Raw genomic sequence first — 72,089 nt, forward strand, 5'->3', positions numbered from 1 at the left:
ATAGTTCGTGTTTGTAATATGCTCTGCAAAGTGAAACCGTGTCCGATAACTGTGAAAAAATTTGACATTGAGTTTGTATGTGTAAGAGCATTCTGATTCTGTACTCGATTCTGTGTGTCTGATTCCAAAGAGTGTACTTTTGTAATTGTACGAAATTCTATATTTTTCTAACTATTTATGACCTTCTGTGTCGTGTGACTGTTCATGTTTGGTGTGCATTGTTGCATTTGCATCATGATTTGGGGTTTGGTTCTGAGGAGAAGGAAGATTGATTCTGATATAATCTAGCAGTTTAACTGCAACATATTTGTACAGCGGTTTACCGCAATACACTGTAATGTATCTACGTCAGCTATGTTGCGTACTTTAATTTGAGTGGCTTAGTCTACATACATGGTATGTAGGGTTGGATGGGCCTTTCGAGATCTTATATGGTGTGTCTAGTCGGATGAGTTTAAACAGCTCTATTGGGGTGTGATCGTGGGATGGAGAAGTGTTTTAGCTGGATAGGTGGGTTTTCATTACTTGACTGCATTCATAAGCATTTGATTAAGTGATCCGGTATAAGTTTGTTTGTCTGCATTCTATTTGTTTAACTTATCATTTGTGATTATTTTTTCATATAATGACGTTTTGTAACACTGTGTGTGATGATAAGTACTTTGCTTGAGTACGTTCATTTGGGACATTGGCTTCATGTATACCTGCTGGTTTTATATATCTCTGTAAGTACATTTCACCATTGTACTGTTATCTGGAATTTTGATCTGTAATTTTTTTGTTAGTACTGTCTCGAACTCACACTGAACCCGTGTAGCTCACTTTCTTAGTGTTTTCCCTTTCAAGTACATTTCTGAATTTTGATGCTAGACTCGGCACGCCGAAGGTCTCCGAGTTACGCATTTTAAATAATTGGTCTAAGTACTGTTTTGAAAACTATGGTATGAACTTTCTTATTAAATACATATAAGCGTTATTTAGATTGAGGTTTTTGTAATACCGGAATTTTATATCTAAGAGTTTTTACGGAACTTCAATACGGTAATATTTTTTGGTTTGTTAAACTAAAATTTGCCACAATCACTTCGGTGATCAATGTGACCTCCGAAATTCGGTCTAAACTCCTAGGTCGGGTATTAGGGTGTTATATTTAGTTGTATCAAAGTCAGGTTTGCAAAAACTCGGCCTGTGTTTTTATGTAACCATGTGCACATGTGTTCATTTTAGAAAAAATTGAGAAATTATACCACAATAATTTGAAATGATTTGTGTTTTGGAAATGTTTTACAACAATAAAATGTCTAAGACTTCGATGCTGGTCCGGGTGGAAATTTTGAAAATGTTATATTAGAATATGTAGACTTCTGTATTTATGTGTATGTTTCTTGGAAATCAAATATTCTAAAAATTAGTTATAAGATCGATATGGATTCTAGTGATAAGTGAGATCGCGAAGATCAATCTGGTGAGACTTTCGAGGAGTCGTTTGCTTCATCGGAACATGTGCTTGTTCAAGAGTCAGAAGTCAATGCGATTCTACTAACTTCGAGTAGCGATAATGCAGAGCTCGATACTAAGGCATTAACTCAATTAGTAAGAGAAGTACTAGAGCAAGTACTCAAGGCTAGGTTAGATAGGCATGAAGAATTAGTGCAAAGTACGTGTGTAGATTGTGGGAAGAAGAGAGATCGCAGTCTTTCGAGGTTGGAGCCTCAGTCTGCTAAGCGTGAGTAGGGGTGTGCTAAATTCGAGTAAAATCGAAAAAATTCAGTTAACCGATCGAATTCAATTAATCGGTTGGTTAATCGAATTAATTCGGTCGGGAGTCAGATAATAATTTTTTTAATTTTTAGTTAACGGTTAATTCAGTTCGAAATCGGTCGGTTAATCGAATTTTTTTGGTTAAACCATAAAAAATTAATAAATAAAATTATAATATATAAATAGCCCACTATTCACTCAAATCCAATCCAACATAAACTCAAATACCAAATTTAATATATATTATTTCAAGTACCCAACCCAAACCAATTACTCAACTCAATCATAAAATTACAAATAATTTAATAAATAAAAATCTAAAACTAAAACTAAAAATAAAAATAAAAATAAAAAACATATAATTTTATACAAATAATTCGGTTAATTCAGGTAATTCGGGTAATTTGGTTAATTCGATTAATTCGATTAATTCAGCTAATTTTATACTTATTTTAACCAAAAATTAAAAATATATATAATTTTTGGTTAATTCGATTAACCGACTGAATTAATCGAAAAAATTTTGATTCGGTTTATTTTTTTCAAAAAAATTTTGGTTCAGTTAACGGTTAAAAATTTTGAAGGGTCGATTAATTCGGTTAATGTTATTTTGAGTAGATTAATCGGACGGTTAACCAATTGAACACCCCTAAGCGTGAGAGAACACATCTGAGTGGCAATAAAGGTATTGCGGAGAGTATTGGTAGTGGTGTGAGCGTACCATTTTGTGAGCACTGTAAGAAGCGCAATCTGGGCAATTGTTGGGAAATGGTTTAAGCGTATTTTTAATATGGGTCAAGAGAACATCGGATTTGGTAGTGTCCTCAACGACATTGAGACAGGTATAGGTGTAGGTTATTTTGTCATTGTGTGTTGTTACTGTGAATGATTCATTCAACTGTTTGTTGGATAACGTTTGTGTGTGTGTGATGAACAAATGTGTAACTGCTTTAGTGGCTAAGTGTTCTAATTGTATATTTAAGGTTTTAAGTTTGGTATGGTACTGCTTGGGTTAGAGTGCGCAGTGGGAGCGTAGTGATAGACCCAAGGTTAAGTAAGTGTTCTGTTAGTGGAAAATTTAGGGGATGAAATTTCTTTAAGGAGAGGTGAGTTGTAACACCCCAAATTTTAGGGTTAGAAGTTTTTGAGATTTACATTTGGGGTCTATGCGTAGCTCAACCAATTATATGCGTTTTTGCTTTTTAGTGACAGAATGGGCCTGTTGGTTTAGTGGTTGGTTGTGTGTTAGTTTAGCTTGGGGCCCTGGGTTCGAGTCTTTAAGTGTGTTATGTGGGAATTATTTTTTTATTTAGCTTTGTTGTGTTGAAAATTTCAATATTTATTTATTTATTTATTTATTTTTATTTTGTTTTGTTTCTTTTCCCTCATTATTTTTTTATGTTCTCTCATTTCCCTCACCATCGTTTTTCTTTCTTCTTTCTTCTTTCATTTTTGGATTTCTTATGCCTTTTGAAAAAAAATAAAAGAACTGTTTTTTTTTTTATGATTTTCAGAAAGCTGCGATTTTCTTGTTGTCAAGTCTATGTTTGGGTGTATAATCACGACCTAAGGTGTGGGTTTCAAACTTTTTTTTTACATTATTGAAATTCTGAAATGGATGTGAAATTTGGCAATTGTGGGTACGTTTCTGAATTGTTTAGTTTAGATATTGGATTCTATGGAGTTTAGTTATGTCTTCAATACTACGAGAATTAAAGCGTAGGTTTTTGGTATTAAAGCCAATAGGAATCTTTTTTAAGCAATTTCAGGGTGGGTTTTATATTTACTAATGTTGGGAATGCGTTTCGGGAAAGAATGACACGATTTGCAGCCAATTTTGGTGTGGTTTCATGACCACACGGGTGGCCACACGGGAGGTTCACATGGCCATGTACATTTTGGATTTAAGGTTTCTGGGCAAATTCTATTGCCACACGGCCATGTGGCTAATTTGGGGATTTTAGTCGATTTCCACACAATCGTGTCTCGTGGAGACACAGGCGTGTGCATTTGGGGATTAGAATTTCGATGGTTTGGTGCCACACAGTCGTGTGGCCAATTTGGGGATTTAAGGATTTCACATGTGCATATGTTTTGGACACACGGTCGTGTCTATCCTGTACCCTATTTTAACATAAATGGACAGAGATTTATGACCGAATCGCACGACTGTGTCCCTAGGTCACACGGGCGTGTACCTTAGCCACACGACTGTGTACCTCTCCACCTGGGCGTGTTGACCCCAACAAGGCCTAGGCATTTTCACACGACTGTGTGGTCCTGTTTTGTAAACTTTTGTTCTATAGCGTAACTTATCCATTTTGTTTCTTGCGCCATCCAATGGTTTTTGGGGCCTCTATATAAGTACTAAGGACTGATACAGCATAGGGTCATGTGATTAACTATAAGCATGGTGCTAAACTTTCGATTTGATAGTTGTGTTGGTAATATGCTTTGCGAAGTGAAACCATATCCGATAACTGTGAAGAAATTTAAATTCGGTTTATGTGTGTAAAAGCATTCTGATTCTATGTGTGATGATAAGTGCTTTGCGTGAGTACGTTCGTTTGGGACGTTGCCTTCATGTATACCTTCTGGTTCTGTATATCTTTGTAAGTACGTTTCACCGTTGTACTACTATCTAGAATTTCGGTCTGTAATTTTGTTGTTAGTCTTGTCTCGAACTCATATTGAGCTTGTGTTTCTGACCCCCTTAGTGTTTCCCTTTTCAGGTACATTTCTAAATTTTGATGCTGGGTTCGGCACGCCGGAGGTCTCGAAGTTACGCATTTTAAATAATTGGTCTAAGTATTGCTTTGAAAATTGTGGTATGAACTTTCGTATTAAATACATGTAAGGGTTATTTTGACTGAGATTTTTGTACTACTGAGATTTTATATTTGAGAGTTTTTACAAAACTTAAATACGGTAATATTTTTTAGTTTTTTAAATTAAAATTTCCCATGATCACTTCGGTGATCAATGTGATCTCCAAAATTCAGTCTAAATTCTTAGGCCAGGTATTGAGGTGTTATAACCCTTTTCACTAATAATGATGTGTTAAATTTAGCCAAATTTTTAAACCCAAAACCCTCATCTTCCTTAAGGTTCCAAAGCTTGGACCATTCACACTAATGGATACCCCTCTTACCTTTGGGTTTTTGCCACCAAAATTTACTTATAATGCATTCTAGCCACCAAAATCTACTTATAATGCATTCGAACTCCAAACAAAACGATGATGGCAACAAAAAACATGATATAGTAAAAGTAGGAATGGCTTATAAGACACTTTTAATAAATATCACTTTAACGTCCTGGGACAATGGTTGAATGCACTAATTCCCGTTACAGCTTTTCATACGGGCTTCCAGAACTTGAAAGGCCCATCTTTTATTTTAATCCACCATGTTCGATAAACCCAAATATCTTTTCAGATTAGTAGAGGATCGAACACCCAGGTAGCCGACAACATCTTCCTTAACATTTTCACCAACATTCGAACTTAAATAAACAATCAATTTATCAAAGTTTACACATTGCCCCGATGCATTCTCATATTCCACCAAAATCTGTTTCAAAATTAAAGCCTCATTTACTGTAACATTGCCAAAGAGGATACAATCATCTACAAACAGTAAGTGTAAGATTTACGAACCCTTTTTACTCAGTTTTGCACCACGTACCACTCTTTCTGGATCGCTATTTACATGAGGAAGGATAGACCTTCACTACAAATAAAAAATAAGTAAGGGTTGAGAGGGTCTCCTTTATCTAAGACCTCTTCCAAGAAAAACTTTTTTGCCCAGAACCTCATTTTCCTGGAAGATACTGTACTAACACAGTGAGTTATAAATCCCACCTATAGCCTCGAAAAACCCATTTTCAACATCATTTTTTTCTAGAAAAATCCACTCAACTCGATCATAGGTTTTGCTCATATCCAACTTGAGAGTGAAATTTTCTTTATTACCCAATCTTTTCCATTTATAAATATTAAGGATTTCATAAGCAAGAAGAATATTGTCCATCATCAATTTGCCAAACACAAAAACACTCCGCGCTTCATCCACACACATTTAGCACTTTCTGAAATCTGTTCACTACTGTTTTTGAAATAGTCTTCTAAAGAACAGAACAAAGACTTATGAAGCAAAAATTCTGCATACACATAGGACTATTTGTCTTTGGAATAATGACAATATTTTTTTTATTTATTCCAGCTAGTGATTTGCCTTTATTCAAAACCTCTAAACAATAATAACTCATATCGTTCCCCATAATATGCCAAAAAAGTTGATAAAAAAATGTTGGTAACCCATTCGATCCTAAAGCTTTCGTAGAAGCCATAGATCTCAATGCAATAAGTATTTCCTCCTTCTCATATGATGCATCTAAACACTCATTCATCTTTTCAATGATACACACACCCACCCCCTTAAAATATGATTAGTGTTACCTTCTCCCCATGAGGTGAATGATTTTGTAAAATAATTATTAGTAACATTTATTAAGTCTTCTTTACTCGATATCCCCTAGTAAACCTTTTATAGTATTCACTCTCTTTCTTTGCGATGCAAAACGATAGGAAAACCCAGTATTCCTATCCCTCTGTCTTAGACAGTTCGCTTGAGCTCTTTGTTCTCAATACGATTCTTCCTTGTCCATTTCCAAGTTCAATTCCACTTTTTTTCCTAGAAGATTTGATAGATTACCTTCCTCTCTATCCTCTTCGTTTAGTTCTAGAAAGTGATTACGCAATACCCTCATTTGTCCATCCTTTTTTTAATTTTAATTTAACTGCCCACGTGTTAGGGCCCTTGTACAGCAATGCCAATCTATGTGGAACACTACTACCACTTCCCTTCCAAAGGCGACTAATCTCCAATTCACAAGAGTCTTCAAAAATCCAACAGTTCTCAAAATAAAATATGTCTACTTTGTATATTTCCATTCTTCACTCCATGTCTACCAATAATGTGCAATGATCGAAAAACGAATGGGGAAGATGTTTCAATGAGAATGTTAGGAACAACTATCTCCAAGCATCATTTGTAACCTCTCTATCTAGTCACTCTCTAATAATATTCTCCACAATTTTTCCCATTTTCAAAGTTAGACATAACCCTACACATCTCATATCGTCCAATTAACATTTGTGTAGCACATTTTAAAAATATTCTATTCAACTTTCTTCTCGAATAACATCCCATTTCTTTTCAAAATAATAAAAAAAATTATTTATATCCTCACAAACTAACCAAAGTAACATGCTATCCCAACCCAACTTTTGAAGATGTAGAGATTAATCGAAATCGAACATCTAGGCACCAATGGAACCCCGTCATCCTCCACAACATCTCATCTAATCTCTACATCTATATGGTTCCTCGAACAACTTCTTAGAATTATATTAACTTTAGCTTTCCAACCAAAACAGAGTCATCCCTTAGTACATTTCGCTGCTTCCTCAATATCATGCACAAATCGTCTTTTCTTCAAACCAATTTCATATGTTTTAAGTCTAACTTAGTCTCCATAGAAAAAGGCTACTTGGGGATTATAAAGCCCCAGCATATGCTTGAGCCTTCTCGTAGTTCGTGAACTCCCTAACCCACAGACATTCCAACACATGATTTTCATTGTTGTCGGTCGACCTACCCCTTGGCGGTCACTGATAGTTCATTTTGATAAGTCATCAGTCGTCCATCACCTTTCTTTGCTAAATTCAAGCTCCCATAAACCCCTTCAGATAAACCCCAAACTCTTTCGCTCTTTTTACCCTCAAATCCCTAATCAGACTCTTTTCTAGATCATGGATCATCGGATCACGTCCTGTAGCCAAAGAAGAATCCAGTCAATCCATCTAAAACCCCGCAACATCTCTTTCCAGATTTACTCCCAGCATGGGATTTACTTTTCCCAAGGCATTTACAAATGGACGATTGTTAATGTTTCTGTTATCTCCTAATCATGGGAGGAGCCACCCTGTAAACCTTTCATATTTCCTTTGCGCAACCAAATGTTTTCCATTGTGGTAGCTTTCCTTCTGGACGCCCGGAGTGAAATATCCCATCCCAAATCCAACTCATCCACAACCCTCCGAAGCCTAACCAGGCAAAAACTATCACTGCGCCCTAGCTTCCCACATAGAAAACAAAATAGAGTGAGTTTTTCGTCTTGCAATCAAACATAAATATGGTTCTAGGTGGAAACTTGGATTTTCTTCTTGCATTTCAAAGGAGATCTAATATCCACTTTTACCTTGATTCGCATAAACTGAGTAAAAAAAACCCATCAACTTGTTTATAATTGTCGAAACCATTTTTTTATTTCGATTTAAAAATAATGGATCGACTTTTTGGAAAGTGAAAATGGAGTCGCCACCAATCTTTTCTTGTTTAGGCGTGATCGGATCACCTAGAAATTTGGGTTGTTTTAATAAAACATTTTGGTTTACTAAAACAATGATTTTGGTCTACGAAATTTTGAGAAAAAGGTTCGAGAGTCGATTACGTGTGAGGAAGGATTAGCACCCTCATTACATCCAAAATTGGTACCATATCGATTAAGTACTGTCCTTATGTCTAAGTTTTAAAAAATGTTTTTGAAATGTGATTCCTTTTTGATAACATTTGAGTAACTCAAGTTAGTCATCAAAATTCTCTTGCCTAAGAGGAATATAGCGTCACATCCAGCACGATAGGACATGATCCTTTAAGCCCTCGAAAACATGATGAATTTTGACTTCAAAAATTTATATGTTGAAAACCGCAAAAGGATGCCCAATTATTTAGTCCAACGAGAGAATCGAAACCCAACACGGTAGGGCACGGTTCTTCGAATTTCCAAACGTTGAACATTGTCTCGCTTTGGAAAACGTGAATGAAATTCCAAAAGGATATTCGATTATTTTGCACAAACGAGAAATTGCAACCCAGCACGATAGGGCACGATTCCCCGAATTGCCGAACGTCGAACATTTCCTTCGTTTTAAAAATTTTTTAGAAAACATGAACGAAATTCTAAAGAGACATCCGATTATTTTGGGCAAACAAGAAATTGCAACCCAGCATGATAGGGCACGATTCCCCGAATTGCTAAACATCGAACATCGTCTCCGTTTTAAAGAATTTTTAAACGAATAATTATAAACCGGCTTGGAATACACTAATTTAACTTGAATTAGATTTAGAGAATTAGAAATCATAAAGTGATATTTGTAAATCGAAATAAAATAAAAAAAACGGGATAATATACATGAGAATAATAGATGTATTAATATAAAATAAAATAAGAGACGAGAATAACAAAAATTAGCTAACACGCAAAATAATCACAGATCAAATATAACGAAAAGTAAAATAAAAACTTAAGTAAATGATATATACGTAAATAAATAAATAACACAAACAATGATAAAAATAATAATAATAATAATAATAATAATAATAATAATAATAATAATAATAATGCAATGATAGTAAGAAAGAAAAAGTGATAACAATAATATGTCAAATAATAAAGATTAATAATAATAATAAATATAGCAAAGATAATGGTAAGAATATACAATATATATAGTATTAGAGGTAAATACACAATACATACATATTAGAAATAATCATAAAAAAAACAACTATTAATAACTATATAAATAGATATATAGTACTTGTATATACATGGCATAGTTTAAAAAAAACATAAACATAAGATAGTATGAGAAATAATAATGTATAAATGATGTAGTATTAAGGTATATGCATAACAATAAAATGCAATATTAAAAGATATATACACATAATATAAAATGTACCCATATTGAAAAATATATACATAATAAAAATGCAATCTTTGAAATATTTACATAGTATATGCATGCTAAAAAATAATAAAAAGATATTAATGATATTACATAGATATATACATATATCAAAATGAACACATGATAATACTCAAAGCATGTACACAATATATAATATATAAAAATATATAAATATAATATTTATAAAAAATACATATACGGTATTTTGTTAATATGTATGCATAATATGGGGTATGATATAATATTTAAATGTGTATACATGAAATATATATTAGGAATAATAATAATAATAATAATAATAATAATAATAATAATAATAGTAAAATCGAAGAGCATCTAAAAACATAAATAAATGAACTTTTAGTATAAAAGTTAAAGAAATAAAGAAATAAGTAGATGAACAAGATAATAAATAAAACAATTTAGTTTGAAATTATAAGCAGAAAATAAAATAAATAGAACAAATAAGAAAAAATAACAAATAATATTGATGGAGCAAAAAGGACAACGTGATAAGGATATTAATAGTAATAATACAATGAGCAGTTGTAATAAGCCATGAATGTAAAAATAAAGGCAAAAGAATAGTACAAAACAATGGTGAAATAAAAATAAAGAAAAAACAAAAATGGAAACTAAAAGAATTTGAATTAACATAAAAAATGAAGTCTAAAGGCGTAAAATATAGGTAAATTAATAAATATAAAAATAAAATAAAATATAAGGGTTGAATTTAAAAGAACAAGTAAATAAAATACTAAAGAAAATAAAAATAAAACCGAATATTGAAAATAATAAAAAATGAAAAATAAACAAGATTAAATGATCAATGAACCAAAATAAAAAGAAATGAACTTTAAGGGATAAATTAAAAGTTAGAATTTGAGCTAAAATGAGATACATGTAAGGAAGAGGGACTCATATTGTAAATAATGAAAAAAGGCCATCAAGGATCGAAATGAATCACGCTGAAACAACGAGGACTAGCTGGAAAATATTCCTAGCCTTTTATGCTTGCATGTTTGAAGGACTCGGATGTAACCCAAACGAAATCTAAGAGCTAAATTAAAAAAAACAAAAGAAAACAGAAAATGGGGCCTGGTCGAATAGAGTTGCAAAGGAGAAGGACTAATCTAGCAAATCTCTCATTTAAGGATAATGCACACCCCACTCCACTAAACACGCCGTTTCATCATCATCATTTAAACCAAAAAAAAAACTTTCCTTTTTTTTATTTCATTACCAACTTTCCCTTTTTTATTCCATTACCAACTTTCCCCTTTTTTATTTTTTATTTTATTATTCCATTACCAGCCTTCCCCCAACTTTAAACAAAAAGAACAGAGAGCTTCCCTGCTCTCTCCCCCTTTCCCTTCTCTTTTATTTTCTGCTAGGGTTTCAAAGAAACCCATCATTGCCGCCCTTCAACCGCCGCGCCACCACCGCACTTGGTTGGCTGGCGATACACCAAAATGGGCTCCTTTAACTCTCCCCTTTTTTACTTGTTGGAGGCTAGTTCCAAAAACAAAAAGACAAGGGTTCAACCCCCTTTTTAGACTCAACCACGCCGAATGGAGGGGAAGGCTCCGATAACACGGCGACGGGGCCGGATCTGGTGAGAATCCTTCCTCTTTCCTTTTTTTTTTGTATCTTTTTTTAATGGATTTGTATAAAAAATAAAAGAAATATTAAAGAAGCAAGAAAAACAAAAACAAAAATAAAGAGAACAAAATCGGAGATCAACCTTCTGTGTGTTTTTTGTTTGATTCCTTGAAAAATATGTGAGTGATACAATTTTTGGATCCCCCCTTTTACTATGAAAAATTGAAGGCTTTATAGCCAAAAACCATACATTTTTTACCTATTTCTTTGCTCCAATTGCAGGTGTTGAAGTTGTGGAGAACGAGGGGTGTGAAACATGGGCGAAAACATAGAGCAGGGTATACGGGGATCCTGTCTGGAGTGCTGACGGGGGGGTTGAGTTTGTAGTCTGCTGAAAATTTTTGAGATAGTGGGCTGGTAGGGTTAGTTTAGGTTGTGGGCTGATGGGGGTTTTAATTTGGGCCATGTATTATTAATTGGACTGTTTTATTATTTTTTTTGGATTTTTTTTATTTGGGCTCGGGCTAAGGTTGAAATTAGGTTTGGTTTTATTGGGCCCTGGGCAAAATTTGGGCCTTACAGCCCCCCTTTTTGCTCGTTGTCGTGTAACGAGAATAGAGGAAAGACTTAAAGAAGGGCCAAATTTTCCGGGACCTACCAAGCCTCGACTTCTCTTGACGCTTCTTTTCTTCAAGTAGCCTCACTGCATCCTCAAATGTATAAGAACTATTGCTCTGATTCATTCCACTGCGACTACTTGTGGCTTTAACCTATTCCACTGCAACTTTAGGGAGATGAGGTTTGTGGTTTTAATGTGTTCTTCTACAATTGTAGCTTGATCTGCTCCATTGTAACTTCAAGGAGATAAGATCCGTTGTCTTCAGTTTGCTCCACTGCAATTTCAGGGAGATAAGACTAGTGATTTTCAGCCTATTACCCTATCGCTTAGGGGGTTAAGGCTTGGTGGCTTGAATCTGCTTCACTGCAACTTCAGGAAGGCAAGATTTGTAATTTTCAGCCTATTACCCTACTGCTTAGGGGATTAAGGCTTGGTGGCTTGAATTTGTTTCACTGCAACTTCAGGAAGGCAAGATTTACCGTCTTCGATCTGTTCCACTGCAACTTCAAGGAGACAAGATCTGTTTTGATCTGCTCTACTGCAACTTCAGAGACATAAGATCTGTAATTTATCTTCAATTTGTTCCACTGCAACTTCAGGGAAATAAGATTTGCTATATTTGATCTGCTCCACTGCAATCTCAGGGAAACAAGATCTACAATCTTCAGCCTACTCCACTACAACTTTAGGGAGTTAGGATGGTGGTTTAAATCTGCTTCACTGCAACATCAGGAAGCCTAGATTCGTAGTCTTCGATCTACTCTACTGCAATCTCAGGGAAACAAGATCTGTAGAATTGATCAATATCGCTACATCATCTTCTAAAGACATGATTTGTAGAGTGGGTTTCTTGTATCTATGTTTATGTCATATAATTAGGATGGCATGATCGAAATGAGCCAAATGATCCTAACTAAATGAATGATTACGAATGTATAAACATCATGAGAGTGGTTTCTTTTTAAATGTTTAAGGTATCGTTGCTCATAGTTCATCCGGGTTCTATCATTGATGCACTATCGTGTCTTCCTGCTTAGTCGTTATCTTTGATAGAAGATTCAAAGAAATAGTCACAACTTGGACTATTTTTTTTCCAATGTTTCCCGCTTTTGAGTCTGGTTAGTTCTGCCTAGTGGCCCTACTTCAGGTCCTTGTACTATTTAGAAACTTTCCAGAGTAGTATGCGTAACCTCTTTTATGTGAATGTTATAAGTCCAAAAATCGTGATTTCAAAAAAAATGCTCGAAAGAGATTATCATAATGGACAAGATGGAATTTTATTGAGCAAAACTTGAAGTGAATACATCAAACAGGACAGCAAATCTGGTAAGGCTCAAAATAAAATGAGGAAAAGGTGCCCCAGATATCGCAACACGAGTTTTACTATTCTAATTTCTCAAAGGCTCCTTTGAACCAAATATGTGTTCAGGAGATCCTGCGTCTTTTGTTGATGCTCTAAGGTGTAACATTCTTCTGTCTTGCTGATTTCGGGAGGACAAGACTGTCATATACCCCATATTCAAAATTTGAGCTGCCCATTTTTGGGTTTTCAACTTAAAGGCCCCTTTGGTTCCAAAGTGCCCTTTGCGGGTTTTCACCTTGGCCTCTCCTTTTTTTTTTTTTTTTTGCGAATTCAGAGAACCCTTTGTCGGTTTTCACTCTGGTCACCCTTTCTTCAGGTGAAATACTTCTTGATCGAATCCGAGTTTACAGGATTGGGCAAGTTTTTACCGTCCATCTCGGCTAGAATCAATGCTCCTCTAGAGAAAGCTTTCTTCACCACGTAAGGCCCTTCCCAATTAGGCATCCATTTCCCTCGAAAGTCCTTCTGTATGGGAAGGATCTTTTTCAAAACCAGGTCTTCCTCGTGGAATTCTCTAGGGCAAACCTTTTTGTCATAAGCCTGCATCATTCGCTTTTGTTACATCTGACCATGACGGATAGCTCTTAACCTCTTTTCCTTAATTAGGTTCAATTGATCATATCAAGACTGGATCCACTCAGCTTCTTCTAACTTTAACTCCAACAACACTTGAAGAGACGGGATCTCGACTTCGATTGGCAACACTGCTTCCATTCCGTAAACCAAAGAGAAAGGGGTTGCCCCAGTTGAGGTTTTGACTGACGTTCGATAAGCAAAGAGGGCAAATGGTAACTTCTCATGCCGGTCTCTGTAGGTTTCGGTCATCTTCCCCACAATTTTCTTAATGTTTTTATTGGCTGCTTCCACTGCCCCATTCATCTTTGGGAGATATGGTGACGAGTTGTGATGTCTGATCTTGAATTGACTGCAGACTTTCGCTATCATACTATTGTTCAAGTTTAATGCATTGTCAGATATAATCCTCTCCGGCATTCCATATCGACATATAATCTCCTTTTTCAGAAACTTGCTCACTGTCGACTTGGTCACACTAGCATACGAAGCGACTTCTACCCATTTGGTGAAGTAGTCGATAACCACGAAGATGAACCGATGCCCATTGGAAGCTTTCGGCGATATTGGTCCAATCACATCCATGCCCCACATAGAGAATGGCCATGGAGAAACCATGACATACAGCGGTGAAGGAGGCACATGAATTTTGTCTCCGTAGATTTGACACTTATGACATCTCTTAGCGTAATTGACACAGTCTCCTTCCATGGTGGACCAATAGTACCCGAATCTCATAATTTGCCTGGCCATTCTAAAGCCATTAGTATGTGTCCCACAGACGCCTTCATGGACTTCTTCCAAGATTTTCTTAGCCTTTACAACATCTACATATCTTAGTAACACTTGATCCTTTCTTCTTTTGTATAGGATATCTCTATTTAAGACATAGTCGATGGCCAATCTTCTTAGCGTTCTTTTGTCATTCTCGCTTGCCTAGTCCGGGTATTCACGATTCTTCACGTATTGCAATATATCATGATACCAAGGGTGATCATCTCTCTCTTCATCTTCTTCAATATTATAACAGTGGGCCGGAGTTTCATAAATGCTCATCCGGATGGGTTTGACATCTTCTTGTTTGTTCACCTTGATCATGGAGGCTAAGGTAGCCAAAGCATCAGCCATCTGATTTTCATCTCGTGGAAGGTAGTGGAAGGTAATGTCATCAAACTCTTTAACCAATTCCAAGACCAGCTTCCGATAATCGATTAACTTGGGGTCTCTGGTCTCCCATTCTCCTTTGAGTTGATAAATCACTAGCGCAGAATCTCTATACACCTCTAGCACTTTAATCTTGCGTTCTATAGCTGCACGGACTCCCATGATGCACGCCTTGTATTCCGCCATGTTATTCGTACAATCAAAATCCAATTTACTAGTGAATGGATAATGATATCTGTTTGAGGATACCAAGACGGCCCCGATTCCATTGCCCACAGTATTTGACGTCCCATCGAAGTTCAATTTCCAAGAAAGTTCTTCCAGGGCACCTTCTTCAGTGGTAGCAACACATATTAGGTCTTCATTTGGGAAGTCAAAGTTCAAAGGCTCGTAGTCTTCCAAGCCTCTACTGGCCAGAAAATCTGCTATTACACTTCCTTTTACTGCTTTCTGGTTCACATAGACTATGTCGAATTTAGAAAGTAGAATCTGCCATCGGGCCATCCTTCCATTCAAAGCTGTTGACTCCATCATGTACTTCAAGGGGTCCAATTTTGAGATAAGCCAAGTGGTGTGATATAACATATACTGTCTCAGTCTTCGGGTTGTCCAAATTAGGGCACAACACAACTTCTCTATCGGCGGATACCTTGCCTCACATTCCGTGAACTTTTTACTGAGATAGTAAATAGCTTTTTCTTTCCTCCCCGACTCGTCATGCTGACCCAATACGCATCCCATGGAGTTCTCGAATACTGCCAAATACAGTATCAACGGCTTATCGGGGTTAGGTGGCATCAGCACCGGGGCATTGGATAAATACTGTTTGACCTTGTCAAAAGCCTTTTGGCATTCTTCATCCCATTCACCTGGGTTATGTTTCTTGAGGAGGCGAAAGACAGGGCTACATTTCTTGGTCAGTTGTGAAATAAACCGAGCAATGTAATTTAATCTTCCTAGAAAGTCTCGAACTTCTTTAGAAAACCTCGAACTTCTTTCTAAGTGTGCGGTGGGGATAGCTCTTGTATGGCTTTAACTTTGTCTGGATCAATCTTGATCCCTTTCTCACTAACCATGAATCCGAGCAACTTTCTAGACTTGGCTCCAAAGGTACATTTCAAGGGGTTGAGTTTTAGCTGAAACTTCCTAAACCTCAAAAACAATTTTCCTAGGACTTGTATGTACTCCTTCTCTGTTTGAGACTTATCTATCATGTCATCAACATAGACCTCGATTTCTTTATGTATCATATCGTGAAAAAGGGTTACCATGGCTCTTTCATAAGTTGCCCCCGCATTCTTCAGTCCAAACGGCATCACCTTGTAGCAGAACGTGCCCCACGTGATTACAAATGTAATTTTCTCCATATCTTCAGGATGCATCTTGATCTGGTTATATCCCGAAAAACCGTCCATGAATGAAAACAGTGAGTGTCCCGCCGTGTTGTCCACTAGGGTGTCAATATGAGGTAGTGGGAAATTATCTTTTGGGCTGGCTTTATTCAAATCTCTGTAGTCCACACACATTCGCACTTTTCCATCTTTCTTAGGGACAGGGACGATGTTGGCTACCCAATCTGAGTATTTTACCATCTTCAGGAATCCAGCGTCAAACTGCTTTTGAACTTCTTCCTTTATTTTTAGCAAAACGCCGGGCCTCATTCTTCGGAGTTTTTGCTGAACAGGCTTACACTATTCTTTTATGGCGAGTCGGTGCACCACAATGTTAGTGTCCAACTCAGGCATATCTTGGTATGACCATGCGAAGACATCTTTGAATTCTTGAAGTAATTCAATGAGGTCTCGCTTCATCTCCGCAGTGATACATGTTCTGATCTTCACCTCTTGTCCTCCTCCTAAGCTCACAATTTCGACTAATTCTTTGTGAGGTAGGATTTGTTTCTCGTCTTGTTCTACCATCCTCAACAAATCAGGAGATAGGTTACAGCCTTGGTCATCTTCAAAATCCTGATAATCATCCATACACACATTTTGTTCGAAAGGAAATTCTAAGTCGCTAGCAGTGTCACTCGTATAATTAATATCTAGGGACCTGTTATGAGGACGAAGGCAGATACAAAAAATCAAAAGAATTCGAAACATTTATTTGCGTGATATGATTATAAATGATGAATGAAAGAATATTTAAAAGAATGTTTCAAGAATAAAAGAATTCAAAAGTAATCATTTGTATGGTTATGAATGGAATTGAAAGGACGAGATAACATTTGCTCAAAAATGATAATAACCGTGCATTTTACTGAAATGTCGTTTTTAAACATCAGCCTATTTCACAAAAGATTCTTATTACTCCTAGGCCTAGAGCAATAAGTGTATTTTAGACATTACTCTGAATCCGTTCTAAAAACTACAGGAATCTCTTCCGCAGTCCAGTTGTTCAGAACACTTCCAGGCGTGTAGAGGCAAATGCCAGACAAATTCTCTCTTCCGGTCTCCTCTTCGCATATGACATTGATGTCCAAGCTTTCCAGCCTTTCTTCTATAGCTCCCGTCATTGGCGTGTCTCTCTCAGGATGAATGATTCCCCCAGACACAAATGTTTTCGATATATGGGGGAATGTCATTGGTTCTCACTTGATTTCCTCCCCCGTTAATCGAGTTCTTCTTTTTTCTTGCTTCTTTTCCAGCTCCCTTCTCATTTGTTTCGCATCCGGCTTAAATCCTAAACCGAAGCGGTCTCTCTTGTCTTTCGACATTGGTATTTCAACCCTTCCTTACAAATGTCTCCCAAGTCCCCTTCCAGGTAGGGCCCCTCTTCCGATCGTCAGCTGGAGGCTCATCCTCGTGGTTTTGGACAATTTTGGCACCAGAATTTTGCTTCCCTCGGCGATGAACATCGCATTAACAAATTCCAAAGATCAAAATGAGCATTCGATTGCTTCGTCATCTGTCTCCAAATAGGGTGCATTATTGCACACAGTTGCAATAATATCCTCCTCAGCCTTGATCGTTATCAATCTCCCTTCCTATACTAGCTTTAATTTTTGATGCAAAGAGGAAGGCACTGCCCCAGCCGAATGTATCCAGGGTCTTCCCAACAAGTAATTGTATGAGGGCTTGATGTCTATTACGAGGAAATCCACCTCATATGTGTTTGGCCCAATCTGAAGAGGTACCTCGATTCTGCCCATCACCTTTCTCTCTGTGCCATCAAATGCTTTTACGATGTTCTGGCACTCCTTCATGTGAGAGCTGTCTATAGGTAATCTATTTAGCGTGGTCAAAGGCAGGACGTTCAAAGCTGACCCATTGTCAATCAGTACGCCTGGCAGCGTATACCCTTTACAGCGCATGGTGATATGCAGAGCTTTAGTCGACCCCAGGCCCCAGGGTGGTATCTCGTCGTCATTAAAGAAGATATAATTGTCGACACTTATGTTGTTCACCAAACGGTCCAGCTTGTTAACAGAGATGTCATTGGCAATGTATGTCTCATTTAAGACCTTTATTAGAGCGCTACGATGAACTTCCGAGCTTAGAAGTAAGGCTAACACTGAAATACGGGCTGGTTGTTTACGTAGCTATTCCACCAAGCTGTATTCGCTATGCTTTAGGAATTTTAAAAACTCCTTAGCCTCCTCTTAGTTAACTGGCTTATTAATAGGTTTGGTTGCTTTTCCCTTCATTTCCTTAACCACTTGGGTTTTTCCTTTTGTGGGCTGCACCTCCTCATTCGCCGTATCGTAATGCCTCCCGCTACGTGTATAGAAACCCTTGCCTTGGTCCCCTCTTGAAGCGTCAACCGGGCTCTCCTTTCTCGGCATCATCACACTACAATCATAATTCCATGGGACCTTTTTGCTGTCTTTGTAAGGAAAAACTGCAGGTCTTTGGATTATGACCCTCGGTGGCATTTGTACTCGGCTTCATTATTTTTAGGTCTCGAAATGATCACCACGGGATAGTTAGGCGTTCGATTTTGTGCCGTCGATTCTCCCTCCGATGCATATATATCTCCCTCTACGGGGTTTTCGGTCTCTTCATAGAATTCAATTTCTTTATTGTTCATCATATTTTGTACTAGGGCTCTAAACTCCACGCAATCTTGGATTTCATGCCCCACTTTGTCGTGAAACTCACAGTAGTTTCTCTCTTCTTTGGATTCTTCCCTCGAATCCAACACAATCAATCCTCTCTTGGCCATCTCCTTCCATACCCGCCTCAACGGGTTCCTGACTTCTGCCACCTCATACTTGGTCTTCTTGTTCAAGCCTTCACTTATCCCATTCACTCCTTGGTCAGTATGATTGGGGAGTGGGTTTCCTGCTACATTGGGCGTGGTTGGGTCATCAAATCTCACAATCCCCACCTTAATGAGTCTTTCGACTACTTTCTTAAACGCAGTGCAATTCTCGATTGAGTGCCCGGTAATTCCCGTGTGGTATTCACATTGGGTGTTTTTGTCATACCATTTGGAATACGGGGGCTGCAATGGCTCTAGGTAGAAAGGGGATACTACATGAGCGTTGAACAGGTTCTGGTACAACTCCCTATATGTCATGGGTATAGGGGTGAATTGTGGCATTTCTGTGTTCTTCCTCGCATTGGATTCTTGTCTTACAGAGCTTTGTTGATTGGTAGTCACCGTTTTGGGTTGATTCACGGTAATTGACTTGGACTGCCCCTTGTTGAATGTGCTCGTGTTGTTCACATCATTGTCCCTTTTCCTTGGGGCCGACTTTTTGGCACTCTCTCCTGACTCTATTTTGCCGCTCCTCACAGCATTCTCGATCATTTCCCCCGTCATCATTATGTCGGAGAAGCTTTTTGTGGCGCTTCCTAACATATGGGTGATAAAAGGGGCTTTCAAGGTGTTGATAAAGAGTATTGTCATCTCCTTTTCTAGAAGTGGCGGCTGAACTTGTATGGCCACCTCTCTCCACCTTTGTGCATACTGTCTGAAGCTTTCATTTGACTTTTTCTCCATATTCTGGAGAGTGATTCTGTTAGGGGTCATGTCTGTCACATGATTGTATTGCTTCATAAAGGCCTGAGCTAAGTCCTTCCATGAGTTAATTTTGGCTCGGCTCAGTTGATTATACCACATAGACGCTGCTCCAACCAGACTATCTTGAAAGTAGTGGATTAGTAGTTGGTCATTGTTAACATATTTCAGGTATTTTGAATTTAGGGAGGAGGACTAAATCTGGGACCAGACTCAGATCCTTGGCATCAATCCCTTGATGATGATTCGCGCTCTCCATGGCTTTGAATTTTTCCTCGATCCATCTACACCGTTCTTCCAATTGTTTTTTCGAATCCATCCTCGCCTTTTCCTCTTCAGCAACTTCATCCAAGTCGGGAACGGGCGGATAGTTCGGGTTGTTGACAAAGTTAGAGCCTGAGCCGGCTTGGAAGTTTATCGGAATTGAAGGTCCGGCTTGAACTTGCTGGGGTATGATTGTGACCGATGGTTTTTGTAGGTTAATCTCGGGCTTCATCGGTACATGCGTCGGAGTAAAGCCAGGGGGTATTGGAGATCTTCATTCGTTTCCTCAACTTGGTCCATGGGGCCCTTTCCCTTATCTATTTCTCCCAACAGCAATTTGGATAACTGGGACATCATTTCTCTCTGGGACTCCATCATTTGCTCCTTCATTTCTCGTTGAATCTTGGCTAGCTGCTCTTCCATCTGAGACTGCATTTGTTCTTGCATGTCCTTTTGCATTTGCTCCAATTTCTCGAGTCTCTTATCCATTGATTTTTTTCTTGTACAGTAGGGGTGCGTGGTTGGTTGGTTTTCGTTGGTTTCTAGGTTACTGAAATAATTTTTAATTAATTAATTAGAAAACTCTTATGGCCTTTAATGCATAATGATATGATGTAATGCAAATGTATGAATGCAAAGGAGGCATCAATTTTGATTCAATTGCCCTTAGAAAATTTCACTCGAAAATAAAATCTTTTACATAAAGTCGAATTACAAATAAAATTTCGCTCTAACACTTAAAGTCCTAATTTTTCTAAGCAACGAGGCCAGCTCTTGTCTGCGATCCGACTCCAACTCATACTTCACACTCAGTATGTCCACTTGAACCGATAAAGTTTGCAAGTAGTTTGCTACCTCCCGAATCTGGGTTATGGCTTCCCCCATAAGGTAATCTCTGTTTCTGACTTGGTCTTGCGCATGGTGAAGCTGCTCTTTCCAACGATCCTCGTTTGCCTCGAAAAACTGGATCCGCATCTCACAGTTCTGCAGTGATGCCTCTAACTCTCCTATTCTTCCTTTCATTTCTTCTATCTTGCTCAAGCTTGCCCTCAACTCTATTACGGTGTTGCGGTTTCGTACTGATACAGAGACTTCTCGAGTTCTGCCACTCTAGCACTTAATTCCCCTCGCTCATTTCTGCTTATCGATAGACTCTTCTCTAAATCTTCGTTTCGTGATTGAGCTTCTCGAAATTTTCTTTCCCACCGATCGGTATTGGCTTTTTCTTCTCGAATTTTGTGGCGCCATTGTTTGGAAGTCTTACCTAAACCCGCAGTCCTCATAGATAGGCGCAGCTTCTTGTAGTCCGTCGTCAAGCTGTTTAGGTCTTCTTCGGCCTTAGTTTTTCCTTTTCTCCATTTCTCAGCTTCTGACCTCTGAACATCAACGTCTAACCTTAGATGCATCTTCTCTTCCTCTAACTATCCGATCTTCTTCCTGAGCTCCGAACTCTTCTTCTCGAAATCTTGCCTTATAATTTCCAATTCTGATGGGACGGCTTGTAATTATTCCCCGATAGGTCGGGCATTCTCCAAGCTTGGCCTAGGAATATTATCATTAATCCTCTTCTTAAACCACTCGCTATACTCGGGCGTTACCATGGAACCGACGGCTAACCTCTTCATCCAACAAGTTTGCTTCCAAGCATCTGATAACTCCCGAACTCTTTTCTTATAATGAGCACCTTTAAATGAGAATTCACTCTGAGCAAGCCCATAGGTCGTGGGTACAAACTGCCTCGACTTATATTGCCTCAAGGCTAACAGTGGAGTATACCCGGTAGCTCCCCAAATTCCTAACAATGGCACTCAATCGAAGTTACCACATCGATACATGATCTCGTCAGGAACCATCCAATAAGCTCTCCACTCGATATCCCCTTCCTTGAGGTTCTGAAGAATGTCCATCCACTTCTCCTCTGAGATATCCTCTCTCCTTTATATAGCTGCTTCTTCTTTCAGCAGGAAATAACCCTTAAAGAAGACTCGATAGAAAACTTTGTCTACCTTCCAAAAGTGTCTGTGGAACCATGCTATCAATAATTGTGCACATCCAATGAATCGCCCCTTGCCTATCTTCCGAAATGAGCTCAAAGATCTTAATGTTTCTACCAATATTGCCGGCACCGGTGTGATTCCCTTTTTAAGGCGATCAAACAAGTCAATGACCGCCTCGTCTACGTGCCTCAAAGCCTTAGGAAAGATTACTAATCCGTAGATGCTTAAGGCAAATATATCAACCCTCTTTCTTTCATCTGGATGTGCCAAGATCAAATCTCGCAAATTCTCTCAAGGGATACATTTGCTATCTCCTTTTTGCTGAATCCGAGTAATGACCCAAGGCTCGCTCATCCCAGAAATGCTCATTAGTTTCTTCACGAAAGTCTAACTACTAAAAACCTGAGCATAAGTCTTCCGGACCTGAATTTTGGGACACCTGAGCAAAGTAGTGTATTCCTCTATGGTAGGTACCAAATCCACTTCTCCAAAAGTGAAACACTTGTACGCAGAATTCCAAAACTGCACCAAGGCTCAGAACAAATTCTTATCCACTCTAATGTCTAGCAGGTAGGATACGTCACCATAATTTTGGTAAAACAATTGCTTGATAAATGTCACTCAACTCTTGCAGCTCGTTCTGTACTACATTGACGCGAGTGAAATCTTACAACTCCGATACATACCCTTGTGCCAAGCTATCCCCTCTCTCCGATTGCAGCCTCTCCGACCATGCACGAACGGCCGCATTATCCTAGACTTTACTAAGAAATTCATTCTCCATGTCAAATTTTCTAACTTATTAATTGAGTACAGATTAACGCCTCCTTTAGTATGCAATGTTATGCAAAAAAGACAAAACCAAACAAAACACCGGTTAGTGTCAAATAATAGCGATAGAATGCAAGCACATAAATGATAATTATGACGCATATACGGGTAAGTACTAAGGCTCGACGCGGCTTCATCCAAGGATGGTTCCTAAGGTTTACTATATGCGGTTTAGTTCTAGAGATAAGGTACCCGAACCAGCAGATTCCTCGGTCCTCACCCATTATAGGATCATATGGACCAAGTTCAGTTCAGGGGAATACATTTCCTTATGCCCAAGCGGAGGTGAAAACCTCACGAAGACATAAGTACGGATGTATTCCGGAAGCGATCCCCTAGCCCATGCGGAGGTGAAAACCTCACGAAAGCATAGTTTCTCACTCCCACTTAAAAGGTGTGACCACAACGGTCATGCAATACAATGCAAAAGTATTCTATAGGACTTGAACCAAAACAAATGAAGTAAAAGGATCATCTATTAAAAACCAAATTTTAAATTTTCGACAAAAGGATAGAAAATAATCAATTTTGAGGCTTGACTCTCTTATTGTCCCCAGCGGAGTCGCCAAGCTGTCGAAACCATTTTTTTTATTTCGATTTAAAAATAATAGATCGACTTTTCGGAAAGCGAAAATGGAGTCGCCACCAATCTTTTCTTGTTTAGGTGTGATCGGATCACCTAGAAATTTGGGTTGTTTTAATAAAACATTTTGGTTTACTAAAACAATGATTTTGGTCTACGAAATTTTGAGAAAAAGGTTCGGGAGTCGGTTACGTGTGAGAAAGGATTATCACCCTCATTACGTCCAAAATTGGTACCAAATCGATTAAGTACTGTCCTTATGTCTAAGCTTTAAAAAATGTTTTTGAAATGTGATTCCTTTTTTATAACATTTGAGTAACTCAAGTTAGTCATCAAAATTCTCTTGCCTAAGAGGAATATAGCATCACATCCAGCACGAAAGGACATGATCCTTTAAGCCCTCGAAAACATGATGAATTTTGACTTCAAAAATTTATATGTTGAAAATCGCAAAAGGATGCCCAATTATTTAGTCCAACGAGAGAATCGAAACCCAACACGGTAGGGCACGGTTCTTCGAATTTCCAAACGTTGAACATTGTCTCGCTTTGGAAAACGTGAATGAAATTCTAAAGGGATATTCGATTATTTTGCACAAACGAGAAATTGCAACCCAGCACGATAGGGCACGATTCCCCGAATTGCCGAACGTCGAACATTTCCTTCGTTTTAAAATTTTTTAAGAAAACATGAACGAAATTCTGAAGAGACATCCGATTATTTTGGGCAAACAAGAAATTGCAACCCAGCACGATAGGGCACGATTCCCCGAATTGCTAAACATCGAACATCGTCTCCGTTTTAAAGAATTTTTAAACGAATAATTATAAACCGGCTTGGAATACACTAATTTAACTTGAATTAGATTTAGAGAATTAGAAATCATAAAGTGATACTTGTAAATCGAAATAAAATAAAAAAACGGGATAATATACATGAGCATAATAGATGCATTAATATAAAATAAAATAAGAGACGAGACTAACAAAAATTAGCTAACACACGAAATAATCACAGATCAAATATAACGAAAAGTAAAATAAAACTTAAGTAAATGATATATACGTAAATAAATAAATAACACAAACAATGATAATAATAATAATAATAATAATAATAATAATAATAATAATAATAATAATAATAATGCAATGATAGTAAGAAAGAAAAAGTGATAACAATAATATGTCAAATAATAAAGATTAATAATAATAATAAATATAGCAAAGATAATGGTAAGAATATACAATATATATAGTATTAGAGGTAAATACACAATACATACATATTAGAAATAATCATAAAAAAAACAACTATTAATAACTATATAAATAGATATATAGTACTTGTATATACATGGCATAGTTTAAAAAAAACATAAACATAAGATAGTATGAGAAATAATAATGTATAAATGATGTAGTATTAAGGTATATGCATAACAATAAAATGCAATATTAAAAGATATATACACATAATATAAAAATGTACCCATATTGAAAAATATATACATAATAAAAATGCAATCTTTGAAATATTTACATAGTATATGCATGCTAAAAAATAATAAAAAGATATTAATGATATTACATAGATATATACATATATCAAAATGAACACATGATAATACTCAAAGCATGTACACAATATATAATATATAAAAATATATAAATATAATATTTATAAAAAATACATATACAGTATTTTGTTAATATGTATGCATAATATGGGGTATGATATAATATTTAAATGTGTATACATGAAATATATAATAATAATAATAATAATAATAATAATAATAATAGTAAAATCGAAGAGCATCTAAAAACATAAATAAATGAACTTTTTAGTATAAAAAGTTAAAGAAATAAAGAAATAAGTAGATGAACAAGATAATAAATAAAACAATTTAGTTTGAAATTATAAATGAAAATAAAATAAATAGAACAAATAAGAAAAAATAACAAATAATATTGATGGAGCAAAAGGACAACGTGATAAGGATATTAATAGTAATAATACAATGAGCAGTTGTAATAAGCCATGAATGTAAAAATAAAGGCAAAAGAATAGTACAAAACAATGGTGAAATAAAAATAAAGAAAAAACAAAATGGAAACTAAAAGAATTTGAATTAACATAAAAAATGAAGTCTAAGGCGTAAAATATAGGTAAATTAATAAATATAAAAGTAAAATAAAATATAAGGGTTGAATTTAAAAAGAACAAGTAAATAAAATACTAAAGAAAATAAAAATAAAACCAAAATATTGAAAATAATAAAAAATGAAAAATAAACAAGATTAAATGATCAATGAACCAAAAATAAAATGAAATGAACTTTAAGGGATAAATTAAAAGTTAGAATTTGAGCTAAAATGAGATACATGTAAGGGAAGAGGACTCATATTGTAAATAATGAAAAGAAGGCCATCAAGGATCGAAATGAATCACGCTGAAACAACGAGGACTAGTGGAAAATATTCCTAGCCTTTTATGCGCAGTGTTTGAAGGACCAGATGTAACCCAAACGAAATCTAAGAGCTAAATTAAAAAAACAAAAGAAAAGAAAATGGGGCACAGTCGAATAGAGTTGCAAAGGAGAAGGACTAATCTAGCAAATCTCTCATTTAAGGATAATGCACACCCCACTCCACCAAACAGGCCGTTTCATCATCATCATTTAAACCAAAAAAAACTTTCCTTTTTTATTTCATTACCAACTTTCCTTTTTATTCCATTACCAACTTTCCCTTTTTATTTTTTTTATTTTATTATTCCATTACCACCTTCCCCAACTTTAAACAAAAAACAGAGAGTTTCCCTGCTCTCTCCCCTTTCCCTTCTCTTTTATTTTCTGCTAGGGTTTCAAAGAAACCCATCATTGCCGCCCTTCAACCGCCGCGCCACCACCACACTCGGTGGCCGGCGATACACCAAAATGGGCTCCTTTAGCTCTCCCCTTTTTTACTTGTTGGAGGCTAGTTCCAAAAACAAAAAGACAAGGGTTCAACCCCCTTTTTAGACTCAACCACGCCGAACGGAGGGGAAGGCTCCGATAACGCGGCGACGGGGCCAGATCTGGTGAGAATCCTTCCTCTTTCCTTTTATTTTTTTTTGTATCTTTTTTTAATAGATTTGTATAAAAAATAAAAGAAATATTAAAGAAGCAAGAAAACGAAAAACGAAAATAAAGAGAACAAAATCGGAGATCAACCTTCTGTGTGTTTTTTGTTTGATTCCTTGAAAAATACGTGAGTGATACAATTTTTTGATCCCCCCTTTTACTATGAAAAATTGAAGGCTTTATAGCCAAACACCATACATTTTCTACCTATTTCTTTGCTCCAATTGCAGGTGTTGAAGTTGTGGAGAACGAGGGGCGTGAAACATGGGCGAAAACATGGAACGGGGTATACGGGGATCCTGTCTGGAGTGCTGCTTGGGGGTTGAGTTTGTAGTCTGCTGAAAATTTTTTAGATAGTGGGCTGGTAGGGTTAGTTTAGGTTGTGGGCTGATGGGGGTTTTAATTTGGGCCATGTATTATTAATTGGACTGTTTTATTATTTTTTTTGGATTTTTTTTATTTGGGCTCGGGCTAAGGTTGAAATTAGGTTTGGTTTTATTGGGCCCCGAGCAAAATTTGGGCCTTACAATAATCATATACTTCAAAGATTCCAATGAAATCCCCCAACTACTTCACAATGGCTTCCGAATAGAAACCAGATGGTAGTCCGTGAACTTGAACCCAAAAGAACGAGTAGATCAATGGCACTCTCGGACGCTCCTCAATCCCTACCAAACAATGAAAAACCAATAGTGGTTATTGAATGTCCAAGGTGCTCCCTTTATGACCCTTTCAATATCAACCTAATGAAAAAATCTAAATGAGAATCTTTTTCCCCTAGATCTAAAATTTCAATGCCTCCCAACAGGTGCCATAGATTCGCAAGAGTGTTATGCACTGCAGGAAAATGCACAACACTAGCAGTAATGAAACAGCCAACTAAACACAGATCATACACTGGTTCATGATCTCCTGCAATCTCCTCTATCCCTAAAACTTCCTTTTCCTCCTCATCGATATGCAGATCAGCCAACTTATTTTCCATTTGTTTACCCCAACCGAACGAAACAAAACTCCAATGGTAGAACTAAACAAAAACAACAAAAGAAAAAAGGAGAAGAAACCCTAAAAAACGAGATCTACCAAACAGAGTCCTAAAAGATTCTTTCTACTCAGTAGATAGAGACGTGCCATGCGATAAACAAACGTAAAACTGTATTAAAATTACCCCTCTTAATATTTTTGAGCCTAACAAATTAAATAAATAATAACAAACTATTAGCATAATAATCCCCATTTGGTATCGAGACCTTTAGCACTACACAATTTTTTTTTCAGGAAGATAATAAAGATTCAAAAGTTTTAAACAAACTTATCAGCCTTTTTCTATAGAGAAAGGATTGTATGAAATAGTGACGCCACGTCATCTGTATCCATTTTCAATAGTTTTATGCCACATCAGTATTCTTATTCTAAATTTTAGTATTTTAATTTGGATTTGATTTTTTTCAGGATAAAATCCTGAAATTCAAGATAAAAGTAACGATGTGGCATAAAACTATTGGAAAGGGATATAGATGACGTGGCATCACTGTTTCATACAATCCTTTCCCTTTTCTATAACGATAAAAAAATAAATTTAAATTTTAAAAAGTGCACATAATGAGAAAAAAAAAAGTTTTGAAACACAAAATAAAAGTTGGTGGAGGTGGCTCCCTTTTGGACCCTCAAAAATTTGCTGGCTATGAAGAGTTGGTACATCTGTGATTTAGGTATGTAGAATTATATCATCCGCCAAATAAATAACTTAAAAAAAAAGTGTTAGTTGGATTGGCTTATGGCCTTGAGTCACATAAGGAATTGCTATGCCATTTAAATTCCTCCTCCTTTTTTTTACTACGATTTCTTACATATATTCTTACCCCCTCTACATGTGCTACTCCACTATCCTTAAACCCAGCTTAGGTATCGTAAAATAATTATGCAGAGTTCTTAGAATCCAAGTTCTGAGATTTGATTTTAAATTAAAATGAAGTTTGAGAATAAGAGATACAGAAATCTTTGCATGCAACTCCACCCCGTTGACATCCCATTAAGTAAATCTAACTCATTCAATTAAGGAGCTTTGCATGCGGATCGTACCGCTGAAAACGCTCATCTTGCTGCATATACACGCATCAATCATAGACTTGTTCCTCTTGGTGAATTGTGATATATACGAGGGGCAGAAACTTCCATTAAAGTGCATTTGAGATCATTCTATATCCATACATGGAACTCGTGAGTGCTAATGTATATTGTATTATAATTAATGTAGCTGGTTTTGCGCTGGTTTTGGTGTTGTTCTAATAATAAATTGAAATGCTCACTTCTCTTTTTTTGTTTTGGTGTAAATTTTGATCTTTAGACTTGTAAACTTTTAACAAAGGTAATTGAGTAACTTTAAAATTTAGAGTAGAAAATTAATAAATAATAAAAAAGTAAAAAGAAAGGGTGTGTCCATGGCTGAAGAATCTGTTTTAAAGGCATGTGTTTAAACTGTAAAAGTGAAGCGGGGGAGAAGATTCCAGTAGTGATGTCCCCTGTTGTTGCATATAGCTGGTGTCATTTTACTAAACAAAAAGGTTGGAGGTAGCTAGCTAGGCCCTGCCCATGGCTATTGGCCTGGAAAGCTAAATGATGAGTAAGGGAAGAAAAGAATTAATGGAAAGAATGGCTCTTGTTTATCCTCTTCTCTACTCAACAATCACGTCAGGAACCCAAAATTTGTGGCACAAAAGTATCACTCTAAATACCAAAAAGTAAAGGAAGCTTGTTTGAAAGTATCAAGTCAAACCCACTCACATCACATGCCATCATTACTCCACAATCTGCAAGAACTTTCGCACTTAACCTCACTAATATAATATGTAATAATAATGCTTTGGGCAATTTTGTGAAATTAAAAAATAAAGGTGCTTTTGAATTTCCCAATTGAATATAACATAGGCAATGTGCTAACCATTAATACGAAAACTAGTCACAAAAAGTAATCTTAGAAATGATATTTAGAAATCAACTGTTGGTCCATTTTGTTTTTGGATGGATAGTTGGCTTTTGTTTCTATCTTGTATAAATAATTTATACTCAAATCATCATTTAAACTAATAACAAAATAATAATAATAATAATATAGGCAGTGCTATACAAAAGTGATTTTAGCAGTTTAATAATTTTAAATTATTATTATTTAAATAATTTAGTGATTATTTTATAATTTTTAAAATTGGTGCAGTTAACCCTACTTTATAAAACTCACTTGTATTCTGAAATAGACATAAATTGGAGTAAAGTAGCGGATGAAATTGAAGAAAGGGGAGGCAAAAAAGAAGAGGTGGATATCTGGAGTTGGGTTGAGTTTCAAAATTCATCATTAAAACCGTAAACCAAAAAGGAGCTCCACTGCGTTTTGTCCGCAAAGTGGTGGATGATCCATCAAATCCCAGTTCACAAGGCTACTACAGACAAATTAACAATCCCTTTGAAGTTTCTGATTAAATTTTAATCACACCTAAAATAAATATACTTGTTTGATGCTGCCAAGTTAACTAAGCAGGTGCCTGTGACGTTGTCGGTCAAGTATTCTCCGCTTATTCCCTCTGCTTTTTAAAACAATAGGTTTAATTACCTCAAACCTCTTTATACTCTTTTTAACTTTGAGACATTTACTTTCTATATTCTTTTTTATTTAAAATTTTTGGTCCTTCACTCTAATTTTACGATTAAAGTTAATAGTGTCAAAGGTTATTAGACTAAGAATTATCTAGGGTATCGATCCATTGAGAGATAAAAAAACAGTTGACTCGCGAATAAAACCGAGCTAAAAAATCGGATAAACCGACAGTTGAACAGATTTCTATCTGGTCTGACCAGTTAGTTCCCAAAACGATGGGTTCAATCAGTTCAAAGCAAATAAATGATTAAAAATCAAAAATAAAAAAAATATTATAAACTATAAAAATCAGTCCAATTAGTTTTTTAGCCCGATTCAACCAATAATATTGTTAGTGAGTTAACAGTTTTTATCTCTCACCTGAATGATACCCCCAATTGGTTCTTAATCCAATTAGTCTGGTTCGGTTTCAATAATATTGAATTTTAGAATTTTTTATATATTTTAAAGAAAATATTTTTATTTTTAATTTTAAAGATTTTTTATTTTTTCATATTTTTTTATCTTTTAAAAATTATAACTTTTAACTTTTTTATGTTTTTCCTTAAAAATAATGTTTTTTTAAATTAAAAAAACTACTTTTTTAAAGTGAGGTACTTGGGTATAGATCAAATTGATAAAAAATATAAATGTTGAGGACTAAAATATTTTAAAAATAGCAGACTTACTGATAATATGAATTGGTTAAACTGACCTAAAAATTAGTTAGACTGAAAATTGAAGTAATTTTTATAATATTTTAATATTTTTATTTTTGATTTTTAGTAATTTATTTACTTTGAACCAGTTGAATTGATTGTTCTAGAAACCAATTGGTTAGACCAGTTCGAAATTGGTTCAACTAATTTTTTAGCTTAGTTCAATTAATTCGTACCAATTCACGGATCAACTGATTTTTTACCTCTCGCCAAACCGGTACACCAACCAATTCTCGAGGTGAGTATTCGATCGAGTCGAGTTGAATCGAGTAAAAAGTTTTCGAGTTAGTCGAGTTGACAAATCTTATTTTAGCAACTGAACTCAATTTGAATTTTTTTTAATCGAATCGAATCAAGTCAAAAAATTTCAAGTCGAGTTAAGAATCCTATTATTTATACTCAATGAAGGGGCATAGCAGACCCAGTCTCCCTTGGAAATAGTTTAGCTTCTTATGTCTGCCTTGATGAGTGGTCGCGCTTGCAGTTGAGAGAAGTTGACTTGGCTTTCTGTGTGAAAGAAAAACCTTCGGACAAATTTAGAAAGTCAGTCAAAGAGGTGAATGATCCGATGGGTTGGGAGGTATACCAATCCTCAGGCTGTGTCAGCTAAGCTCCTAGGGAATAACCTAATCAATAGGTCTTGCATTTATATAGACCAATTATTTAACTAGTAGACAAAGTACAAGATTATTTAACTATATAAACAATATTATGATTTTGTCTTTTAACTTAATGAGTAAATATTTATCAAAACAACGTAGTTTTTTCTTTAAACTTAATAGTTTTGACTTTTAATTTTAGAAAAGGTAAACATTTATTAAAAAATGTAGTTTTACCCTTTCTTATTCGGATTTTGAATAACTCGAATTGTGTAATTCATATTCAAGTTAAACTGAAAAAATTATTTTTATTCAAACTGATCCGAATAACTTGATTAACTCAAATAACTCAAACTATTTAATTCAAAATTTAAATTTTTATCGAAATTTTGGAATCGAGTCATATTTTACTCACCCTAAGTATATATATTTTTTATTTTTAAAATTATATGTTTTTATTTAAAACATGAAAAAAAAATTATGTAATTTTAGAAGGTAAAGACCAAGTTAACAAAAAAATGTAAATGTTAAAAGAGATAAAATAATGACTTTACCTTGGAGATTGTTAACTCTAATAGCAAAATTAAACAGGGAGACCAATATTTTTAAATGAAAAAATATGAAAATTATTTAAAGGAAAGAATAAATAAGGATGTAGGTATTGCATAAAGCCCACACATAATGCAGAAAGAACAGAACTGGGGGCATAATCTCCACTACAGTGGTGGTATGGAATCATTATAAAAAAAGAAGTAAATTGATGCTTTATTTAATCCTAAAGAGTTCCTTAATATGACTTTATTGGCAGGTTTAAATAAAGTATTCATTAACTATAACTTTGGTATTCTCAAAAAGAAAAGCTATAACTTTCGTGGGATGGAGGCTCACCGGCGGCGCTAATTCTGATGTCCAACCTTCCTACATGTGCACATTGCAAAAAAATCAATATTACTGCAAATCATTTTAAAAAGAAATATTCTAAGCCAATATTTACCCTATTTTAATGTTTTGTTTCAAGTACGTACATAGGTGTTAGGGTTTGGTTCTGCGCTGCCTTTGTTGGAATGTCGTGTTCATGGGGTTCAGAATTTTAAACACAATTATGCCCCGGAACTTACATTTGTTGTACCTAAAACAACAATGCATGAGTGAAGGTGAATGATTCCAAGGGTTGGTATGGGCAACTAGGCCTCCACGGCTTTGCCTTAATTCGGTTGGTTTTCAGACATTGTGATCTTAATGTAATGATGAGGTACAAAGCTTTAGTGATAATATTTGTTCTGTAGATTGACGAGAGGGGGATTTAAATACGTTTTCTTTTTTCTATTATTATTATTGGATCCTTTAAGATGGGTGGCTGTGGTTTAATTTGGCTTGGACCGGAGATGCTTGTTTATTACTTTAGTATCATGATTGGGCGGGTAGTGCAATTAATAAAATAAAATTGATGTCGTGTCAATGCATGTGAGGGATGTCTGTATCACAGGCGTTGACCAAAAAACCATCCATCAAAACACAATATCGGACGCCTATAGTACGTCTGCCACCCAACCCTCCTGTTACTTTAGCCAAAGAGCTATCACGACGCCAGGTGTTTGCATTGAAATTTTTTTGTTAAGTTGGGTAAAATTACCACACAAACCCTTTAGTACTATTTTAGTCATTCTATTCGAAATATACATAAATTAACAGTCCCTATGACGTATAATAACAAATATAACTTTCAACCTTTATTCATTTTTCAATTTGACCCTTATTCTTTTATTAGAAGTAAAAAATTAGAAAATTTTTCAATTAAAGAGTCAAAAGGACTTAGGAAAAAATTTTAAAAATTCAATTAAACCCTTTTAAAATTTAAAATTATTTTAAAAATCATAAAATTACAAACAAAATTTATAAAATGAATTTATAAAAATTTTAAAATTATAAAAAATTTATTAAAATAACAATCCAACCCATGGTTATAGGATTTTTAAAAATTTGGCCTACTCTTTTATTGTTATTTTTAAGAAAAATTTTAATTTTAATTTTTATAACTTTTTTTATAATTTTATGATTTTTAAAACAATTTTAAATATTAAAAGGGCTTAATTAATTAATTGTTAAGGCCTTTTGACCCTTTAGTCTTATTAGTTTCACAATTTTCTAATTTATTTCCAATAAAAGAGTAGGGATCAAATTAAATAAATGTGTAAAGATTAATGGATAAATTTATTATTATACCTTATCTTTAAACACCAAATTTTAATAACGGCTACTTTGCTCACTTATATACCGTAAATGAACTAATTTACTCATTTTCAGTAGAAAAATAAAAATATAATATATGATTTTTGTGATACTTTTACCGTTAATTGATGAAATATTATTAGATGTGAAATTATAATTTAGCTTTTTAAAATTGTCAATTTTCAATTTTGAATAAATTTAAACCCAATTTAATATGATAAAATAATTAAAACATTTTCAATATTTTCCAAATTGTGTGATATGATAAAATAATTAAAACACCAAATGGATGCATGAATGTTCTAAAATATACACAAATTTAATTATTAATGCGTCATAAATATATAACACCTTGAATACATTTATGACCCAAAAATGGATATTAAGAATTATTTTAATAAGATTAATTGGACTTTGACAATTCTAGAGCAACATGACTATACCATATACATACAATATTAAAAATTAGAGTGAAATTATATAAATGGCCACTCAATTATGTTTATGTATTTATTTTAGTCATTTAAATTTTTTTTAATTTAAACACTAACGTTTGAATTTGTTTCTATTTTGGTTACCCGCTGTTAAATTGATAACGGAAAGTCTTTTTTTCTAACCAATATAATAACACATTTAATCCTCAATACTTACATATTCTATTAATTTGATCTTAATTCTAAATAATTTAATAAATTTAGCCCTTTAGATTTACAAATTCTATCAGTTTGGTCCTAAAACTTCCTAACCAAAGCTTTTAGCTTTTAAAATAGAGGCATTTCACATCTATTAATTGTTTTATTTATGGTTAAAATTATCTAATTCCGTACATAACCCTTTTTTATATTTTTAATAAATTAGTGCTAGAAATTAACTAAACACCATTAAAAATAATTGAAAATAAAATTTTAAAAATATAATATATATATATATATATATAATATTATTTTAAAATATAAAATATAAAATAGATGTGGAATGTGTCTGCATTTAAAAACTAAAAGCTTTGGTTAGGAAGTTTGAGGATAACTGATAGAATTTATAAATATGAAAGGTTAAATTTATTGAATTATTTAGAATTAGAATCAAATTTATAGAATATGCAAATATAGAAGACTAAATGTATTATTATATTGGTTAGAATATGGCTACCCAGATATCAACTTAACAATGAATAACCAAAATAGGAACAATTCAAATGTTAGTGCTCAAAATGAAAATTTTTAAAGTTTAAGAACCAAAACAGCATAAAATAACTAAATGTAATACTAAAAATATTATGTCAAAAGGTTGAAAAAACTATAAACCTTTAAAACTCATATAAGTACATAATGCCAATTATTAAAAACACATTTTTGTCTTTTCTTTTTTCTTCACCATGCAATACTTCAATTACCCTCTAAAATTTATTTATTTTTGATAATTTGGACCCAATCTCTCATATATATAACATATTACTTTTGCAACTCAAAATCATGAATCATTCCATTAAAATTAAGCAATCGGATTAAATTTTTAATTGAATATAATATTGGTTTAATTCTTAAATAAATGAATATATTATGGAATGAATGGAATATGTGGAAAAAGAAATATATAAATTTATAATACTTTACACACTAAAAAATTAAAATCATAATGAAAAATTATACGCAATACGTTATGAATTATGAAGTACAAAATTTATATAAAACACAAAAGAAAAAAGGTCAAAATTGAGACATGACACGAAAATAACATGAAAAAAAGATATGAACGTGAACATCTAAAACCAATTATTAGCGTATAAATATGTATGATACACCGACATAAAAATGCATTAACATGCACTCATAAAAATTATATAAAGTTTTAGTACCAAATATACATCACCAAAACAAAACTCATATAACCAAATTAGTTTTAACCCCCTCACGTGTCTGCGGAGTCCCAGGGGGCCAAACTTTATTTCTTTTCAATTTACTCCTTTCTAATATTTACTATGCAACTCCCAATCTCCCTAAGGTTTAAGATTTTTACAATTTTCCCTTTTGTATATATATTATAGTCCTCCTAAAAATATAAGTAGGCCCCTCCAATATTTTTATAGTATTATTTATTCTTGATAAAAACAAAGATAAATTGTTCTTGAAGAAGTTAAATTACTCATTATGACTTTTGAATGATATTTTGTTATTTTACTTAAAATAATAATATTTATAAGTAATATCATAATATATAAAAACAAAAGAAAAGATGACGAGACTTTTATCATCTTTCTCTTCGTATTGGTGCCTAACAAGAAAAGAAGAAAAAAAGAATTTTTACATCATATTTTCTCCGTATAAGGTATGTTTTTCTTCAAAATTTTCATAGATTTTAAATCTCTAAAGCCTGTTTTACATGTATGTACCAATAGATTTTTTTATTTTATAAGTTTTTGGATGAAAAATGATTAAGAGACGTTTTCTTACTTGTTAGAAGTGTAAAAACAAAACAAAAATAGCTAGATAATGTTATAGTAAGTTTCAGCCAAAATAAAGGGGAGGAAGAAAACCTTAGTCACTTTGTTTAAAGTTATGTCAAACGATAGCTTGTGAAGTAGTGAGTATTCTGGTGAAAACGGAATAAAAAATGGTTAACTGAGTTTAAAGTTATGTGAATTTTGAGTTAGAAACTTAAGTTGTCAGCTTTTGCTATTATACTTTATACTTTAATTTGTATAAATTGTGGATTAGTACCTGTACTTTAATTTCATAAATTTTAGTTCTTATACTTTTCGAAATTTAAAATTTTAGTCCTAATCTAATGGTAACAGTTAATTTGTTTGGTTAAATTATGTCATTAGATTTGTACTATGCGTAAACTTATAGATTTAGTCCACGTTCACTAATTGAATCATTCTTAGTGGCTATATTTTTAATTTCAAAATTTTAGTATTAATGTAAACAACTATCGTTAAATTTATTAATTAGTTTTTTGTAAGTAATATGTAAAAATAACAAACAAATATAACATTACAATGCGATAATATGTTTGACACATCAAAATTTAAAAATAACATAACTTAACTTAATAAATTTAATAGTTATTATTTGATTGGAACTAAAATTTTCAAATTCTGAAAATAATTAAACTAAAATACAAGTACTAAATCTATAACTTAAACAAAGTACAGGTCTCATGACAGGATTTGACCTAACTTTATCTAGTGTTATAGATCCGATCTAACGGTGGTGAGGTAGTCTGTGATTTGAAGGGAGCAGTGACTCTAGCAAAATAATTGTATGTACATTGACTTTTCTGAAAAAATATAAAATATGAAACCCTAGACAGCCTCGATTTGTGTTATATATATGTAGTGAATTGCATTTATGATTTATCCCATCAATTCATCACCCTCTCAACTAAGTTCATTCCCTCGTCCTCTTCATCTCTAATCGCCAAACTCTGGGTTCGCCTTCTTTTACTGTATTCTTCTTATTTGATCACCAACTTGCCTTTGCTCTATAGCTTTCTGTTGTCTTTCATTTTGAAGCTGGATCGGATCGTTTTCACTCTTCCTTAATTCTACCTTTATAAAAACATTTCAAGCATGTAAGTTTCGACTTTCCCTGTTTAAATCCTATTCAAAAGAAAAAGAAAAAAAAAACCCAGATATTTTGTTTCTATGCAACTGGTTGAAGCTTTGCGTTTATCTATCTAGCTAGTTGTAGTTTGTAATCTGGCTACCTCCATCCCTCCTATTCCTTAGCCAAGCATTTAAAAAAGCCTGCACAGCATGTAATATAGTGTTTCCATCTCTTCAATTATAAACCCCCAAAAAAAGAAAAGAAAAAAGAGGTATAGGATCAGTAGTTATATGGTAGAATGTATCCATAGAATTTGTTAAATATTATTGTTCTTGATTCTTAGTGATCGTGGCTAAGATTAAAAGAATCGTGTAGCTACACCTTTATAAAAGCCGTCAAATCATGTAAGAGTCGTTTCTCTTAGCTACAATCAAATATCAATTCTAAACCCAAAAAAAAAAAAAAAAAAATCCAAAAAAAGATTGTTTTATTGAAGAAGAAAAAAAATGCCCGACGAGGAGACCGCAACCCCAACGGCATCGGCACCGGCAACTCCGGGAACGCCAGGTGGACCGCTATTCAATTCCATGAGGGTGGATTCACTGTCATATGATCGGAAGTCAATGCCTCGATGCAAATGCTTTCCGGTGACTGCCCCAACGTGGGGTCAACCTCACACATGCTTCACCGACTTCCCTGCACCTGACGTATCCCTTACCCGAAAGGTGCGCCACCGCCCTCTCTTTCTCACTTCACTTGAGAGTTTTTTTAATTATTATTAAATAGAAATGGTAATATAATTGAAGAGATTATTACGTCAAATAGGTGTCTACCGTTTAGTTGCATTATTTAAACGCCGAAGCATGGGGCCACTGGAGAGAAAACCTTCATTTTTGCTGACTTCCATTATTCGATAAGATGCGTTTTGTTTGGGTGAAAATGATTTTTATATTTGTATAAACTATTTTTATGAATTTGACTTCCAGAGTAATGAGTTATTCCCCCAAATAAAAATATTATTAGACATGCGTATTTATATTTAATAACATATATAAAATAAATTATTAATATATTTACTATTAAAATTTTATTTTAATAATGATTTTTAAAATTAAATAAAGTCTAAATCCTTCAAATTAAGTTTTACTATTGTTTATGATTAAGTGATAATATAGTTAAATAAAGAAATTGCTTCTCTGAAAACAAATTTTAAGAAAATTTATCAAACAAAAATATATTTTATACTGAGACAAATTGGTTATAATTACCTTCCTCCATGGAGCTGGTTTAGACATTGAGTAGCTCAAGTTAGAATGATGTATGGATTTATATTATATTATATTATATTATATTATGCAGCTGGGGGCAGAATTTGTGGGAACCTTTATCCTAATATTTGCGGCAACAGCGGGACCTATAGTGAACCAAAAGTATTCGGGAGCCGAAACATTGCTCGGAAACGCCACATGCGCAGGCCTGGCTGTGATGATAATAATTTTATCCACCGGACACATATCTGGGGCTCATCTTAACCCTTCCCTCACCATTGCATTTGCTGCCTGCCGTCACTTCCCCTGGACTCAGGTTCCAGCCTACATAGCAGCTCAAGTTTCGGCCTCTATTTGCGCTTCTTTCGCTCTAAAGGGGGTCTTCCATCCCTTCATGTCTGGTGGCGTTACTGTCCCCTCCGTCAGCCATGGACAAGCTTTCGCACTCGAGTTCCTCATTACTTTTAATCTTCTCTTCGTCGTCACCGCCGTTGCCACCGACACCCGTGCCGTATGTTTGTCTTTACACTGTCAATTTAACATTTCTTTTTAAGAAAATCGATTTCCATGTTGAAAGTGATCATGTTAACCTTACAGGTGGGAGAGCTGGCTGGAATAGCTGTTGGGGCGACTGTAATGCTCAACATTCTTGTTGCTGGGTGAGTAATTTGTTCGCTTCTTCTCTTCGCCCTTATCCATTTCCTTTTTCTTGTTACCATGTTTTAAGGGTTTTTTTTTAATCTATATTTCGTCTGAACTTAATTTTTTTCCTTAAAAGTTAATGGGATGCACGCTTAGAAATGAATATAATAAATTCATAAGTCTCATCTTTTTTTGTTTCTTAAATATTATTGTTAAACTTTACTTTGGTTTAAGGACAAAAAAATGAGGATTTTAATGAAGTCTGACTTATTTGCCAACTAATGCTCATTGAAATAATATCCGATATCTTAATAAAATGTAAACCGAGTTGATAATAAACATTCTGAATTAAATTATTAGACGTGGTGTGTACACATGAACCAGAAGTGACAAGTTGGGAACATAGGTAGCAACTTGTCATGGATGGACATTTGATAGAAATATTAGAAGATATATAAAAAGTGGGTGACAATAATTGTGATAAAAATAAAAAGGAGTGGTTGACCTTTGGGGTTGCAGGCCAAGTAGTGGGGGTTCAATGAATCCGGTGAGGACACTGGGGCCGGCTGTAGCAGCAGGGAATTATAGGGCATTGTGGATTTACTTGATAGCGCCCACACTGGGTGCTGTGATCGGTTCTGCCACCTACACTTTGGTGAAGCTCCGCGAAGATGAGGTCGACGCACCACGGCAGGTCAGGAGTTTTCGACGCTAGGTAATTTGGAGCCCACGAAATTATGACATCGTTGAAAATGGAAGGGGCAAAAAAAGTTTGTTTTTCTTCTTCTAATGTATCTCTATGAAATGAAACCATACACATCGTTGTTTGTTTGTTTGTTTGATTGTGTGGGGTAAAGATAAGATAGCTTTTGGGAATAATAGGCGATGTGACCTTAAGTCCACGACCTACAGTACTTTGCTTGAATAATGTTGTGCTTTGCACTTTTCTGTTTGGGATTTGCTTTGTCTGTTTTAATCATGTACCACTATGGAACTTGGGTTTGATTTGTAATTTCCTTACTGATCTGTAATATGAATAATGAAGTTTATGTGTAATAGTGTTCATTTAACTAGCTGGCGTTTAGCATCATCATTGTGATCAAATTATCATCATAGTGTGATCAAATCAATAATGACCATTAATTATTATTACCAAGCATGGTATACATTATAAACTAACGATTTTAAATTGCAAATAATTTTAAAATAGCAAATAATTTAAAAACTTTTAATATAAAAACAAAAATATATATGTTGAAATCTGATAAAATATATATTAAATTATAAAGTTATTTAAAAACTATATAAAAAAAATGCAGCATAGAAAAAGTGAACATGCGGTACAACAGAAATGTAAAAAAAAAAAAAAAAAATGCCGACTAATGTTGTGAAGTTTCACTGGATTAAAGCTCCGGTCAGAAAAATCAAAGCCAATGCGTTGGAAAGGGAATAAACTAAATGAAAGTTTGTAATCCAAAGGATTGTTGAGGAAAGTTTAGGCTGATTGGAGGATATTTGGCATCCAAAGGCACCTAAGATTGTTTAAATTGCAGGTAAATACTTTTGATTATTAGATGTTGATTTCTCTGATTTCTAAACACTTACGATGAGCAAAATTATTTTATGATGCACCATTTACGCATAGATCAGTGACTGAATTGGTCTAATCCATAATGAGATAAAGGTGTTTTTGATAACTTGGAAAAATATAATCTTAAGTATGCTTGAAACTTGTGATTATAACATTAAGCGTATGACTAGTCGATAATGAGCAAGTATTGGGAGTAAAATTTTTTAAATGATGAATATTCTTGATTATATGATAGTTAAGGTATATGGTAATAGTGATAACTCAAAATTTGTGCTATTGAAGCAAAGCCATAAGCGTCTTCGTGCTATAGCTATATGCCACAAAGAAGCAAGTATTACATGCAATAGTTATGGCAGGTTTCATTATGATTTGAATACTATGTATAAACCATGTTATGTGTTATGATTTAGTAAACTATGCAATTAGTAATATAATCCACTGACAAGGTTCAGCCTACTGCAGTTCCACTGCTAATAACCTTAAATGATATCATATCATGGCATCATTTACCAGATCTACTTAAGTGCACATGCAATTATGTCCCCTCAGCAACCAAGAGACAGTCCATCCTAATCCTTACAACTGTGAAAACACAGCATTTTAATGGCATCCAAACCAAGAATTCATGATCCTATCTCCACTGCCAAAGCATTTACTACCCCAATCTAAGAATTCATGATCCTATCAACAATACAAATAAACGTGATTTTCTGAGTTCTGATCTTTCTAAAGAGTAAACTTCTTGTAATAAATGCAGTATTCAGTTTGAACCACGTACTAATATATTCCATATCCTTGTTTATTATTCTTATCATTTTGTTTCTCGGTAATTTCTTCTAGGCTTACCTTCCAAGTGCAAAGCAACGATTCATGTTATAAGTTGAAACCAAGATGAAAATGGCACTTCTCAGGCCACGAGGAAGTCAAAAAGCCCTCAATATGCACATCGGAACTATTTGGGCTTCTGAAACTAACAGGATTGTGCACTAACTTACAGGACTTTCAGGCACTTCACCCCATGATGACTCGAGAGGAGTGGCCAGCTTTGAGGGAATGCCTAGCATACCATATTTTTCATGTGCTTTACCTGATCACGAAGATATATTGTTCAGAAAAGGAGTTCCCAAGTTGCAAGTGGAAGAAAGCAAGAGGCCAAGGAATAGCCACTGACCAGAAAAGTCTATATTTCCCATATAGGAAACAATAAGCTAAATGTGCAGTCTAAAATGGCATATAGCTCCGGAATTTGATAGTTTGACCAGCAATGCTTGCCGTCCAGACAGGGGATCATAATAGAGGTCCACACTGGGGATTTAGTGACATCCAACTCTAATATCACTAGCAGCACTGGGGAATGCTTATACAAGATTATGACAATTTGAGATGCCAACAAACATCAAAGCATACAAAAGCACGTATACGTTAATTTTCAATTTTTTTTTATGTAAAGCAGCTCATGGAAAAACAACAACAACTTAAAAGGTTTTCCTTTGATTATATTTCTCTACAATTCAAAGAAGATGCTATTAATTGTTTTGAGTTCATTGAGCTCCTCCCCGCTAGCAATTCCAGGATCAATATAGCACAACTGAAAAATAAATGAAGAAGAATATAAGCTAATAAATGAAAAGATAGTCATTTATTAAGTCAAATCATTTAACCAATTGTGTTGTGTTATAACCTGGTATTGTGGCTTCTTCAAGGTGTGGACTCCTCTTTTTATAAGCTTCTGCCATCCCACAGTTGTTTTAAGGGACCTTTCCAAAGCAACTGTTCCCTGCACTTGTATAAAAGATTATGGAAGATATGTAACATTAGCTGCATCACAATCACCTACACGAATATGCATGCAGCAGCACACACACACACACACACACACACACACACACGCACATATACATAAAAGAACTACGTTCTGGCAATATAAGGGAAAAAAATGGTTAGTGACACCCTTGCAAGTTCCAATTTTATCAATCACAGGTAAAAGAACTATTTCTGATAACATTTTCCCAAATTTCAACTCCCATATTACAGAATAAATCTGATCAGCATGTGGATCATGCTTGAAGTCTACAGCTACAGGGGAAAAAGCCCAAGTCTTAACAAGGTGGTCATGTTTTGGCCTGAGTTTGTGAAACGAATAGTTATTTTCTGATAATCATACCATACAACTTCTGTCAATCAAAATATTTTAATCAGACAGAAAAATGGCAAACTTTATCTCTGGAACTCTGAATGTGCATACAAACCAGACTATTAAAAAACATACACGAGCAAATAATTGAAGATAGACAGAGTGAGAACAATTATCATCAAAACTTCTGTGAAGTAACAATATCATGATGCATAAGCACTAAATCAGTAAAATATTCAGTAATGGTGTCATTTATCAAGGTCTACAAGCTTTTAAGCACATCAAGTGACCACAAAAGGAATTACATGAGTAGTACTCACATCAGAAGGGTCCAAAATCAAGAGATTGAACTGATTTGTCCCATTCTTTTGATGTTTAACCTGAATCCCAATGATTGTTCTTGAATGTCCATCGTGTTGGAAGTATAAAGGCCTACCCATAAAAGCTAAGGTAAAGACAGAATCATTGAATGTAATAAGAAACATACCTTTCTGTATCATAATAAAATTATGACAAAATATGGATAGAAACACAATAAGATGCCTTTGATGCACACCTCAGAATAAAAAGGAAGGTCAAATAAATAAATATAGGTATAGCCAGCAATGTTGATGGTTACTTACGCTCTATCACTCACTACAACTTGACTGGAGCCAGAAATGGTTAACCCTTTATCTGAAAAGTAATTCCACACCCAATCAATCAGAACCTGAGGTCCTTCACTTTTCCCTTTAGAATTATCACTCTTCCCATTATGCAAAGAGTGACAAAAATGCCTTCCCTTATTCAAACCCTGCTGGCGATGAACATATTTATCCATAGGTCCAGAAACTCGAACTGCATTCCTTTGCTTAACTGGTTGTCCAAGAGTAGAACCAGGAACAGAAAGATAGAGCAGTTCAGATTCCTTAGGACCAAAATCAACCACCCTAGCACGAAGACCAAATGAACGAAAAAGAGAAGCACATTCAGTAGTCCCAATCCTGTGATTGGTACCATATATTTTGCAGTTAAAATGTTGGGCACCAGGTGGATCAAATCCACTTTCCCAAGCAATCTCAAGCCAACGCTGGAGGAAAGCGATATCAGGAACAAAACCTGACTCACCAAACAGGACTTTTCTAGCTTCCTTCCTGTGAGCAAGCAAATGAGAGCTTAGCATTTGAATGTTACGCCATCCACAACCCCAACCAACATCGACGGACGGAAGACTTTGGAAGTGATCCACGTAGCCAGACAATATGGTTACAGATGAGTTGTGTCGAGCTTCTAGTTCTAGACAATTTCTCAGCAAGGAAATCAAACCATCCTTGACGTGGTAAAAATTGCTCCTTGTTTGTAAACCAATCAAAGAAGAAATGCTAACAACGTCAGTGGAGCCTGAAGAAGAGGCAATTTGAATTTGATTACCCAATTCCATGTCATTAGCTTCCTTATCCTCATCCTCGAAGTGACTGTTGGCGTGCCTGTATCAAATGATTACTACCATTACTTTGATCCAAAATCACAAATAGAACTAGAAAAAAAGTCGAAAAAAGAGCACACCATTGGAGTTCTGAGGAGGGAACGCTAAGGTGACAAAAGGGACAAACGGAAGATTCCATAGACCAGACCTCACTACGACTTCAATGATGAAGAGTTTCAAAGGTTTGTCTTTTTTGTAACTTATTTCTTTCTAAAGTTTCGTTGAAAATCTGAATCTTCCGGTCATCGAAAGTTTTCTGATGAATAATAGCAATAAAATAAGAAACGAATAAACTGGGTACCGGACGCTATGATGAAAGAAAGATGCGGTTATGGGAATTGAAAGAAAGATGCGGTTATGGGAATCGAGACGCTAACCTCAAAAGGCAGAATGAGAAGTGGAGGCAGAGGTGAGAGGTGATCAGAATGACACCGACGATTTGCCTCCTACGTTGCGCGTTTTGTATTGTTTGATTTGAGTTGGGGAAGGATGTGGAAACACGGAAAATTCAAAATTTGAATGAGAGCTGGGAAAGAGATTTGGATTAATTTCTTATTTAGTCCCTAAAATATACTATCCTTTTCAATTTAGTCCTTAAAGTTTTTCTTGACGTTTTTTTAGTGCCTAAGTTTTTCAGCGGTTCACTGATTCAGTCGTTTGGGTGATCAGTAGAAAGAAATATTAAAATATTATAGAAATTATAAAAATGGTCCTCCATCCATTTTGCCTTTAAATTCTACCTCCTAGTTTCCATGATAGGAACAGTTCCATTTGATGAGGTCTTCGCTGAACCAGCAATGGGTGGGACTGTAATTTGGCATTTGAATCAAATATTATTTTTTGGTTGGGATGAAACATAATCTAGTTTTTTTTTATAATATGAGTTAATTGTATTATTTAATAGTTAAAGCATAATAATGAACAAATTAAATTTTAAAAATTCGTCAGAGAAAATATAAATAAATATTTGAAATCCATGTGAAGCTAAATAATGTTGGAATTTTAGTTAAATAAGAAACTCAAGTTATATATTACATTCACCACTTTAAATAATTGTGTTTTTGGGATGGGAGACCACATAATTTGAATTCTGTCAAAATGAATATTCGACAAAAATTTGAATTATCGCTCTATACAAGTCAAGTTTAAATAATCATGTTTTTAAATTCTTTAGAATATAAATATATTATCTTATCAGTTAATTTAAATTATAATTATAAATTAAAATTTTAATTATGGAATCTTTTATATTTTTATATTTCGTTAAAAACTATTCGAGATAAATATTAGTTGTCCAAATATCATCACTTAAAGTTGTCCATGAGTCAATCTGTTAAACTGTACATATTAATTTTAATCTTAAACCTTATAATATATATCAATTTAATTAATAATATAAATTTATACAATTTATAAGATAAAAGGTATAATGTTTTGAAATAAAATAGATGTAGAATAATTATGTTACAAAAATTTAAATCTCATTTTATTAAACATAAACTAAATAATTTTTTAAGGATAAAACATAATTCTTTATAAGTTAGCAACATCATTCATAATGGCTTGGTGAATATGAGAGAGATAGTCATCTATCTAATATAAATCAACAAGTACATTGAAACTAAGGGTGCTAAAAAATACTTGACTCGTTGATCCGATAAAAAATTAAATAGGTATTTTTTTTTTTAAACAAAATTTCCAGGCCAAGTAATTATTTACATTTGATTCCTAATTTTTTACCCTAATTACTAACAGTATGATTGGTTGACTGTAATACTAAACTATTATAGTTGAATTCAGTGGCCCATTCCTATTCCATTGTTTGGTTAGCTGTAATGGGCTATTACAGCCCTATTCTATACAGCCTTATTCAAGGCAAAACTGTCGTTTACCATTCCGCACTCTACCCATGGAATACCTGTGTGTGAGTTTCAACTTTACCCTTCTCCCTCTTTTTCATTCTCATGTATGAAGCATCTTCTTTTTTTCATTCTTTTTTCCATTTCCTTACAACCTTCTCTCTCTCTTTCATTCTCTCGTCTGAAGCATCTTCTGTTTTTCAATTCTTCTTCCCATTTCCTTCCAACCTTCTCCCTCTTTTTCATGCTTCTATCCTGACCAACCCTTTGACAAACCCTATAAGTTTTGTCCATCTTCTCCGTCATTTAAAATCTCGTTCCCCATTGACACCTCTGCTTTTCGCATCATCAGCCATGGTAAGCAAAACCCTTAGATTATTTAAAATAATATTTTTTTTCTACATTTTTAGATTTTCTTTTATATATACAAAACTATTTGAGGATACTTTATACATTCATCTTGATTCATTTTAATTTACTTGGGCAATTTTTGTTTGGCTGTCAAGAAAACGAGTGTGAGATCAGGGAGAAGGATGGCATTAATTTTTTTTTTATGTTTGTTTTTGCTTATTATGATCAGTTTAATTGAGCAAAACACTTGATTTCGAGATCAATAGCTTAAACATTGAAGAAAATTCAAATGGAATGTAAACTAATAAACTATTAATAGATGCTTAGAGCAATGCTTTTTTCTTTTCACATCTAAGATTATGTGTAAATCTTAGTGTTATTTAGTATGGTAACCTAGGCTAAATTACAATTTTATCATTTTTATGAGAGCTAAAATGCAATATTATTATTTTTAGATTTTCCTTGATATATACATGAAACTATTTGAAGAAGCTTTAGACTTTTATTTCGATGCATTTGAATTTACTTGGAAAAGTCCTGTTTGGTTGCCGAGAAAACGAGGATGTATCGGAGAGAAAAGTGTTTTTTTTATGTCATTTTGTAAGCTTATTATGATCAGTTTAATCGAACAAAACACTTGATTTTGAGATCAATAGCTTAAACACTGAAGAAAATTAAGATTGTGTGTAAATCTTAGTCTTATTTTGTATAGTAACAAGGGCAAAGCCAGGAAAATTTTTTGGGTTGAGATTAGAGTATATATTTTTATGAGAATTAAAATGCAATTCTACCATTATATTATCTTATATCTTTATAGTTTTTAGGACTAAATCAGTATTTTATCTTAATGCCTGAATGTTTACTATCCCACTTGTTCAATTCTCGCATGCAAATCATCTCCGTCAACCCCATTCCCACCGATCGACTGACCATCTGTGACCACTTGACACCTGCCGTCTGACCGCTCCCACCATCACCGCTCATTTCTGTCTCAAAGCTCAAGTAAGCACTACTATTCAATATTTCAGTCTACCCGTCTCTCTCTTTGTCTCTTCCCAAACTTCTCTATTTTGTTCTGTTTTCGTTTTTTTTTTCTTTGGTATACTAGTCAGTCGGTTTGAGATTTTGTTTTCTATTTCACTATGGTGTTTTGCAAATCTTTTGGGTGATAGAAAATTAGAAATTATGGATATTTTATAACAACCGTAAATCCTAGAGCTTGATATTTACTATTATTATGTTTAAAGATTCTAAATTATTGCTTGATTGTTTCCATTTTATACCTCATGTTGTGACCCTATAGGAATGAGGAGATGAATGATTTGCTATTAACTTTGTCTAGTATTAGACAATCAGACTTTCATCGATTGTATTCTGCAGACTGTTTAATCATATAAGACAACTTTAAACTACTTTTTTCTGAATGCACTTTGTTCTTGCCTATGCCCTATGGATAGTTTCTGTTCATAAATCATGTTCCTTTTTTCTGATGTCATTTGTTGACTGTAATTTAAATTGTTCTGACAATACTGTCTCTGATGAAAAACTCATTTCTTAATTAATTGTTTTTACTGTAATTATCATCTTAAATGTTCTCTTGGTTCTTATTTAGTCCACTTTTTCCACCAACTCTGCAAGAATAAGTAATTGAGTTATGGTAGTTGAATTATCTAATTTTCAGCTTATTTTTCCAAATTGGTTTATGATAAAAGTTCAAATTTTCAGCCAAGAGTATTTGTTGTCATGGTTTTCGTTGCTTTCACCTTTCATTGTATATGTTGGCATGCTGACTTTTTCTTTATGTTCACTTTTTGCATGTGTTTAACCAATGATGGTAGGGTTAATTTTCTTCTATATAAGGAAGAAGGCATGTAAATATAAATAAACTAAACCAAAGCTCATGTGTACTTTGTTTGTTCTACAAATCATAATTAACAAAATTATAGTTTTCAGAATATGTCGATGATTGGGGAAAATGATGATGACTTAAAGAAGATATCTTCTTCAACTGATGCGTCTAAGGAACCTTAAAGGCTAAAATGGTGATGGAGACTCCAACAAGTGCAAAAAACAAAAGGAAAGGGGAGAAGGCCATTGAAATTACAACAGATGGAGTTAAAAAGGAAAAACCTTCTACTGTTTGGGATAATTTTAAAAAAATTGATGGTGATAAAAATCATGATGAATGTATTTATTTCATCTAACAATGGAACTAATGTAATGAGGTGTCACAGTAGTCGGTGTAAGAAAGCCCCTTTTAACCTAGATAAAAAACAATCTTAGATTTTGAGTCTAAGACAAAGTGCAACGCTGATGGGACCATAGAAACTGTTAGTGTTCTTAGATTATGGCGTTTTGATCAAGATGAGATTAGACAAGCACTTGCTAAAATGGTGATTATTGATGAGTTGACATTTAGGACTAGTTCTTCGTTGCTTTTGAAAAGTGCTGTGAAAAAGTGCTTTTGAAAAATGTTGTGGAAAAGTACTTTCTCAAGTACTTTTGAGAAATGCTTTGAAAAAATTTAAGTGTTTGATATTGATGTCAAAAAGTGCTTTTGAAAAGTAAAATATCTATTTTAGACATGATATTATAAAGTAACAAATATGTATTTAAATAATGTTCAAATTAGTTAATATTATGATATTTTGTAAAAATATAAAAAATAATTTATTATAACTTATTGTTAATATTTTAATATATAATATTAATTTTAAATATTTCTAAGTAATTAATATTAATTATTTATTAAATTTAATTAGAATATATAAACTATATTTAAATATTTAAATATAATAATTAAATATTTGTAATTAGATATTGATACAATTGTATTATTTTAAAAATATTTTTATTTTTAATTAATGCTTTTAACACATTTGTAAAACTCATATTAAATAACCAAGAAAGAGAATACAAAATAATAGCATCAAACACATTTTAAGTCAAAAAGTAAGGTTAAAAAGATAAAATAATAGCCAAAAGTGCTTTTTGGCTGAAAAAGTTAAAATTTACTGCTTTTTCACCTTTAAAAAAGTTCATTCCAAAAGTTAAAAAAGTTGCCCCAATGATATGTGTTCTTCATTACTTTTAAGAGAAAAGTACTTTTTTTAGAAAAAGTTCATCCCAAAAGCAAAGGAGAACACACCCTTAGTTTCATTGAACGTGAAGGTTTTCGTTACTTTTGCAAGATTGCCATTCTTGATTTTGTTCCTCCCTCACGTGCTACTATTACAAGAGATTGTTATGCTCTTTTTATTGAAAAAAAGGAAGATATTAAAGAACTTTTTCAATAATTTATCTTCTAGGGTAGGTCTTACCACTGATACATGGACATCTGGTCAAAATTTGTCATATATGTGTTTTATTGCCCATTTCATAGATGATGCTTAGAAATTACATAAAATGATCATTAACTTTTACCCAATTGTTGGTCATTCTGGGGAGCTTATTGGTAGGGCTGTTGAAAAGTGTCTACTAGAATGGGGTCTTAAGAAGATCTTGACTATAACGGTTGATAATGCTAGTTCTAATGATCTAGTGATCAAGTATTTGAAGCAAATTGTTAACTTATGGGATGGAAGTGTGTTTAATGTTGAATTCTTGCATATGAGATGTGCTGCACATATTCTGAATTTGGTTGTTAAAGATGGGCTGAAAGATGTTGATGTTTCTATTATGAGAGTTCGTGTTGCTATGAAATTTGTGAGGCCTTCCCCTGCAAGGCTTCAAAAGTTTAAATATTATGTTGAAGAGGAGAATATAAAATGTAAAGGTCTTGTTTGCTTGGACATTGAAACAAGGTGGAATTCTACCTACTCCATGCTTAAAAGTGCTTTGGTGTTTAGGAAGGCATTCAAAAATATGAAAACTAAGTACCTTCCTTACACAAAAGAGCTTAGACAAGTTGGTAGTGCTTCTGAGGATTGGGACAAAGTTACTTGTTTCTTGCCTTTTCTTGAAATCTTTTATGAAACTACATTGAGATTTTCTATATCAAGGTATGTGACTAATAATACCTTTGTGGAAGAAATATATGATATCGGGTATACAATTAATTGTTATGTTGATAACTTGAATGACGGGCTTAAAAGTATGGCACGCCAAATGAAGTTGAAATTTGTTAAGTATTGAGCAAATGTTAAGAATGTGAATGTGTTGATGTCTATTGCTTTGGTTCTTGATCCTAGGCATAAGTTAAGATATGTTAAGTGGATTGTTCACCGTTCGTATAATCCTAACAACTTTTATGTCTTGTGCCAACGAATTAAAAAAACTTTTGCCATCATTGTTTGACTTTTATGCTTCTTCACATTTTCCATCAACACAAATGGGATCATGCTCTTTAGATCCAATTTCTAGTGGCCATGATGGTAAGGGAGAAATAAGGAGGTTAAAAGGAAAAAATTTGAGGAAGGACTATGTGATTGAGATAGAATTAATTGATACTTCAGAAACAACAACTGAGGTAGACAGATATTTGGGGGGATAAATGTGTTCGTGATAATGATGATAGTTTTGATATCTTGGTTTGGTGGTTTGCACAAACAAACAATTATCCTATTCTTATGACAATGGCATGAGATATACTTGCAATTCCAGTTTCTACCATTGCTTCGGAGTCCGCTTTTAGCACGAGAGGACGTGTTCTTGATTCCTTCCGCACTTATTTGACTCCTAGGTTGGTGAAAGCTCTTATTTGTACTCAAGATTGGATTTTTGCTTCTCATGACCCCATTATGATAGAGGAGACCTTGCTAGCATTGGAGAATATGGAAGAAGGTTAGTTTTCGATTTCAAATTTATTATTTTTATTTTGTAATATTTATTTAGATAGTTTAGATATTTAAATCTTTATATTTCTAAACATATATTGTTGTTGTATATTTGAAATGTTTTTTTTTTTTGTGTGTGTGTAAGGATTCAAGACTTTGGAGTAGCCAACTATTATCATTGATGAGACAAACGAAGTTTCGGACATCACACCATGCCATGATGATTGATGAGTACACGACTATATGTTTTATCTTTAGTTGTATTTTTTTGAAGTTTTATCTTTGGATTATGTAATTTGGATATCTAAACTTTATATTTGGATTATGCTATTATCTACTTTGGATTTTTAAGTTTGTCATTTTGAATTACTATAAATTGTATGATTTGTAAAAAAAATTGCACAAATTTAATCTGGGTACCCTGTGACCCGAAAATATGGGTATCTAATTATTACGGGTGCCTGATATTCAAGGGTTGGGTCACGGGCCAACATTTTTAATACCCGAAAATCTAGGTACCCGGTTATGAATACCCCTAATTGAAACTATGTTTAACAAGATCATAAGCTCATTGATCTACCACAAATTGTAGTGGCAATTTAAGTGCTTTTTGGCACTTAATGAGTTTGTCTTTAATTAGTTTCGTGTTTAATTATTACATTTTCAGTTTTCTTAGCTTAGATTCAAATTATTGCAAAATAAACATTTTTACGCAATATTTCGAGCTAGTTGACCTATTGGGCCAATACCAACCTTAAGGTAGTTCTAACGACTTAATTGAGTGTGCAGGACACCTATTTTCAGGAACAACAATCGAGTCGCAACACAACTAAACCAACATAAGAATTTATATTCGAAGTTGTGTCGCGACACGCTTTAGGTTGTGTTGTGACACAAGTCTGACGGAGGGTAAAAATTAATTAAGGGTGTTTATGTCCGCGCCATCTATATTTAGTGTGATTAAGGCTTGTATTTGACCTAAAATGGGCTATTAGCTTTGCCTATAAATAGTTAATCATAGGTCAAGCTTGGGGAGTTTTTTCTAAGCCGTTTTAGGGTTTTAGTTTAGTAGTTTAGGATTTTAACTTAGTTTTGTTTTATTTTAAAAATAGTTCTATTTTTTTATTCGGTTTGTGTTTAAGTCTTCATTATTTAGTATTTTCATAATTTTATTTTACGTTCCTCTTGCAAATGATGATATCTCGACAACTGGTCAAGGATTTTACAGATCCGAGCACATCTAGTTTAATAAACAGATCAATTTTTATCCTTCCTCGTTTTAATTTAATTTGTATGTTATGCATGATTAATTTAATTCTAATGAAGATGGTAATTGAAAGGATGAGTGGCTAAGTCCTTTAGGGAGATTAACAAGTGGATGTGGGAGTGATTAATGAAAGAATGAGGGTTTCTCATACAAGTTAGTTAGTATAAATTTATGTGGGCTTAAACCCTAGGATTGACAACCTTAGGAAGTAATCTAGATTAAACGAGGTTAAGAGATAAGTTTTTCGAGTCAAGGAGATGATGGTGAATGAAAAGTAAAAAGAAAGATTTCTAAACAATTTTTCGATGCCTCCATAGGCTTCTTCCTTCCCCTTTTATAGGAGAATTATTAAATTCTATTTAATTCTTCTTTGAATCCCGCACAGTTTTTTTATAAGGATCATGTCTCATCACATAATGGTTGCTTCCACGTTCTTGATGTATCTTGGTCAGGAAAGTGAGGTTGAGAGATAAGTGATTATTGGTCGGTTAATTAATTAGTCAAGGCCGAGGGGTAATACTGGTTAGTTAATAACTAATTCACTAATAAAACCTAAATTTTAAATTTAATTACTACCACTGAAGTGAGTTAATCCTTTGCTTTTTATTTGAGATTTTTTTCGTTTGTTAACTTCGCTTTAGTATTTTTTTTTCATTTTATGACTTTAACCTTTAGTTTTAATTAGCGTAATATAAATTTTAGTGACTACTATTTAGACTTGCTATTATAGAAGACTTTTTTAGATTTAATTCAAATTCTCTTGGGTACGATCCTCGTAATATTTACCAGTGTTACATTGTAACCCAAAACTATAGTACAATTTGGCCTGGTCGCTTGTAGATACCACACTTAATTATATATATTTTATTTTCATGATTTTTACTCTAAACATTCGAATGTTTGGAGGCAGTCAAGTTGTTGGCGCCATTGCTAGGGAGGTTTTGACATTAAATTTAAATTTATTTTCTGCAATTAGTAGGATAAATAGAAAAAATTAAAAAATATAGATACGATTTCTTTGTTTTATTTTTACTATTTCTTATTTATAATTAGGTTTAATAATCTTTATTGTTTTCTATCTCTGAATTCAGTTTATGTGTAACACCCTCACCCGTATTCAACGCCGGAATAGGGTTACAGAGCATTATCGAACTTATGACACATATAACTGTACTTTTCTCATACATACGTTCAAATTAGACAATCATCATTCAAATTCAATTACTTTATCCCTTAAATGAGTCTATGGGGCCTTAAACATGCTTTAGAAATGGTTCGGGACTAAACTGATAATTCAGAACAAATTTGGGAAACTTAGAAAATTTTGCTTCAAACAAAGGGACACATGCCCGTGTGGGCGGGCTGTGTGTCTCACACGACCACTAGACACTCTCGTGTTACGGGCCGTGTGAAAACAGGGGGTACATACTGACTTAGGTCATACGGCCGACCACACGCCTGTTTGTCTAGCCTGTGTGCCCTTCGGAGTGGCCACACAAGCCCATGTGCCAGACCGTGTACTAGGCCGTGCCAAACCTGTAGGGTATACTGACTTATGCAACACGGCCAAGTTACACTCCCGTGTGCTAAGCCGTGTGGAGCATACTGACTTGCTTCCAAATACAACACTAGGGGACATACGGTCGTGTACTATGATCGTGTGTAACGCACGGTTGAGTCGCACGCCCGTGTGCTCTGCCCGTGTGGACGAACATAGGCTAGTTACAAGCCACATTTCTCACCCAAAGGAAACACACCTAAACAAGTGCAAATAATAGCATTTCCATACACAATTAAGTAGCCAAATCAATCTCAACTCATCACATTATAAATTATTTCAATACCAATCTGTTCAAAGCTTGTATCACAATCATTTACTTAACAAAGTCACATACTAATCAACAAGATTCATAAACCAAAATTCCCATATATATATCATATACTAAATCAACCTACTTTATTAACCAATTTGGCATTCAAATACTAAACTAAAACTAAGCACATATTAAGATATTACACAACACATACCAAATGGCCATTTGAATAACTTAAACCATCATTAAGCTTACCAAAATAACCATAGCCTATACTTATCAAACTTTACATCATTATCAAGCAAAATCTCATGGCTAAATACATAACAAGCACATACGCATCAATCACCAAAATTACTTATAATCAATAAATAACCACAAAACCTGTACATGCCATATAACCAATCTCACAAAGCTTATAAGTATCAAACTATAGCTAGATAGTGTGATATGATCTCTGATGACTTCCAACCCAAGCGAGCCTCTGAATCACTAAAAACATAGAAAAGATAACAAAGTAAGCTATAAAGCTTAGTAAGCTCGTATGATAATAACTCATTTCATCAAGCAAACATATTTTAAGCCATTATCAATACTATAATATAAGTTGTATAATTTTACCTTTATATCATGTATCCATTCACATAGTTAACCAAGAATTTCACAAATTTATTCATTTCAATGCTTATATGGTTTGAATACTTCTAATCAATTCATTCACATTTACATAAGCATAACAAATAGAAATAAACTATATTCAATTCAATAGTCATCACATTTATAAATATATTCAATTGAACCATTCTCATAATTCTCCACTTACTCATCCTATAAAATTCACTTTTAACACTTGTCAATTTCCATCACGAGTACTTTGACTGAGTCGTACTAACACTTGTACCCACTTTTTGTCAACATTTCCCGTTGAACCATTTGGAATACTGAAGGATACTTGAAAATCTCATACACACAGTACCATACCAATGCCATATCCTAGATATGGTCTTACATGTAATCTCGTATCGATGCTAATAGCCCAGCTATGGTCTTACACGAAGTCTCATATCGATGCCATATCCCAGATATGGTCTTACACGTAATCTCAGTAATCCTAATGTCATGACATTTGTATCCTATCTATTCCTTAGATTCAATCGGGATTTTCGCTGTATCAAATCTCTGTCGGTTATTTCCGTAGTATCATACTCAATAGTATTCACATTTCATTCCAATAATATAGTATTTACCGCAATTATATTAATTAAGCATTTATACATATATAATTCAATGCTTATAAAACATATGAACTTACCTCGTTCACTGTAACGACGAATTAGGTCGACTAATCCGATACTTTGTTTTCCCCCGTTCTAGGTTCAAATCTCATTTATCTCAATCTATATAATATCAAAATTTACTTATTTAATCATCATTTCATTCAATTTATCACAATTTATACATTTTGGCAAAATTACATTTTTTCCCTATTATTTCACATTTTTACAATTTTGTCCTTATCACATAAAATCACAATTCATTCAATTTAATACAATATCATGCTGGCCAAATATTACCCATTCTCATATCAGCCCATATTTTTAATTTATTTTAAAATTCAACCACTAATTTTTCATATTTCACAATTTAATCCAAAATTGACATTTTTACCAAAATTCACTTTACAAAACTTGTACAGCTAACAACAATGATTTATTTTCCATCATCAACTAACAAAATACTCATGCATTCAACAATGGAGACATTCAAATACTTTAAAATTTTTGAAATCAGAGATACGAGCTAGCTAGATTAAGCTGTAACGATCTTAAAAGCATAGAAATTATTAAAAACGGGGCAAAAATGGGACTTACATGTACAAAAGAATGGCCGAATGTTGAAGCTTTCCCATGGCTTCTTTTTCTTTCCATTTTCGGTTGAAAACCATGTTAAAGATGATAACTTTGCCTTTTTGTTTTATTTAATATACCCATTTAACTAAATTACTAAATTAACCTTTAATAATAATAACTTAAAACACTTATTATAAGCCCATAAATGTCCATTTAGACAACCCATGGTCTAATTACAAATTAAGGACTTCTAATTTAATAAACCATAGCTATTAGGCACATTAAAATAATAGCACACAAGTTTTACACTTTACGCGATCTAGTCCTTTATCTTAAATTGACCATTTAAACGATAAAATTTCTTCACGAAATTTTCATACATATATGCTATCATGCTGTAAATATTAAAATAATAAGAAAATAAATATTTTGACCTCAGATTTGTGGTCCCGAAACCACTGTTTCGATTTGACCCAAAAATGGGTTGTTACATTATGGCCCGAAGTGGAAGCATTCCAATCAAACCACATCCTGATCCAAAATGATTTCTGAGATGCAACTGTTAGTTAATGCAAAATGATCCCCTTGTAGTAGCTGACTTACCTCATCTGCTATTTTCCCTCTAATAAGAGTTACATTGGCGCACAATATTAGGCTTGTAATTTGAATCAAAGTTCTTCAAAATAAGTTCAAAAGGACTCGTTGCCCCCTAGCAGTTCCGAAATAAGAATTTAACCATGTTAAACAAAATAAATAAACCGATAGCTTCATTGTTGTTTATATGTTTGGAGCTTTCATGCTACCCAACAACTAACTCATACATCTCATGCAATATAACAATACACTTAAGTCATTAAATCACATATTCAAGAATAAACACAATATCAGTGACTTAATTGAGTGAATAAAAACTCTAAAAACAATTTAAGGAATATAAAAAGACTAAAATAAACCTATCATAAATTTCTAGGCAAAACTGTAAAACAAGGGTCACATGACCATGTGGACAGGCTGCATTGAAAGGTTACACGATCGTGTAATAGACTGTGGCTATGTGTCAAATGCTAAAATTACCCTATAGAAAGGACATGTCCATGTAATAGACCGTGTAGGAAAGTTGTGGCAGTGTGGTTCACGAACTAGCCTAGGGTTTACAAGGGCACATGACCGTATGTGACATGTGGTCCACACGTTCGTGTGGGAGACCGTATGACCCTAATCCTACACACGATCACCATGGATTCACTTAGAAAAGACACACAGCTTTTACCGAGGGTTCAGTTGGCGTTCCTTATGCTCGATTTTGGTTTGATGCACCTAAATCCTATCCTTCAATCGACATTACACACAAATTAATAATTGGTGTCAAGATTGGCAAGATAGTCAAAAGATTTGGCAAGAACTGTAAAAGTTGATTAATTGAATGTAAAATTAGCGTCGAATAGTAATATTACGAAAATTCAGGATTTAAACATCGAAAATGAGATGTACTTACTAATTTTTGGCAAAAGTAGGGATGCTATTGGCGACAATTGCAAAACAATTAGAAAGAATGATTGAATGGAAGATGACTTGATTTAGTAAAGCAAAATGATTATTAACAATTAGGATGAAAATATGATGTAAAGAAAATGGAAAGAAAAGAATAAGAGAAGAAATAGAAATATAGAGAGAAAATTCTATTAGGATTTGAAAAAAGACAATATGAAAATCTTGTTAGGAAAAGAAGAGAAAATGATGGTGGAATTCTAATTCTATTGGAATTTTGAGGAAAGACAATATATGAATTCTAATTAGAAAAGAATTGGTTAAATTCCTAGGTGTGACTTTTCCTAGGTTGTCGAAAATAATAAAATGGGAGGAAGGGAGCTCAAACTTGGATCTCTAAGGACTCTCTAACACTTAACCATTAAGCCTATAACTCATTTCTTACTTATTTTAGACACTGAACCATACATATATTTTGGGGTTTGAAAACAGGTTTGCCGAAAATAATAAAAATATAAGAGGGATGAAGAAGACGGTGGAAATTCCTAGTAGAAGACTAATTTCCCAAAAATTAGGTAATTTTCCCTTTAGGTCACTCCTTACTTGTCCTCTTTTGTAATTAGGTCATAACTCAATTAAAACACACTATTTTCAAAATAACTCTCGTAATTAAGTTTAATTTTAGATTAGTTAATAAAATAAAGCCTTATTATATTTAATTAATTATTCATGACCCTAATTTGGGTATCCGTCTCAAACCCTCAATTTATTTACAAATACACAAAAATAACCTTATAAATCGGGGCGCGACTATTTTTAATTTTCACAAACCCAAATTTGTTATTCCAGCTTTTGGGGTGTGACACCCATTATATGTGAGTCCTATTTAATGGTTATGATTCTTGAATATATTCTTTGGAACTAAAATTATGAGTGTACTAGTAAATTTTAGAAAAAATAAACTTCCATATATTAATTAAAAAGTATTATATTTAACATTTGGTTATATTATAATATAATGCAATTTAATAATAATTAAAATATTATATAACTAATTACTTTTTATTAATTTTAATTGAAAATGTTTGAATATAAAATTAAATATAATTTTATTTGAAATATTTATTAAGGGTTTAAAAGCTGTTCAACTTTTTTGAAAAAAGTTTAAGTACCTGATTTTTGATACTCAAAATGTGGAAATGCAGCAATTAAACACTTTAATTATTGTTAACTCTTAAATGTTAAGGTTGAGTATTTGTTTTGCCACGTGCGATGTCTATATTATGCGTCATGGCAAAAATAATAATGTGGCTAAACTTTTGAAATTATAAAAAATATTAAAATTATTAAAAATAAAAGTTCAAAATGTTATAAACAGATATAAAAAAGTCAACATTTGTAAATATTATAAAAATGTAAAAATTTTAAAAAATTAAAAACTTAAAACCATTCATCTTCAATCATTGACATCAACTTCTACCGATTAAACCCTCTTGGCCTAACTTTGTAGTTTCATTTTAATTAGTAAATAATGCTTGTGAATAAGGAAAGAACAATCGTGGTAAGTTAAAAAAGGAAAAAATTGAACAAGGAAACAAACCATCCTTGTCACTACCAATCTTGGCCTAACTTCGGTTTAAGAGTTTGTGTTGTGCATGCCGGTGGTAATCCAATGTTGGAGAAAGGGCTACCAAGCTGATGAAGGTGGTGATTAGGAGGCAATTTTCTATTGTAATTATATATATTATTTTTTTATATATTTTTATATTTTTACTGTTATAATGTTTTGAATTTAATAGTATTTATTTTAAGTAATTTTTGTAATTTTTTGAGAATTTTAAAATTTTTTAATAATTTTTGTAAGTTTTTGAAATTTTATCGATTTAATTTATAATATTTGAGATTTTTTTAATTTTAGAAAATTGTTAATAAATTTTATTATTTTTCATATTTTATATTATGATTTTATAGATTTTTTAAATCATGAAAATAGTAATGCCTTTTTATGTTTTGCAGCAATTCATGTCTGGCATAACACTTGATAAAAAACAGAAATTTAATAGTCAACGTTAGTAGGAGAGCTTAATTGATGCATTTTTATGGTTTGAGTAATCAATTAAGTGCAAAAAAAAAAAAAAAAAAAAAAGAAAAAGAAAGGATAGGAGTATTTTTTTTTTGAAAAAGTTTGATGGCATTTTAAATATATTTTTGGTGATAATATACCAAATGGTATCTTAGTTTGGCTTGAAAGTTCAATATGGTACTTGAAATTTTTTTATTCCAATTAAATACCTACTTTTTTTGTTACACAAAGTTCAATTTGATAGTGTCCTATAGGATGCGCTTTCAGCAAATTTCTGTCACCTCAACTAAAAACATGTTCTCTATGTTGTGTTTTCACCTATCCCTTTTCCAACCAACCCCCCAACCTGTGAAAATTTTCCAGGAACTGGGAACCCCGTCCTCAAATTTCAGACATCCCGAGAATCTCATGTTATTTTTAGTTACTCGTGATACATATATTTTTTTCAAATTCTTGCCCAACCAGTTGCCTATATAAAGGGAGTTTTCCTTCCCCTACTCCATAAACTCTCTCAACACACCCCTCAACCCTAAAAGAAATTCTCTCTTTAATTGTTCTTCTTTTTTAGTGTTGAAAATTTTCAACAGAAAGATTTATTTTTGTTTGAGGGAGACAGTGTGTTAGCTTTAATGCGTGTTTGAGTTCATGATGATGTGGTGGCGCTAAATGACCCCTAGATATCATCTGTTGTGTCAGGATCAAGTACTAAATGACTTTAATATACCAAAACATGATTCACGCCACGATGTCGTATGGTGGTCGTCCCGATGAGAAAAGGCTTGTAATGTCACTATTTTAAGTTTCTCACAACCGAGAACAATCATTAAGTTCCTTTTCTATTCCTTATAGTTATTTTCGTTTAGTTTGTTTTCAATGAATATGTTCAATAAATGAGTTGGTACTATTTTCAAACTAAAAATAAAACATTCATATATTAATATCGTTGTATTAAACAAATGTTTGAAAACGTTTTGCAACATTATGATATGTATTAATATGATGCATGCATCTTACATTAAACCTTAAAAACATTTGTAAGTTGTTGCAACAAAAATTCCTACACCCATTGAATCAAGCCACCTTAGGATGATCATGATCAACTAGTAAGAACATGGATTTCCATCCAATTAGTAGATGAGCCTAATTCCTTAGGCCTTCACACGTACTAATAATTGTGCAACGTTTGACCATCATTCTAACTTAAGCATAGCTCCTTGTGGAGTTACTTAATTAGATGATCTTGGGTGTATAACCATTAAGTCAACACCTATCGCATCATGCACCACAAATGACTTATCTTAGGACAATATCACCGAGTAGCATGCTGTGACTAGTTTTTCTCTTTTAAGACAAAATTTCAATAATAATACCTACTATAGAGGCCGGTGCAACTATCATACGACCATAAGAAAATTCTACTTAATTTCATTGTAACACCCCAAACCCGGCCCAGACGTTATGGCCAAATCTGATGTGCCACATTGGAGTTAAAAAATCCGTGTTTCGTTTTAGTGTTTTAAAAGCCATATATTTTGCTGAGTTAACAAAGTGTATGGAAGCTGGGCACCAGGTAGGTATCCGAGATAGAGGAGGTGAGCCATGAAGGCTGCTTAAGTACCAAGCTCTTTAATTGGATCCAATCCTAGACATGCCCACAACCATAGCCACACTTTGTCATATCGAGTTTAAATTTGTTTAAGTGAACGACTTTGATAAATCGATTAATCGTGGTGTTGAACTCTTTTGGAAACAAGTATCATTTTGAAAACACGTCCTAAGTCTAGCCCATTTGAATAATTATCAACCAGGTTTAAAGTTATTAAAGTTAAAATAATCCCGAAAAGAAATAAAAGAAAAGTTAAAATGGCCTTATTACAACCCCCAAAAATAATAATAAATAATATTTAATGGAAATTTAAAGAAAACCAACGCTTATTTAAAAGTCCAAAGACAATCACCGTGGCCATTCTGAATCCCCTCCTACCAAGTCCCCACATCAAGGCTCACCAAAGGTTAAGGAAAGGGGTGAGTTTGGAAACTCAGTGTGCAACAAGCCCTTTCGAGCCCAAAACAATAATCACTGTTGGGTCTAAGCCCAAATCCAATCTCAAACATATCTTGGGCCATAGCCCTTTTCATATTTCATATTTCATAACACTGGTCAAGCTTTTTCAAGTTTCATATTCTTGGGCGAAGCCTTTCTCAGAAATCGGTATGGCCCATAGGCCCATTTTATATCACATGTAATGTCAAATGAAAGAATGCAACCCATTTGGGAGACTACTCAACCCACCATCCGCTACTCTCCACCCGTACCAACCAACACACCATGTGGGATTAACTCGACCCACCCGCCATAACTCTCCTCCACGGCATAGATGCTTTATCATATAATGGAGGCCTAGCCTCTTTTAATAATGGGGCAAAAGCCTTTTTAATAATCAGGGCATGAGCCCTTTAATAATCGGGGCATAAGCCCTTTAATAATCGGGGCATAAGCCCTTTTGATAATCGGGCATAAGCCCTTTTGATAATCGGGGCATAAGCCCTTTAATAATCGGGGCATAAGCCCTTTTGCACTTCCTCCATCCATATAAATTCCCAACCCAATGCATTTATGAACATCTCATGTGCATATCATACATATCATGTGCATATCATACATGTCATGTGCATATCATACATATCATGTTTATCAAAATCCCATGCATTAAGTTCATATATAAACCCTAGGGTATAATGGTCATTTTCATATTATAAGGGTAATCTTGTAATTTTACCAAAATTAGGGTTTCCATGTTCATTAACATTTATAAACAATTCATGGGTGCAAACAGTGATTACGGCCCGTTTTAGCGAAATCGAGTTGTTGGGCCAAAAACCCTAATGGGCCCTACTTAGCCAATTTCGTCATCTAGGCCCATTTAGCCTATATTCCATAATGGTTTTATCAGTCTCGATCATAATTTAACTAGTTTTCATATACTACCAATTTTACCCAAATGGGCCCGAAAGCTGTTGGGCCCTATTGCAACCCTCGAGGCCCAACTTACCGTGAATGCCAAAAATCATGTTCTTACCGTTTCCAATGTTCCCGATCATCCTCTCAATGAATCTAACTAACTAATGAGCGTTAATCTGCTCACGAGTCCTCGAAATGCCAGAATTTCGGCATTTCGGCTTTTCGGCATTTATCGCTTTGAGCTATGAAAGGGTTCGTTTACACACCTGATTTGCGATATTCCTTGACGAGATCTCCTATGCGATTTCTCCTATAATCAACCACTTATAGATTAGACCATGTTAATATTAAACCAAATCAAAAACTACCTATTATCATCACTTACACATTCGGTCACCATCCACAATGGCCCTTGGGTTCATACCTTTGAAGTTGATGACTAGATTTAGTCACTCGATGATCCAAGCTTTTCACACACTCCTCGATCGGTAGCCTTTAATCCTCACTAGTACCAACAAACCAAATAACACCAAAAACCCTTTTAGCCTTAGTCGACGGAGGGTTTTCACTTTTCTTAAACCACAAGATACAAATGGAAAGAAGGTTCAATACTTACCAAGAGATCTACTCATTGAAGAACGTTCCAAATACCTTCCTACCCCATATCCTTTGTGAATCCAACTTAAACGTGCGTGAAAATAGATCTAAATATTAATTCCGAATCACTAAAATATGAAGCTTTCGACTTTTCAGAAATATTAATCTAAGCTATTACGAGGGTTAGTACACACCTGTTACGGGTTGAAGTTGAAACATTTCCAAAATCAATCGCCTACGATAACCACCACTTGTGACTCAAACTTAACTAATCCAATATCAATATATGTAAATCCTAAGCACATTAGTCATACGGAACATAAGGGCATATTCGTCATTTTACCATACATGGGTATTTTGGTAGTTTTACAAATTGAGGGTATTGCGGTAATTTCACAAACCAAGGGTATTTTAGTAATTTTGTAAATCGAGGGTAAAACAGTAATTCTGTAAATCAAGGGTAAAACAGTAATTCTGTAAATCGAGGGTAAAACGATAATTATGTAAATCGGGGGTAAATGGTAATTATGTAAATTAGGGGTAAAACGGTAATTCTATAAATTGAGGGTAAAATAGTAATTTTATAAACTGAGGGTAAAACGGTAATTCTGTAAATCGAGGGTAAAACGATAATTATGTAAATCGGGGGTAAAATGGTAATTATGTAAATTAGGGGTAAAACGGTAATTCTATAAATCGAGGTAAAATAGTAATTAGAACCGAGGGTAAAACGGTAATTACGTAAATCGAGAGTACTTTGGTAATTTTACAAGTCGAGGCATTTCAAGAATTGGTAAACTAAAGTATTCTAAACATGGATAACAATACGAATGGGCCTAAAGCCTATTCTCGGCCCAAATGGGCCCACACTCGTGTGGCCCTTTTAGCCCAAACCTAGCCACAGATGTGCGATTCACCTAGCCTAGTCCAATATTTACTACACAATCAAACAACTTATCCAATTGGGCGTGAGGTCTGTTGGGCCCACATGGCTCCTTTCTACCATCGCGACCAAGTAGCCATCCTACAGCCTAGAGTATTGAGAAATACACACGATAGGAGACCGAGTTAATCCACGCTCCGAGCACTCTTAGCCGACGCCCAACCTAAACGAGCACGCCATACAAATGAAAGGGATCACCAAGAAAGGTACATTTACTCTCTTCATGGTTCCTCTATTTAAAGCCACTTCACAACCACTCTTATATTAGCTTCGATGTGGGATCCTCCAACATTAGAGTTTAAATTCAACACCAACTCTTGCCACCGTTAGCAAAATAAATGCTCTTTGCTTGCCATGGGATTCAACCTATGCCTCCCTTAAATGCTCCACATGCTACTTGCCACTAAGCCACAAGGCTTTTTGTGTCATATTTTATCCCCAATTAATTATAAGGTCTAAAGGCCAAAGTCTAGGTTCCCTTTAAAAAAAACAAAATAAATTGCAAGAGCCAAGGCTTGAACCCAGGCTCCCATACAACCTTAATGACACCACAACCACTAGACTACAAGCTTCCTTGTGTCATTTATTTAACACAATAATTTAAAAACCCTCATCCAAGTATCCAAGTTTTTTTTTCACTTAATACCAAAATTTTTGCTAAAGCCCAAGTTTGAACCCAGGATTTCTTTAACACTTCTCAGGGCCATTAACCACCAAAGCGGACATTTAATTGTGTCATTTCATTACACAATTAAATACCTATATAAAACCTCCTTACGGACCCACACTCAAGGCCCAATACTTCTAGGCCCAAATTCGGGGTGTTACAATTCTACTCCCCTTAAAGAAATTTCGTCCTCGAAATTTCCAACTATCAACTAACCGTATTACTCAAGTCAAACCTCTATGCTTCCGCTACGTACTCTAATTAAAAATAATTCTTAGTACAACCCAGAACATCTAATTACCAAAGTAAAGAAACATTTATCAAGCACGCATACAATTCATAACACATATTTAAATAAAATAAACTTGGCGATCCCGAGCTCGATGCTCCTTGGACCCACATCTAAGACATGCTCCTGTCTTCCTATGGCATTCACTCGGATGACATCCGTTGCAGTCTTGCAGATTGGATAGTTTGGTCGTGCCTTAACATGTTTCACAGAACGAGGCTTGGTTTTCTGAGAACTAGAATCCTTCCTTTTCTTACACTCCAAGCACCTTGCTTGAAGCGTTTCCCTAATTTCCTTAATTTTGGTATCCAATACTTCCTCTACCACTTTCCTTACTAACTCGGCCAGTGCCTCAGTACCAAGCTCCGAGTTACCGCTACCCGAAGTTGGTAGACTTTGCTTACCCTCAGAATCCATATCAATACTCTACATTACCAGTACACATATCAATTAACTACAAAGATCTCAAAATTTTACTATTTTTTTCATATGTCTTATGCAGAGATAGTATTTTAAAGTTTCTATTTTCACAGAATCATAGCCTAGCTACGATCTCGGTATTCTAGAGTTTTTAGGGTTGCCCTAGTTATAATGTCATGATATGGTCTCAGTTCTATCTACAGTAATATCTTAATACAGTGCAATATGAGGAACAGAAATACTTACAGACTTGGTGCCGGGATTCAGTGCGCCACTTCTTTCTCAATCCATTTAAAACTCGAAAACCATATTTTGATCACCTAAAATAGAAATTTAAAAACTTTGATTTGAAAACACCCTTTATTTTGAAACTCTTGATTTAAAAGAAAAACTTGGACCATTTTAACATATATACTCCATAAAACATCTTTAAAATGAACTTTTCAAAACCATTTCCAAAATACCCTTCTTAGGCCTAAATTTTGAAAAATTTTGGACCGATCCACAGTAGAGTTGTCGCAACCTGGCTCTGATACCACTAAATGTAACACCCCAAACCCGGCCCAGACGTTATGGCCAAATCTGATGTGCCACATTGGAGTTCAAAAATCCGTGTTTCATTTTAGTGTTTTAAAAGCCATATATTTTGCTGAGTTAACAAAGTGTATGGAAGCTGGGCACCAGGTAGGTATCCGAGATAGAGGAGGTGAGCCATGAAGGCTGCTTAAGTACCAAGCTCTTTAATTGGATCCAATCCTAGACATGCCCACAACCATAGCCACACTTTGTCATATCGAGTTTAAATTTGTTTAAGTGAACGACTTTGATAAATCGATTAATCATGGTGTTGAACTCTTTTGGAAACAAGTATCATTTTGAAAACACGTCCTAAGTCTAGCCCATTTGAATAATTATCAACCAGGTTTAAAGTTATTAAAGTTAAAATAATCCCGAAAAGAAATAAAAGAAAAGTTAAAATGGCCTTATTACAACCCCCCCAAAAAATAATAATAAATAATATTTAATGGAAATTTAAAGAAAACCAACGCTTATTTAAAAGTCCAAAGACAATCACCGTGGCCATTCTGAATCCCCTCCGGCCCAAGTCCCCACATCAAGGCTCACCTGCAAGGTTAAGGAAAGGGGTGAGTTTGGAAACTCATGTGCAACAAGCCCTTTCGAGCCCAAAACAATAATCACTGTTGGGTCTAAGCCCAAATCCAATCTCAAACATATCTTGGGCCATAGCCCTTTTCATATTTCATATTTCATAACACCGGGTCAAGCCTTTTCAAGTTTCATATTATTGGGCGAAGCCTTTATCAGAAATGGTATGGCCCATAGGCCCATTTTATATCACATGTAATGTCAAATGAAAGAATGCAACCCATTTGGGGAGACTACTCAACCCACCATCCGCTACTCTCCACCGTACCAACCAACACACCATGTGGGGATTAACTCGACCCACCCCGCCATAACTCTCCACCGGCAAAGATAGCTTTATCATATAACCGAGGCCTAGCCTCTTTTAATAATCGGGCAAAAGCCCTTTTAATAATCGGGGCATGAGCCCTTTAATAATCGGGGCATAAGCCCTTTTGATAATCGGGGCATAAGCCCTTTTGATAATCAGGGCATAAGCCCTTTAATAACTGGGCATAAGCCCTTTAATAATCGGGCATAAGCCCTTTTGCACTTCCTCCATCCATATAAATTCCCAACCCAATGCATTTATGAACATCTCATGTGCATATCATACATATCATGTGCATATCATACATGTCATGTGCATATCATACATATCATGTTTATCAAAATCCCATGCATTAAGTTCATATATAAACCCTAGGGGTATAATGGTCATTTTCATATTATAAGGGTAATCTTGTAATTTTACCAAAATTAGGGTTTCCATGTTCATTAACATTTATAAACAATTCATGGGTGCAAACAATGATTCTCGCCCGCTTTTAGCGAAATCGAGTTGTTGGGCCAAAAACCCTAATGGGCCCTACTTAGCCAATTTCGTCATCTAGGCCCATTTAGCCTATATTCCATAATGGTTTTATCAGTCTCGTCGTAATTTAACTAGTTTTCATATTCTACCAATTTTACCCAAATGGGCCCGAAGCTTGTTGGGCCCTATTGCAACCCTCGAGGCCCAACTTACCGTGAATGCCAAAAATCATGTTCTTACCGTTTCCAATGTTCCCATCATCCTCTCAACGAATCTAACTAACTAATGAGCATTCGCTGTTTCACGAGTCCTCGAAATTCGAATTTGGATTTGACTTTCGGCATTTATCGCTTTAAGCTATGAAAGGGTTCGTTTACACACGATTTGCGATATTCCTTGACGAGATCTCCTATGCGATTTCTCCTATAATCAACCACTTATAGATTAGACCATGTTAATATTAAACCAAATCGAAAACTACCTATTATCATCACTTACACATTCACCACCATCCACAATGGCCATTGGGTTCATACCTTTGAAGTTGATGACTAGATTTAGTCACTCCGATGATCCAAGCTTTTCACACACCTCGATCGGTAGCCTTTAATCCTCACTAGTACCAACAAACCAAATAACACCAAAAACCCTTTTAGCCTTAGTCGACGAGGGCTTTCACTTTTCTTAAACCACAAGATACAAATGGAAAGAAGGTTCAATACTTACCAAGAGATCTACTCATTGAAAAACGTTCCAAATACCTTCCTACCCCATATCCTTTGTGAATCCAACTTAAACGTGCGAGAAAATAGATCTAAATATTAATTCCGAATCACTAAAATATGAAGCTTTGGCTTTTCAAAGAAATATTAATCTAAGCTATTACGAGGGTTAGTACACACATTACGGGTTGAAGTTGAAACGTTTCCAAAATCAATCGCCTCGATAACCACAACTTGTCACTCAAACTTAACTAATCCAATATCAATATATGTAAATCCTAAGCACATCACCATACGGAACATAAGGGCATATTCGTCATTTTACCATACAGGGTATTTTGGTAGTTTTACAAATTGAGGGTATTGCGGTAATTTCACAAACCAAGGGTATTTTAGTAATTTTGTAAATTGAGGTAAAACAAGAATTTTGTAAATCAAGGGTAAAACAAGAATTACAGAATCGAGGGTAAAACGATAATTATGTAAATCGGGGTAAAATGGTAATTATGTAAATTAGGGGTAAAATGGTAATTCTATAAATCGAGGTAAAATAGTAATTCAGAACCGAGGGTAAAACGGTAATTCAGAAATCGAGGTAAAACGATAATTATGTAAATCGGGGTAAAATGGTAATTATGTAAATTAGGGTAAAACAGTAATTCTATAAATCGAGGTAAAATAGTAATTACAGAAATTGAGGGTAAAACGGTAATTCAAATCGAGAGTACTTTGGTAATTTTACAAGTCGAGGCATTTCAAAGAATTGGTAAACTAAAGTATTCTAAACATGGATAACAATACGAATGGGCCTAAAGCCTATTCTCTACCAAATGGGCCCACATACTGTGTGGCCCTTTTAGCCCAAACCTAGCCACAGATATGCGATTCACCTAGCCTAGTCCAATATTTACTACACAATCAAACAACTTATCCAATTGGGCGTGAGGTCTGTTAGCCCACATGGCTCCTTTCTACCATCGCGACCAAGTAGCCATCCTACAGCCTAGAGTATTGAGAAATACACACCGATAGGAGACTGGAGTTAATCCACGCCCGAGCACTCTTAGCCGACGCCCAACCCAAACGAGCACGCCATACAATGAAGGGATCACCAAGAAAGGTACATTTACTCTCTTCATGGTTCCTCTATTTAAAGCCGACTTCACAACCACTCTTATATTAGCTTCGATGTGGGATCCTCCAACATTAGAGTTTAAATTCAACACCAACTCTTGCCGCCTGTTAGCAAAATAAATGCTCTTTGCTTGCCATGGGATTCGAACCTATGCCTCCCCTTAAATGCTCCACATGCTACTTGCCACTAAGCCACAAGGCTTTTTGTGTCATATTTTATCCCCAATTAATTATAAGGTCTAAAGGCCAAAGTCCAGTTCCTTTAAAAAACAAAATAAATTGCAAGAGCCAAGGCTTGAACCCAGGCTCCCATACAACCTTAATGACACCACAACCACTAGACTACAAGCTTCCTTGTGTCATTTATTTAACACAATAATTTAAAAACCCTCATCCAAGCATCCAGGTTTTTTTCACTTAATACCAAAATTTTTGCTAAAGCCCAAGTTTGAACCCAAGATTTCTTTAACACTTCTTAGGGCCATTAACCACCAAAGCGGACATTTAATTGTGTCATTTCATTACACAATTAAATACCTATATAAAACCTCCTTACGGACCCACACTCAAGGCCCAATACTTCTAGGCCCAAATTCGGGGTGTTACATTCATGAAATCTCCTCAGTCCACATGACAATGTTCACCTTGGGGCAGGTCCGTTTCATGTCATCACAAGAGACTATTGATAGAGGCCGTAGGTCTTATTTAGGGACTTTCTCCCACTCAATATTTTAATAAACATACAAGGTTTTTAATTTCAGTTTCAATTATGAATGATCAATATATGCATGACAAGTACATGTGGCATTCTTCCCTAGTCTATATGATATGCTTATTTCATATATGCATGAACATAAAATTTAAATATCATTATATATGCTTATCTGTAGTTATATAAATATCATCATGCTTATCTCATAAATATAAAAGCATAAAATTTAAATGACTCTAATTAGCTAAAATTTTCATGATTCTATCCTAGAAAAATAATAAAATTATAAAATTACAAAATTCACCCCAAAGCATACATTGGGTCTTTAATGTTGCCACTATGATCTTTTGCTGCGGTTTTGGTTCACGTTTCCATCGTTGTTTTCATGCCACCATTGACCACCACCACTGGATCATTGTCAATTTGCACTAGGTCCTGTTTTAAATGCTGTCTTGTTTCTAGGGTTTTGCTGGGAAAAAAATTTACAAAAATTCCTATGTTCGTTTCTGGCTTATATATTTTATTCTAAATAAATAAATGATAAAATAAAACCCTGTGTGGAGATAGTCTACAATCTAAATATACATGCCCAAAAAACAAATTAAATTACCAATAAATTTTACGAATCACAACTTTGGAAAAATTACTTTATCATCCATAAAAATAAAATAATTATATACATTCATTCATATATATTCCCTTAAAATGTGAATAATTACAAGACTGTCACATCTTATCAAATATTAATCAAATAAGATGAAGAGAGATTCAATCTCAGTTTACGCTATAAACATAGCACAACCTGGCTCTTAATACCAATTATTGGAAAGAACTCAGTTTGAAAATGATTTCTTGCACAACAACAAATTAAAATTTTGAAAATCAGTACGGTTTGTGATATCTATAGCAATAAACCTTAGACCGAAATCGTACCTATGTTTTCGAATAAATGAATCCTTGATGTTTTCCAGCTTTCAACCAAACGATCTTCTTTGCTATTCTCGTACCACGAATTACTTTGAGTGTGGGCTCGAACCAATTGAATCAAAACAAAAAACTAGAAAAAGTTTTATTTTTCTTATAGGGTTAAAATGAAAATTATCTCTCTTCTTTAACAGAAACTCGTAGAATTTCTATTTGGAAAAATATATTTAATAGTTGAGAATAAATTTTCTCTACTTTCGACAGATTAACAATCTCTTAAAATTGTGTAAATAGCTCTACCAATGCAATCTACTTATAGGGAGATGAGGTAGAACCCTTATTGAATTGTAGAGGTGTATTTCAAATAGAAAAATAAATTCCTAGTTCAACTAGGAAAGGGAGAGGAGCTAATAGGGCGTGCTTCCCCTCATATGTATTATGATGGGGATTCGGGCTTCTCATTGTATTGAGTCAAATTATATTTGCATTTGCAAATGAATCATTTCTCATTTTCATTTCCATTTTGAGAAAACCACATTCATTTCTAAATGGTTCCATTTCTCCATTTCGGAGAAAACTATAATTATTTCTAAATGTTTTCCATTTCTCTATTTCTATTCATTATGTTCATTTTTGATTCAACATGCAATTCTTTTTCGGTTTCAACAAGCTAGCGGAGGGACTGATTGGACATATGTAATTGTAAATTGAAAAATATATAGGATTTTTCCTATGTAATTTATCACCTTTTTACTTAAATTCGTTGTTAAAA

General features: G+C 34.2%; 2 protein-coding genes and 2 long non-coding RNA genes across 8 annotated transcripts; 3 read left to right on the forward strand and 1 right to left on the reverse strand.

The window, feature by feature from the left end:
• Positions 1 to 26,359: 26,359 nt before the first annotated feature.
• On the forward strand, positions 26,360 to 27,233 carry LOC128279491 (uncharacterized). The gene is made up of 2 exons (XR_008269688.1): positions 26,360 to 26,631; positions 26,905 to 27,233. It is a non-coding gene; the product is annotated as an uncharacterized LOC128279491 (long non-coding RNA).
• An 8,863-nt stretch (positions 27,234 to 36,096) lies between these two features.
• LOC108464876 (probable aquaporin NIP5-1) lies at positions 36,097 to 40,366 on the forward strand. 3 transcript variants are annotated; one of them, XM_053017983.1, is made up of 5 exons: positions 36,097 to 36,177; positions 37,882 to 38,125; positions 38,760 to 39,179; positions 39,266 to 39,327; positions 39,830 to 40,366. In XM_053017983.1, exons 2-5 carry the CDS (start codon positions 37,907 to 37,909, stop codon positions 40,023 to 40,025), a joined length of 897 nt encoding a protein of 298 aa, XP_052873943.1. In that variant the 5' UTR covers positions 36,097 to 36,177; positions 37,882 to 37,906; the 3' UTR covers positions 40,026 to 40,366. The 3 variants fall into 3 exon arrangements, with proteins under 3 accessions (XP_052873943.1, XP_052873944.1, XP_017620643.1); XM_053017984.1 differs by having other exon boundaries at positions 36,138 to 36,177; positions 37,897 to 38,125; XM_017765154.2 differs by lacking the exon at positions 36,097 to 36,177 and having other exon boundaries at positions 37,147 to 38,125.
• Positions 40,367 to 42,145: 1,779 nt separating this feature from the next.
• On the reverse strand, positions 42,146 to 44,992 carry LOC108464875 (uncharacterized). 3 transcript variants are annotated; one of them, XM_017765149.2, is made up of 6 exons: positions 44,878 to 44,992; positions 44,581 to 44,756; positions 43,659 to 44,501; positions 43,356 to 43,467; positions 42,583 to 42,678; positions 42,146 to 42,489 (listed from the first exon to the last, which is right to left on the reverse strand). In XM_017765149.2, the coding sequence occupies exons 2-6, from the start codon at positions 44,637 to 44,639 to the stop codon at positions 42,406 to 42,408; spliced, it is 1,194 nt and encodes a 397-aa protein (XP_017620638.1). In that variant the 5' UTR covers positions 44,640 to 44,756; positions 44,878 to 44,992; the 3' UTR covers positions 42,146 to 42,405. The 3 variants fall into 3 exon arrangements, with proteins under 3 accessions (XP_017620638.1, XP_017620639.1, XP_017620640.1); XM_017765150.2 differs by having other exon boundaries at positions 42,583 to 42,683; XM_017765151.2 differs by lacking the exon at positions 43,356 to 43,467.
• A 1,376-nt stretch (positions 44,993 to 46,368) lies between these two features.
• Positions 46,369 to 49,261, forward strand: LOC108464873 (uncharacterized). The gene is made up of 2 exons (XR_001868365.2): positions 46,369 to 47,712; positions 48,664 to 49,261. It is a non-coding gene; the product is annotated as an uncharacterized LOC108464873 (long non-coding RNA).
• Positions 49,262 to 72,089: the final 22,828 nt, after the last annotated feature.

The sequence above is a fragment of the Gossypium arboreum genome, chromosome 8, assembly GCF_025698485.1.
Source record: "Gossypium arboreum isolate Shixiya-1 chromosome 8, ASM2569848v2, whole genome shotgun sequence".
Taxonomy (NCBI): domain Eukaryota; kingdom Viridiplantae; phylum Streptophyta; class Magnoliopsida; order Malvales; family Malvaceae; genus Gossypium; species Gossypium arboreum.

Coding starts and splice junctions, on each gene's coding strand:
- LOC108464876 (XM_053017983.1), top strand. CDS start 37,907: ATGCCCGACGAGGAGACCGCAACCCCAACGGCATCGGCACCGGCAACT. Junction 38,126..38,759: donor ACGTATCCCTTACCCGAAAG/GTGCGCCACCGC, acceptor TATATTATGCAG/CTGGGGGCAGAATTTGTGGG. Junction 39,328..39,829: donor CTCAACATTCTTGTTGCTGG/GTGAGTAATTTG, acceptor TTGGGGTTGCAG/GCCAAGTAGTGGGGGTTCAA.
- LOC108464875 (XM_017765149.2), bottom strand. CDS start 44,639: ATGGAATCTTCCGTTTGTCCCTTTTGTCACCTTAGCGTTCCCTCCTCA. Junction 42,679..43,355: donor TGATTTTGGACCCTTCTGAT/GTGAGTACTACT, acceptor ATACAAGTGCAG/GGAACAGTTGCTTTGGAAAG. Junction 42,490..42,582: donor TGAAGAAGCCACAATACCAG/GTTATAACACAA, acceptor TTTATTTTTCAG/TTGTGCTATATTGATCCTGG.